Genomic DNA, 72,089 nt, shown 5'->3' with positions numbered 1-72,089 from the left:
CTATATAGTCCTGGAAATCGGGTTAAATATTCTGGAAAGGTTTTGGAAAAGTTTTGGAAATTAATTGGTAAAAATGTGTGGGAACCCTGTTGGTAGTGGTGATTGAGTGTTTGACATGTTTTGGCACCACTCTTGTCCTTCAGGTGAGAATCCGTACAAGGTGGACAGTGAGAAGATCAACCACAGAGCCAAGCTGCTGCAGAAATACCTGAAGGACGAACAGAAGGAGTTGCAAGCTCTCTATGCCTTGCAGGCCCTCATGGTGGAGATGGAGCAGCCTGCCAGTGAGTATAATCCATGTTGTGATCACACCAAACCAGGACTCTAATAAAGCCATTAGTATTAGGCCTACGTGAGCAAAGACTGTCACAACTGTTAAAATGTAAATGTATTGTCTGTTAGTGTATGAAGGTATTTGTGTAAAAAGAAAAAAGAAAGTTAAGCTTCTAGTGATACATTTAATTGTAGCGTGTATGACATTGTGTAGCCTACTATGCTGTGTGTCTCACACGCAATTAGCCTACTGAGACAAGTATTACTGCGTTAAAATTATCGTCCATAGAATAATTAATAGATGGGAAATAGGCATCCTTTTTCCATAGTTTCAGCAGTTACCTGGACCATGACACTTGTTACGGCGGATAATGACACCCTGACACCCCGTTGAACATGTTGATGTGCAGGTGGTGGTGACAGACTAATAAACTGCTACTTTATTTATTTATTTCCAGATAAACAATCCAGACTATAAATAGGAAAAATGCAAAAGGTCCATTGCGATCAATGGAGGAGTGGCGCAAGCTTGAGGATTAGTCGAGCTTCACATGACATTTTGGCTATCCACTCCAGCCTTTAAATAGGCAACCACACTTGCAATTTCCCAGGATTGCATTCTTTCTAGTTTACTTTTAACCCCATGTAAAACATACTAGCGTACTTTAGATCTGCCACGGGCTCTGTTCTCAGCTTCTCTTTTCCTCTCTTCTCCGTTTAGACCTTCTGCGGATGTTCTTTGACACCCTTTATGACGAGGACGTGATCAAAGAGGAGGCCTTCTACAAGTGGGAGTCCAGCAAGGACACTGCCGAGCAGCAGGGCAAGGGCGTGGCCCTCAAGTCCGTCACCGCCTTCTTCACCTGGCTCCGCGAGGCAGAGGACGAGTCTGACAACAACAGCTAGGCCCCCCACCACCCTGCCCCACCCCCTGGACTTCAAGAAAGCCTGGTGGGGTGTCAGACATTGATCCCGTGGGAGTGCGATTGTTGAGTGGAAGATTCAGGAGACACTGAATCAGCAAAATCCTTCTGCATAAACAGAAAAATACAAAGCAAGAAAAAGAAAAAAAAAAGAACTTTCTTCAACTGGGAGAGATTGTATTACGGATCGAACATTCGATCGTACTATTTTATTTTTTTTGTTTTTCTTTCAGTTTCTTCATATTATATTTTTTCCTGTGCTGCCGAATGTGTTTTTGAACTCAATGAAATAAGTGCTTAAACTAAAAGAGAAAAGAATTGGGAGATGAAATACTGAGGTGTTGTGGCGCCGTAGAAAGTAAGATGCTGAGTTCTTTCAGTGTTGCTTTTTTTATCTCCATGTTTTAAAATGGCTTCTTGTTGCCGCGGTGACACTATGGGAGAAGTTTTGCTTAACCACAAACAAAAGAAAATCAAAACAAAAATCTGAAAAACCCCAACAGGAGAACTTTAAAAAGCTGCTCACATCTCTATTTTTTGATGACATACTTGTGCACCACACGGACGAGACGTGGTGACATCTGTTTGCGTATGTTTGGCGTATGATCTATATGACGAGCTTATGTAGATGGTTAGCTGTTTGTCTTCAATTCTTTCTGGGTGTTGGATGATTGGAGTGTGCTTTTTTTTATATAATATAAGAATCATGAATGAAACAGAGAAAGGAGGACACGACAGCTGTCTATGGACATTTCAGACAGTTTTAAGGAACGGTTGTGGACTCCTTAAGGTTTGGACATGGACTTTTGGAGGACCTTTAGGGGCGATGGACAATGACCTTTTGCTGCTGGGGGATGGGGTCACGATGCTCCCCCAAATTGCTACGCAACACCCCTACACCTTCCCTCTGATGTGTGTCTATTTTTACTTTCCCCCTGCGCTTCAGAAAGTAAGAGACCTGTGGGCTGGAAGAGAAAGGGGTCAACCTTCCAAAAAAACTGCTAAGTAAAGCATTTTAAAGATAAAGAAAATAATGAAAAGGGTATTATTGAGACTTGATACGTGATATATATATACACATACATACAGTATGTACATATATATTATATGTATATTTATATGTGTGTGTATATGTGTGTGTATGTATGTATATATACTGTATACACACATACACACCTCTATGAAAATCCCTCAAGTTTAACAGTACGAATCCTTTTCTGCTTCCATGAGTGGAAATGCATTTCAGGAGAGTTCTGTAAATATACTATTATGATTTATTTTTCCTTTTTTAAATAAATAAAACATGCAAATGAAATGCCATGTAACCCGCTCTCCCCTTTGGAAACAAAAAAGTGGCAGGACCCCCCCCCACCCCACCCCACCCCGTATTTATGTTTCTCTCCCCAGCTGGCAGAAGGTGCTTATAATAATTCTCCACCCCAAGTCATGGATTACAATTAAATTGAAAGAAGAAAAAATGAAAAGACAAAAAAAAAATGTGTAAATACTTTTTTGCTTTACTTTATTAAAAAGATATTTAATTAAAGAAAATTAATGCCTCTTTTCACATCTGAAACTGGAAGAGATAATAAAGAACATTGCAAATAAAAGGAAAAAAAACTGCCACACGTGCTTTTTGTGAAGGTGCACCGCAGGGCCGGGTTTCACTGTCATGCAAGGACGTGCTGGCCATTGGGAAAAGCGGGACAACTCCCGAACGGCCAGTACATTCCCGTCCGGTCCAGGCCGGCCATTAGGAAAAAAATAAAAATAAAATGTCGGCCTTTGTTCCATTTGGGGGGCTTGGCCGCCAACAAAGTAAATCGTCATTGTCGGGCAGAAACCTCGTATCTCCAAGTTTCAAATGTATAAATTTTTTCGCAAAGCAAAGCCCTGCTTCATCATACAAGGCCGTTGCACAAAAGTAGTGAAAACAGCTGATCTACAAGCACACAACGCCTCGCGGTGCGAGGCGTTGTGTGCTTGTAGATCGGCTGTTTTCACTAGTTTAAATCATTTTTAAAATGATAAATACAAAACAAACGGTTTTGGACGTATAAGGTTTCCACCCGACGACGAAATATATATTAAAAAAAAGTTTTCCCGGGCTGAATCAGGGGCCCAGCACGTCCCTGCTGTCGTGTGTGCATTCTGGCCCTCTGTGCCCCCACTCTGTTGGACCACACAATGGAGCTGAATGCCTTTACTGTACATAAATTGTGAGCTGGAATGAGGAAGTGGAGCCTCAACCAATCAAAGAAAGCAACGCTGGCACAGGCGCTGTGTGCTATCTATTGCTTATTCCGCTCCATCAAAGGATGTGTTAGCCCTTCCTTTTGTCCGGCCTGTGCCACCGACTGATTTCACTAATCAGCACACGCCTTTCACCCAATAGTGGAGAATTAATTGGGGAAATCGCCTGTGCTATTAATAGTGTAGGAGGGTTACAACGAAGAGAATCTCATTTAGCTGTTTGTCATAGTTTCAATGGTGTTTCGGCTAACCACTGATCATTTTCACCTATAATGATATGGCTAGAATGGGAATGCCATATTCAAAGATTACATATATATATACCGCTACTACAAGCTAGTTTGGAACACAGCTTCTGATGTGACCTGGCATGCACTGTAGTCCTCTCAGCACCCAGGGAAAGAGCTAGTTTCCTTTTTCCTTTACAAAACGCCTAACCCACTTTCTGTTTTTTAGCAACAATACTCACAATGGAGAAGAGCAAAACCTCATCGGCTGAAATTCAACCTCTCTGACTGTAACCTTAACCAGGGCTGTGCAGCCATTTTCAACTGCTCTTATCAGCGTATCTCTCTTGTTACCAGAAGCAGCCTCTCCTTTTGACAAGTGTTGCTTGACAAAAATGATGTATTTTCCTCAGAAAGGTTGGCACCTTTTTATGAAGCAACAAACATTTAATGAAAGGGCCGAATGCAACCAGAACCAAGTAGGCCAATACATTTTGTGTTGAATACATTTAAAAAGGGTGGGAAAAAAATATATATACAATGTTATTTTGCCAGAGCATTTGTCTGCACAGACTTCAGTTGCTATAGAGGGTATGCGCGTGACATCATCATCATACCTGGAAGTTATGCAGGAACGCCTACCAAAAAACAACTTTCTGGCCTTGACGGCCCATACATTCAAACAGAAACGTCCTGGCCAGTGTTACCAGATGGGAAATGTTGAATTATCGTACCGGAGGCTCAGAATTATCGTATTTGACATGAAACTATCGTACACGGCCAAAAAAGAGAAATCACTCGCGTAAAAACGTAATTTCACCAAAAAATGCGTCTTTAGTGTAAGAAACGACCTCGTTTTAGACTCCTGCGTGACAAAAACGCATCAGATTTGCTGTGTGGAGGCAGGCAACTTCTTGGAGCTTACACAAATAAAAGCCTGAAACTGGTCTGGAAAGATGCAACCAGTGTTTTTAATGCCTCCAAGTACAGATCTAGGGTCAGATTGACTGATTTCCTGGCTTATTTTGAGAAGCCAAACCAGATCCCAGATCAGCAGCCAGGGAAAATAGTGAATTCACGCTCTTTTTGATGATATGCCGAAATTATCGTACATTTGGGCATTTTTGGAATTATTGATCGTACATCGTACAGAGGGTCAAATTATCGTACAAATACGATAATTATCGTACGTCTGGCAACACTGGTCCTGGCTATCTGATTGCATTAAACAACGACCACGTTAAATTCACTTTGCCACTCGATATGCCATTCACTTTATGCATGCGCATACCCTCTATACTAGGCTAGTCTTATCTCACCAGCCATTATAAGGCATTGTAATATTATGTTAATTATATTAGTTTATTAATTAGTTAATACTTTATAAGGTAAAAATTCTCCTAAGGGAGACAAAGACAACCTTGAGTATCAAAATCGGATGGATAGTTTTCATGTTCAGTCATGAGCGCAGCTGGGTCCTCCCTATGTTGCCCAGGTGCTATGTTCTCCACAGGTTAACATTCACCAGGTTAGCATTTCACCAGTTAGCATTCACCAGCGTTAGTTTTACTGAGGTTAGGGTTAAGGTTAGGTTTAGGTGGTAAGTGGGGAACATGGAACCTGGGGAACATAGGTATGGTCCCAGCACAGCAGTCAAATTTTAACACAAGAGGGCGACCAAGACCCAATTTAGGCAACACAAAAATATTATGCGCCTGAAAAACTGCCTCTATCATTGGATAAAGGGTTAAACTTACACTATAGGTCTAGGATAACAATTATTAGTTGCTCTTTAGAAGTCTGTCTGTAGCCTATCGTGAACTATAGCTACCATGTTAAAAAACAAAAGCAGGAACAGTTTCCTGTGTTAATTAGAGGTATGCACATGCATAAAGTGAATGGCAAAGAGTGGCAAAGGGAGTTTAACGTTGTTTAATGAAATCAGATGGACTTTTATTTTTTGATGTATATGGGCTGTCTGAAGACTTTATTAGAAGAAGTTTGCATAGGAAAAAGTACAGTTTCATGACGGTACAGTTCACTGGTACAAGGTCTCTTAAAAGAGATCCTAGAAACGACTAAGCTTATTTCCATAGGAAACCATTTAAGTATCTCATATAACATTGAATGACAGACAGTACTATGCAGTAGATATATTCAGGAAATAAGGAGGAAACAATTTAAAAGAAAGTAGTTTTTAGCCACCCAGTAGGAGTAACTTCCAGCCAGGTATGATGACGGCACGTGCATACCCTCCATTTTACTTTTCCAACATGTCAATATTAAAGGGATACTTTCAATACTTACACTTCAAAAAAACATTTAATTTGCTTCATGCACAGATTGTAATCTTATGTAGCTAAGGTACATAAGATGTGAACAAAATAAATTACATTTGATGCCCTCTGCTGGTACAGTGGGTGTCACAATGACCATTCAGTAGGTAAATAAGACATCTCCAGCCAGCAATATTGAAGTTTCTAAAATATAAGCTTTATTAAAACTTACAAATACAATTAAAAACACAAGACAACTTAAAATTCAGAAGTTAAGCCTTCATTAAAATGTAAGCCTTCTAAAATTATAAATACAATATACTCAAACTGAATTTCTTACATTTTGAGTAAATAAATAACTTCACCCATAACTTTGACACAATCTTTGACACAAGCTATCACACATTGATGCGCGTGATAGTCAGAGGCTTGAGGTCAGATTTTGAGCGATCAGATTGAGTGGGACAGGTATGGACGCAGACTCTCATTATTAATGCACTGGCGCGAGAATGTGTAGATGTGAGAGTTGGCATCCACATTATAGAAAGAGACCTGTCCCACGTCATGGTCTACAAAGACCCCCACAGCCTGTGGTTTCTCCTTTGCCAATAGACTGAACCCAGAAGACACTGAGCCATATGCTCGGTATTGGCCGGCATCCAGCACCATGACCCAGCATCCATTCCTAAGACATGCTGGCAGGATTCTTTCTGTTAACAGACTCTCTCGCAACACCTACAGCCCAACTAGTCTTTCCCTTTACCTGAACCTCAAAGTAAAACTTCCCTGACCTGAACACTTCCTTTGACAACAGTGCATGATATTTGAATCTCTTTGTAGTGTCAGGAATGTTCTGTGGCGTTGCTCCAAGCATCACTGCTTTCCCATCCAGGGACACGATGAGGTTACAGTGTGCAGTGCGGCGGGGGTCAAGTGTCACATCCACTGCAAAAGCCTTCAGCCTCTAGGCCGCGCTCACACATGTGCGTCACTCATCATCATCTTATCGTCTGAGAATGGCCACTGGGAGCGCCGTACTAATGCATTGTCAATGGAAGGTTGTTTGGTTTTTTGTCGTTGCCGTGTCTCTAGCTCAACCGTAGCTCTGGTCCATAGCGTTAGTGGAGTTCTCCCTAACGCTATGTTCCTCTACTTCCGTATTCCTTGGCAAAACCGGAACACCCCGCCGTCTGGTCCAAAAATAACAAAAACTGTTTCGCCCCTCATCAAACCAAAGGTATCAGTGGACAGTTGAAAGCTTACTCTACTTAGTGGACGAGGTCTGACCCCCCCACCACACGATTAAAATACATTTCTAGGGCAAAATGAAAAATATTCCACCGGATGGAGACGCTCTTCCAGGTTTTTACGAAACAGCGCTTCCAACGTCGCAGAGTTGAATAACACCCAGTGAGACTAATGCTCATTGTAATTCGGTCCTCTGACCTGCGCGGCAGTAGTGAGTTGGCACCTTGATGGCGACGACAAATAGTGAAAAACGAGAAGAAATGGAGTCTCCATCCGGTAGAATATTTTTCATTTTACCCTAGAAATGTATTTTAATCGTGTGGTGGGGGGCTCAGCCCGCGTCCACTAAGTAGAGTAAGCTTTCAACTGTCCACTGATACATTTGGTTTGATGAGGGGCGAAACAGTTTTTGTTATTTTCGGACCATACGGCGGGGTTTTCCGGTTTTGCCAAGGAATACGGATGTAGAGGAACATAGCGTTAGGGAGAACTCCACTAACGCTATGGACCAGAGCTAGCTCAACCGCAGCCTGTACGCTCTTGAAGAGACACGGCAACGACAAAACACCAAATAACCTTGCATTGAGAATGCATTAGTACGGCGCTCCCAGTGGCCATTCTCAGACGATAAGATGATGATGCGTGACGCAGATGTCTGTACGGCGCCTAGGAGAGCTGCACATGGATGGGGTTGGACTGGAGGAGTGGTGAAGAGGGGAAGCGGGCCAGCAGCACTTAACAGAGCCTTCTTGGGCAGGCAGCTGAATAGTGGAGGCTCTAAGCCCGAAAAATAAGCTGTTAACTTCAAGTCATGATGCAAAGGTCCCCTTTGGTATGGAAGTACCTTAGGGCCATAGGAAAGAATTTATCCAAAGAGACAAGTTAGATCACCCTTCATTTTCTATTTATAGCCATTTTAAAAATGGCCGCCGACAATAATCCCCAATACACCAGACCCCATATCTTTGCTTCTGTTAGAGCTATAATAATAATATTGGTGTCAAAGTGTACATTTTTGGGGTCTAGGAACTCAACTAAACAGGTGTCAATGCAAAAAACCCAATACTTCATTAATTAACATGACAGCGGGGGGTAAAATATGCAAATTTCATGAAAAATAACACGTTTTAACAGGGTAACTTTACCCCCTCACCCCTCCCCCTAAACTTTGATTCACTTTTCCTTTGGTATGGAAGTACCTTAGGGCCATAGGAAACAATTTATCCAAAGAGACAATTTAGATCACCCTTCATTTTCTATCTATAGCCATTTTAAAAATGGCCGCCAACAATAAACCACTATTACACCAGACCCCAACTTTGCTTCTGTTAGAGCTATAATAATAATATTGGTGTCAAAGTGTACATTTTTGGGGTCTAGGAATTCAACTAAACAGGTGTCAATGCAAAAAACCCAATACTTCATTAATTAACATGACAGCGGGGGGTAAAATATGCAAATTTCATGAAAAATAACACGTTTTAACAGGGTAACTTACCCCCTCACCCCTCCCCCTAAACTTTGATTCACTTTTCCTTTGGTATGGAAGTACCTTAGGGCCATAGGAAACAATTTATCCAAAGAGACAATTTAGATCACTCTTCATTTTCTATCTATAGCCATTTTAAAAATGGCCTCCGACAATAAACCACTATTAAACCAGACCCCAACTTTGCTTCTGTTAGAGCTATAATAATAATATTGGTGTCAAAGTGTACATTTTTGGGGTCTAGGAATTCAACTAAACAGGTTTCAATGCAAAAAACCCCAATACTTCACTAATTAACATGACAGCGGGGGGTAAAATATGCAAATTTCATGAAAAATAACACGTTTTAACAGGGTAACTTACCCCCCCACCCCTCCCCCTAAACTTTGATTCAATTTTCCTTTGGTATGGAAGTACCTTGTGGCCCTAGGAAACAATTTATCCAAAGAGACAATTTAGATCACCCTTCATTTTCTATCTATAGCCATTTAAAAAATGGCCGCCAACAATAAACCACTATTACACCAGACCCCAACTTTGCTTCTGTTAGAGCTATAATAATAATATTGGTGTCAAAGTGTACATTTTTGGGGTCTAGGAATTCAACTAAACAGGTTTCAATGCAAAAAACCCAATACTTCACTAATTAACATGACAGCGGGGGGTAAAATATGCAAATGTCATGAAAAATAACACGTTTTAACAGGGTAACTTACCCCCCCACCCCTCCCCCTAAACTTTGATTCAATTTTCCTTTGGTATGGAAGTACCTTGTGGCCCTAGGAAACAATTTATCCAAAGAGACAATTTAGATCACCCTTCATTTTCTATCTATAGCCATTTTAAAAATGGCCACCAACAATAAACCACTATTACACCAGACCCCAACTTTGCTTCTGTTAGAGCTATAGTAATAATATTGGTGTCAAAGTGTACATTTTTGGGGTCTAGGAATTCAACTAAACAGGTTTCAATGAAAAAAACAATATGTTTCAACAGGAGTAAAATATGCAAAGAAAAATGAGTTTTAACAGGGTAATGTTCCTATTTCTCCCCCTTTGGCAATGAAGTAGGCTACCTTAGGGTAATAGGAAAGAAATTATCCAAAGAGATTAGATCACCCTTCATTTCTGAAATATACACGTTTTTTAAAAATGGCAGCCATCATTTACACGTACAGCAATACAACACAGCCTATATCTTTGCTTCTGATAGAGATATCATTTCTGGGGTAAAATAATCAGATTAAATTGGTTTCAAGACAACAAAAAAACAATAGTTTTCTCATTACCTTCAAAATGGAGGTGAAACAATTAATCACATTTCATTAACAGTTAACAAATCATTTACTGATGCAAACTTGGACACATCATCAGTGTTGTTTCCTGGAGTCACTGGGTGTTTTGGGTCCTGCAAGAGTCAGCCTCCTCAGGCGACCCGACTGATCAGACCTCGTTATGTATCCAAGTGGCATGCTTCTGTCCCCACTGCTCTCCCCTCTTAATCTGGAGGCTTTTTCTGCTTCATCCCCAATGTTGCCTATGGCTCTTCTTTGTTGGCAACTGTTATGTGCTTAGGGAGTGACTGGCAAATTCCAGACCGCTAGATGTCAGGTCTCAATCTGGACAGGGAGATGTGTGGTGGAATTTTCAGCTGCCTCTCCAGGTCAACTGTCATCACTCAGTCTCGGGCTGTGGAGAGCAAACCAGCAGAGCTGTTCTTTGGTGTTTTCTCTGACCTTTTCCCTTCCTTGACACAGTGAATGGCCTTAGCTGTGGCTTGGGAGTATTGGATGCCCTTGATGCCCTTGCTGATTGCTTAAACAACCAGGTCACCTCTGGGACAACCAGATCTTATTTTATTGTTGTGTGGGACAGGTCAACACAATCCTGAATTATTTTTTGTGTTCAATCTGTGTTTTTAGATATGTTAGTATTTCAGCATGCTACAACTGGCCATATGATGCATTTTGCATCATATGACCAGTTGTAGCATGCTGAAATCGGCTGAAATACTAAAATATCTAAAAACACAGATTGAACACAAAAAATAACTCAGGATTGTGTTGATCGTGTCCCACACAACAATAAAATAAGATCTGGTTGTCCCAGAGGTGACCTGGTCCTTTAAGCGATGGATTTCAGGACCTGGTCGTTCCTCAATAGAAACCGGCCCTCAGGCCTCACCCAGCGCCTTGGAGCAGCTGCTCAGGATATGTTCAGGATACGTATGGTACCTGGGTGCTCAGGATGTGTACTGCAGATATTCCTGTGCCCGTGCCACAAACTCCTCCCTGACTGAGCTGAAACAGAGCCTGAGTTTATTGGTCTTCCTGTACAGCCTGATTTTGCTTATAGGCTGCGGCCACAGCCATCTTCATTCAGCCATCATAGATGAGTAGAGGCCAGAGGATTTTTGGGTACATTTCATGCTGGTAAACACAGGCCTTGAATCTTCCAGGGAGCCCCCTCCAGGTCAGCACTGGTTGCCTTGATGGAATCTCTGTGATTCAGAGTGCGGTTGAAGACAATTCCAAGGCTCACCACCGGCTTCTCAATGACTGATGGGATCTGGTGTTCTCCCAGACTGAAGCGAATTTGTCTATGATATTCCCCTTCTTTTGGATAATTGTTCCCTTACCAGGTATATTCCAGCACATGCCATTGCTCACAGTCTTGGACCATCCAAGGCAATGGCACTGCCAGCATTCCATGCTTTAATGGGGAGCAACACATTCTTTGGCAAGGGCAAGAAGACAGTCCGTGCGGCAGTCCTTGCCTGAACTCACCTTACCTCTTCAGCTGCTCTCTGGCCCTAGCCCCACCACTGAGATGATCTCCACCCACACACCCATTCTCCAGAAATCTCTCCAGAAGCTGTATGGTGTTTCCGGGGGGGAGAGTGTTTTCTGCTGGTGTTTCAGTCCGAGCGTATCAAAGGGTGCGTTCGGAAATGCGCACCGGGTGTGTGCTCAGTGTAGTGAGTGCCTAAACCCAACCCTAATCCTAACCCTAACCTCAGTAAAACTATGCCTAAACCCAACCCTAACCCTAACCCTAACCTCAGTAAAACTATGCCTAAAACTAACCCTAACCCTAACCCTAACCAGACCCAGTGCACATTTCCGAACGCACCCTTTGATACACTCGGACTGAAACACCAGCAGAAAACACTCTCCCGTTTCCGGGGATGACATTAGGACTTTGTCCTAATGCTCGACTCTCCCTCTTCCTTCACAAAGGAAGCTACTTTGATCACATGCCACTAAGCAGTGATGCGCTCCATTGGAAGTGCAAGACAGACTGTATTATTGTAGCTATGGGTTCTGGTGTAATAGTGGTTTATTGTCGTCGGCCATTTTTAAAATGGCTATAAATAGAATATGAAGGGTGATCTAACTTGTCTATTTGGATTAGTTTTTTCCTATGGCCCTAAGGTACTTCCATACCAAAGGAAAAGTAAATCAAAGTTTAGGGGGAGGGGTGGGGGGGTAAGTTACCCTGTTAAAACATATTATATTTTCATGAAATATGCATATTTTACCCTCCGCTGTCCTGTTAATTAATGAAGTATTGGGTTTTTTGCATTGAAACCTGTTTAGTTGAATTCCTAGACCCCATAAATGTACACTTTGACACCAATATTATTATTATAGCTCTAACAGAAGCAAAGATATGGGGTCTGGTGTATAGTGGTTTATTGTTGGCGGCCATTTTTAAAATGGCTATAAAAAGAAAATGAAGGGTGATCTAACTTGTCTCTTTGGATAAATTCTTTCCTATGGCCCTAAGGTACTTCCATACCAAAGGACAAGTGAATCAAAGTTTAGGCGGAGGGGTGGGGGGGGGGGGGTAGGTTACCCTGTTAAAACGTGTTATTTTTCATGAAATTTGCATATTTTACCCCCCGCTGTCATGTTAATTAGTGAAGTATTGGGTTTTTTGCTTTGAAACCTATTTAATTGAATTCCTAGACCCCAAAAATGTACACTTTGACACCAATATTATTATTATAGCTCTAACAGAAGCAAAGATATGGGGTCTGGTGTAATAGTGGTTTATTGTTGGCGGCCATTTTTAAAATCGCTATAAAAAGAAAATGAAGGGTGATCTAACTTGTCTCTTTGGATAAATTCTTTCCAATGGCCCTAAGGTACTTCCATACCAAAGGGGACCTTTGCATCATGACTTGAAGTAAAATGTGTCTAATAGGGCCTCCACTAGAATAACATGTGCCTTTAAAGGTTCCGTCCGTGCAGCCGACACTCTTCCTAGAGCCAATGAAGATGTGACATTAACAATACTTTACGGTACGTCCCTTAGACCAATGCTTCTATAACATTGATTCATGCCAAAATAGACAATACAAATAAAATAGGCTTTAATTGTTAAAAACTGTTCCTAATTTTGTTGGGGACCCCCTGGAACAACCTTTAGGACTCCATGGGAGTCCCTGTACCTCACTTTGGAACCAATGCCTTATCCATGCCAGTATCTAGTCTGGAGGTTGTCCTAGCCCTGAATACATGACTCTCGTATATGAGAGTCATGTATTCAGGGCTAGAGGTTGTCCCATTCAGAGGAAAATCAGGAAATTCATGTGAGGAGGTAACAAAACTAGGGGTGGAGGGGAGCCACTGTCACTGTTTACAGTAGGCCTATACCCAAACTATCAGCTAAACACAGCAGGTGACATTCCTATTCAATCCCCTCCTTGTTTTAGGTTTTAACATGGGTGGATTGTTGTCTAGCTGAGCTAGGCTAGATAACATCACACAGTTGGACCCTATCAAAATTCACTAGTTTCTGACCAATACGTTGCATAGTGAAGAATTTCACATTTGATTAAACTAATACCTTTTCTTTTTTTTAATTTTTTTTTATCCCACGATTTTTGTAACCCATTTTTTCACCCGGTGCCAATTGCCTAAGCTGTGATCCTGTGCTCTACTCTCCCTCTGCCAACCTGGGGAGGGCCCCGAACTGAGCTCATGCTTCCTTCAATGCATGAGGAGTGAGCAGGCCGCTTCTTATCACCTGACAGGGGGAGCTTCCCCGGTTGGACGTAGCGCGTGGAAGGAACACGTTATTCCAACCAGTTCCATTCCCCTCCATCAGGCGCCCCGGCTGGCCAGGGGGAGGCTTTATAGAGACCAAACTAATACCTTTTCTTACCTCAACTGGCGCAAGTTTCAAAAAAAAATAATTCACTCCTCTATAGCAGGTTCAGGCAGGGTGAATATTGAAGTGAAGTCTAACCAAGGGAGAGCGTTCAAGTAATCACATTAATTGCGGGTGTGTTTAATTTTTAGGTGTTAAAGTGTGTCAGCATGCAAGCGCCTACTGTTATCTTCCCACTGGCACACCGACCGAGAAAGTAAATGAAACATACCCACAATCAACTTTCAGCTGGGGAAAGGGCAAGGGTGAAGTTAGCCAGAATGACCACAAGATGTCAATGTTGTTCAATATTATGAGACGTAATGACTCTGTCTGTGTGTGTGTGTGTGTGTGTGTGTGTGTGTGTGTGTGTGTGTGTGTGTGTGTGTGTGTGTGTGTGTGTGTGTGTGTGTGTGTGTGTGTGTGAGTGTGAGAGAGAGAGAGTTTGTCTAGCTATACTTATGGGGACTAAACGCATGTTCACACAGTCACCTGCAGGGGACCTCTGACAGTGTGGGGACAAAATAGCTAGGTCCCCACAACGGTTAGGGGTTAAGTTTAGGGATAGAGGTTAGGGTAAGGCCACAGGACTTGCATGAAAATGAATGGAAGTCTTTGTAATGTGATATAAATATATTGTGTGTGTGTGTGTGTGTGTGTGTGTGTGTGTGTGTGTGTGTGTGTGTGTGTGTGCGTGCGTGCGTGCGTGCGTGCGTGCGTGCGTGCGTGCATGCGTGCGTGCGCGTGTGCGCGTTTGCATTACGGTCGGACTACACCAAGAAATGTGCACATACGCGCGTACTGTCCGTGAAGAGGCTCGCGTATGCGTAAACGCTCCAAGCTACACCAAGGAGGGAGTATATGTGAGGAAGACCAGATAGTCTGTGTACAAAACGCATAGGCGTGCTTAAAAAATAGAACCGATCCTATTTTTAGGGAATGCGTATCCGTGGTTCGCGCTATCCGTACGCCTGGTGTAGCCGGGTGAATTGATATACATTGGATCTATCCAAAACGCACATACGCGCGCGCGCCCCGCATACGCACGCATACGCACTGACGCGCGTGAAACGGCTTGGTGTAGTCCGGCCGTTATTCACTACCCACTCGTCGGGCCCACTTCTGATTGTATGAAACCCATTTTTTCCATGTTGAGCTAAGGTCGTATCCGTGGTGATGTGTTACATACATTAATGTTCAACACGTATTTGTTCATGTACTGGTTGACTGCTAATAAGGCTCTTACTTTGTAAGTAAAGCAGAATGAGTTTTGACAGCAGAGCTGGGGATTGTTTCATGAATCTCACGTGAACCCTGACCTTAGATTAATAAACGACGGCCAATGTATTCACTCTTAAGGCCCAATCTTGCGTGCTGCCTTACCCCTTATGTCTAAAACAGCAAAAATAGCAAATCTGCATCGACACGTGAGCTTGTAGCCTAGATCGGCTATTTGAACAATTTTAACATGTTTTTCAAAAAAAAAAAAAAAAAAATGCCTAAAAGGTTCAAACATAAAGGCTACATGCAAAATACAGGGCCCTCAATAATATGTAGAATTGTACTGTGTACTACACTACTACTATCCTATCTAAACAAAGTACTACATTATTATTAGTGTGACTATTGTACACAGTTTGTTCGACTTTATTCTATCTTCCAAGTTAACCTTTTTTTGCAGGGGAAATTTTACAAAGTTGATTCTACCAGATGCTAGAGTAAGGATGAAATGAGAGGTGGTATATAGCATAAATAAGCTTACAAGTCAATTCCATAACGCCAGAAGACCCCAGACATGCGAATTGCGAAGAACCAAACACATTCAGCAGTGAACTTTATTCATACTGCCAGGCACCCTGTGCCCATAGCTGTTTATATTATGAAACATTGTACTCCATTTATACAGAATGGCCAGCATTTACTCCGTAGATTTTCCTTCTTTCACATCTGTTGATCGAAAAACGTATGAAAAATAAGATTTACATAATATAAAAAACAAAACAAAAAAATGCCTACTATTGAGACTGACGTACAGTACAATACAATACAAAAACAATGTATTAACTGAATATGGTTGAGATTTGCACCGCTGAAATAACATTCTGTTTGCTTTTTGGCTCATGGGTGTCTAGTGTACTGATGGACACGTTGCATACAGTATTTAATTTGATCAGCGTGTCAGTTTATATTTTGAGTTTAGAAAATATATTAAATACGATATTTATATTCATGCCTCCATCCTCATCCTTGACGTTGACCTATATACTACCTTCTTCTCTTGTGACTCATTATCATTCCCTCTAAGTTCTCCTCTCCCCAGTTCCCTTAAAGGGCAAGTTCACTTCTGGGACAACCAGATCTTATTTTATTGTTGTTTGGGACAAGATCAACACGATCCTGAGTTATTTCTTGTGTTCAATCTGTGTTTTGAGATATTTTAGTATTTCAGCATGAATGATGATGCGTTTTGCATCATATGAGTCATCATGCTGCATCATATGATGCAAAATGCATCATCATTCATGCTGAAATACTAAAATATCTCAAAACACAGATTGAACACAAAAAATAACTCAGGATCGTGTTGAAACAACAATAAAATAAGATCTGGTTGCCCTTTAAGGCCATAAGATCTGGTTGCCCTTTAAGGCCAGGATTTATGGTCAATTATACATGTGAAAGGGAATTGTGGCCTATAGCAGCATTGGGATTTATGCACATAATGGAAAAAATACTGTACAACATTGATAACACAGAGTGCTGCAAACAAAAGCAAACGAAACCAAATTAAACAGAAATATCAAAGAAAAATACTACCGGTAGTTTCAACAAAATGGTCAAATTACATTCTTTTAAATTGTTTCCATTGTGTAATGGCTATCGTCCTGTGTATGATGACTACACAGAACTACAGTACAGCGACAGTGACAGGTGATATAGGTGGCATTTTATGTCACCTATACGTCACCTGTCTGTATCGCTTCTTCTCTGTGATAGCCATCATGACATCTAACCTTATCACTGTGATAACCCATTCCTATGGTCTTCCTCTCCTCAGTCCTCACCACTCATTGCCACCACTTCCTTGTGTGACCACCACAGATCACCTCTGAGTCCTATGGCCTCTTCTCTTGTTCTTACTCCTCTCGGCGTCTGTCCTCCCGTCTCCCCCTCATACCCTCCCTGTGCCGTAACCGCCGCAGATGACCCCGACGTCCTCCTCGTGCGAGCAGTTATGCTTTCCGATCTTTGACCTCTTGCACTCCAGCAGCGACCTCTCGCCGCCCTCGCACTCCACGTCGTCCAGTAGGATCCTGACGTGGCCGCCTGCCTCTCCCAGCGCGGCCCTCTTCATCACGGCCAGCGCCATGGTGAAGCCGAGCTGACGGCATACCACCGTCCCTGCCTTGCTGGAGAAGAGGTCGTCGCACACCGTCCCCCACTCTCCGCGGATGAAGATCTCCACGCGGCCTCGGTCCAGCATGCCGTCAGCACTCACCAGCCGCACCGCGCCGGCCCGCAGCTTCCTTCTCCTCTTGAAACCGTGAACCCTGGCTCTTCCTCTGGGTGTCTTCTGCACCTGGTTCCCCTCTCCGACGTTGTCCAGCTTCTCCCCCAGCCGGAGCTTCTCGTCCTGTGCTATGAGTACGGTGGCGTTGGGCTTGGTTGACGCGGGTGGTTTTGGGGTCCAATATAGTGGCCGGGGGGTGGTCATCAACTGCGAGTGACGCGTGGGGGTCGGAGTCACCTGGGGTCGTCTCAGGTAAGTGGTTACCGCCGTGGTGGCCACAGGTTGTGAAGTGGTCCTAGGGGGTTGCTGGGGGGGCCTGCGGTCTTGGGAGGTGGGGCGTCTTCGCGTGTAAGGCGAGGTCATATGAGCTGTCCTAGATGGAGCGGTAGCCATGATGGTGGAGTGATAACCTGAGGGAAAAACACAACCCCCTTGTTTAAATATGTGTAAAATAACCAGCCATTTGTCAGAATTTGTTAGAACTAGGAATGCTAAATAGGTTTATTGACCCTAGATACTGTGAAAGCTACTGGACTGGAAAGAGGGTTGACATCTGACAGCAGGGACAGAAAAGACAGACACACACACAAATGATTGTCCAAACTGAGGCATTTATTCATATGCAAAAAGATTTATTTAAAATAAATAAGGCCATCATACCTGACATCATACCTGATTTAGACGCAATAGTGCAATTTATTTTCTCTGTACACAATTAAGTACCTTTGTTCCTGCCATAGGTTTTTCTACTCACTAATAAATAAACATTGAAGAAGCTACTTTATAAGCTAATGCCACTGTACCTGAGTTACAGTTACTAGTAACACACTAGTGCAAATCACTGATACTGTCTAGAAAAAATACTGGCACCTACAGAATGACCCACTGCTCAATGCTCTGAACTTATCCAGAAGTTAAGACATAAAATAAGTGCAACTAGTTCATTTAATTATTTCTAGCTCTGCATCACCATGACTTCACTAGAAGACTATTTTAATTTATCAGCCCCTCCAGGATTTGTCAGAATCATCCTTTGATAATTAGCATACACAATTATGTGACATCTTCATTTATACAGTAATTGACACTGTTTCCAGAAGTAAATGATTGAAAATTGGAAAATAGGAAGGTACGGAGATGATTTTCCAACAACAACAAAAATAAGAAAATTATCCAGCGTTTGCATCGTATACTATACACATTTCTGGAGGGTCTGAAAATTAGTTACTAGAGAATGAAAGCATAGATTAAAAATAAAGCGCAGAAGAAGAGAGGACCTGGTCTGATGCTTGTGGCTAGTCCCAGGGCTGAAGTGGGGGCAGTGGGTCTAGCGGTCGGTTTAACAGTAGGCCTAACAGTAGGCCTAAAGGTACGACTGGGTCTTGTGGTAGCTGTTGTTGTCGCCATTGTAGTACGCAACATTGTGGTTGTTTTAGTTGTTGTGGTTGTTGTTGTTGTTTTTGCTGTTGTTGCCTTCATTGTCGTTGTGGCTTTCGTAGCTGGTTTCCTCATTGTCGGTCGTGGTCTAGTCGTTCTTCTTGTTGGTGGTGGTGTTGGTTTCTTTGTGGTCGTCGTTGTGGAAACGGTTGTAGTTGTTGTGGTTGGTTTCTTGTTGATCACATATTCTGCGGGGGGGAAATGGGTGTAATAAACGAATCAACTAGATGCAACAGAAATCAAAATTAAATCTTGGATTCTGCAATTTCTGAGTTCATTCTGATGCAATGTTGAGCCTTACCTTCCTTGGGGTGGAAGTGAATCAGCTTGCCCTTTACCTTGACTGGGTTGGGCTTGATGCTGCATTTACCTGGTGCGGCTCTCCTGTGTTGCAACAGTGGAGAAATTACTCAAGGCATCAGTTTAAAGTGCTAAGCTTTAATGGCAAATTATTGGAAAGATCGCAACTTGCTTATTATACGAAACAAACAATGTTTTGATCTATCATGGCGTTAAAAAGGGTTGATTCATCGTAGAACTTTATAAACAAGTCTAAGCCATAGCTCGATGTGCAGGTTCTATCCTTATTCATTTCTCACCTGGAAGGGTCCACGATCTTATAGATGACTCCTGCTCTTGCTGTTGCGCTGGGAGCTCCTGTGGCGAGGAAATACAGCTCACCTTGAAGAGGAGATGAACAGAGTAGGGTAAGATTGTGAAAGAGGAAAGAATGCAGGGAGGGAGGAGCAAAGAAACGGATGAACGGAGGAAGAGAGGAAAGATGAGTGGGGCAGTGGACAACGAGGCAGCAAGAAAAGACAAAGGAGGGGAGATGACAAGAGAAAAACAAAAATGAGTTATTGTAAAAATCAGTAATGGAGACTTGGCATAAACCTTTAGGATAATCTCTTCCTCTTCAGTCTCCCAGAGAGAGAGACGACTCAATACCAGCAGCCAGACTCTAGCCAGTAAATGCAGACAGTCTATGTTCTTTGAAGCCATTAAATGAAGTCTGGAATTCTCTAGTGGGAAAACTGCTCTTAAAACTGTCACCCAAGACCTAGTGAGGAACATCTGCACCACTCGCACAGCGCTTTGGGCTTATTTGAGGCCTTATTGTCCTGTGAAACTGTCCCTGCAGTTCCCTCCAACACACACACACACACACACACACACACACACACACGATCTGCACACAATACCTGCTTCATCCTCAGCAAAGGAGATGATGTATTTGTAGTAACTGTTGATGAGTCTAGGGAATCGACAGGTCTGGTCTCTTCCCATACAAATCTCAGTGTACTTCCATTCCCCCGAAGTGGTATTCTCCTTCAAGGACATCAGACGTCTACGCACACAAACACACACACACACACACACACACACACACACACACACACACACACACACACACACACACACACACACACACACACACACACACACACACACACACACACACACAAACAGAGTTAAACATTGCTGTAACAGTGCTAGTGCCGGATACTATGTGTACAACAGTGTTTGTGCAAAGTTTTGTGCAGATTGGAGCAATGTTGCTCCTGTGGCCCCTGCATGTCTATTCCGATGTCCGGATGTTCAACTGTCCACCGCTTATACTGCTTATATCACTTTTCCAAGAACAAGAGCAAACAAACTAAAAACTACTTTATTAAGAGAATAACTAGTTAAAAGGGAAAAAATAAGCAAAGAAAACATTTAGGTGGGATTGCAATTAGGTGGGAATGAGAGTCTGAAAAGGTGGGTTTTATGGTTTCAAACAGAGCAAGGGTGTGAGCCGGGAGTGAGTTCCAACAGGAGGGGGCGGCAACTGAGAAAACCCTGTCACCCCAGGTTTGTTTCTTTGTCTTGGGGATGTCCAGAAGTTTGGCATCACCAGACCTGAGGGAACTGAAGGAGGTCAGAGGCCTCTCTGACCTCCTTCAGTTCCCTCTGGTCAGGTCTCAGGGGGAGCTTGATTGTTGAGGGCCTTGTAGGTGGTGAGTAGTATGTATTCTGTGTTTGACTGGGCACCAGTAAAGGTCGCGGAGGACTAGTGTGATTGGTCTCTGGATCGGGTTCTGGTGAGCGGGCGGGCAGCAGAGTTTTGCACATATTGTAGTTTCTTGAGAACTTTGGAGGTGCCACCGTATAGGAGGCTATTGCAGTAGTGGAGACTGGATGTCATGAAGGCGTGCATGAGTGTCTCAATCTCTGAAGCAGTTTTGGATATTGTGGGACAGAGTAGGGCAATGTTGCAGACTCAGAGGTGGAAAAGGGCTGTTTTGGTGATCTGGTTCACGTGGGACTTGGAGGAGGGTGGGATCTATGATGACACCAAGGTTGTGGACTTGGGTGGAGGGGGTGACAATGGAACCGTCTATGTTCAGGGACACAAGTAAGTAAGCAAGATCTAAGCACTTGAAGATACAGTACACAAATACAATACCATATAATGTCATAGTACAGTACATACCCGCTCATGAAATCCCCAAAGATATAGATCCCATTTAGATTGGGCATCTGACAGCCTCTATAAATGTACCCTCCAGTAACTGACTTGCCCAGTTTGTGGGGGTAGGCAAAAATGGGCAAGATGTCATCTGCACAGAGATAAACACAAGTCACCCGTTATTGTTCACCAGTTGAGCCATCAACATACGTATATATAACCTTTTTAGAGCTTTCCAAAGTGTATAATTTTGTTTAATCAATCTCTGTTTCACAACTAGCCACTTGGCAATGAGGCCATGCACACTTAATAATGTATGTTCATAAACTGATTTCAATTGATTGTAAGGATTGAGTAAAGGTAGACTCACCTAAAGAGGAGTTTTGACAGAGTTTGCGATCATAACAGCTGAATCCTTCTTTGGCCCTCCATCCATAGTTCCCTCCTTTAAGAATTCATCAATACATTTAAGGCAACTTAGCCACACAGTCTATACACACAGTTTTTCAAGTTCAGTACACATTTTTCATTTAACTCAGTTTATAAATGTAGAATATAACCTACCTTTTACAATGAGGTCCACTTCCTCGTATTTGTTCTGTCCTACGTCTCCACAGAACATCCTGCCTCGTCCCTGGCCTGTCGTAGGATCTCCACGGTCAATGGAGCAGCGCCACATGTTACGCACACCATAAGCATAGATCTCTGCAATGGAAGGAAGAGAAGTAAGGCAGATTTGGGCATATGTAGGCTGTTGTACAGCTATAAAACGATTAAAACTTAACATCAACCAAAGACCTCATGGCTTCACAACATCGGCATCCCCAAGAAAATGTATTTGTTTGTAAATGGTATTTCTCAAGAAGATTCCAAACCTTAAGTAAATTGACACACCGTTCCACAACTATCACAAACAACATAAATACTATCGTTAATGAAGCATCGTGGTAATTCAGGCAGACAGAAGTCAAGCCGTTCCCATGCTCACACAGCCTCCAATTACATACGGCCATGATCCTAATGATCAATGTATGCAGTCTATTTAAGCAGACCGACAATGACTCTTTCATTCTCAATGTCTCACTGCTACCACAAGTATCATTCAGCTCATCAGTCAACAAACTCTCTCCATCTCCCCAGCCGCCTCCTATTGTAGCATTTAAGTTTTCCCTATGTCAGCATGTCTTTAAATGCAGGTTCTTTGTGTTCTTTTAATTTCTATGTATTTAGGTTCTGCCTATGAGTGGATCATATGTCTATTTATCATGTACAAATAAGTACTGTGTATTATAGTCTTTCTGCTCTGGGGTGTGGGGGGTTTGATCTCAGAGTCTGTATCACATTTGGGCCACACCGCCAAATGCAATACAATACAATGCAATCACTGCAATACATTGTTGACATCTTGACTGAGCATAAACTAATGCAAGCACATACATGGAATGATGGAATCGGTATTAATGTCTGTGCTTCTAGTAAATCCATATCCAACTGCTATGAAGGTGTTATGAATGGTTTGAGTGGAGTTCCAGTATAAAGTCTTACCATATATAATGACATTAGATTTGTTCTGTGTCTTGGTAGATGTAGTGGGCCACTGTGTTTATTTGGCACAAGCCTTACCTGGGAGTGCTTCCTTCTCCTCCAGGAAGGGGTTGTCTGAAGGGATACTGTAGGGGGTGCCATCATCGTTGTTGTCAACATCAATGCGAAGAGCCTTGCCTAATAGAGTGGACCTTTACAGCAGCCAGTGAGGGGACAAAAATACAGATGAAAAATGAGATTCCACCAAAAATTACGAACATAATATTACCCAATAATACCAGTATTACCAGTATTCTTATATGTGCCATGATGAATTGCACATCTGGAATCATGCGGCCTGCACAAATACATTTGAGTAGGCCCTATTTGCGACCGTAGGGAGAAGTTAGTATCAAAACCTCTAATGTCATGTCAGTGAGTCAGTCAGTCACGCCTCATGTCACACTCCATTATATGGCCGTCCTTTGCCCTTTTATGCCCATATATGGAGATCCCTGATATCATCAATATTAAGCCCATATCTGGGAATGCCCATATATCTGTCTCATGTGGTCTCATCAAACCTCGCCTCTCGCCCTTAGGGCGTCTTAGTATTAATACTTTTGTAATTTGAATTTTTGCATGTTTTGCCTCTTGGTCATTTCTTGCAAATGTCAAATGTCTCAAATCGTCAATCGAGGATTTAGATTAGAATATTGTGGTGTGGTGTGGTATGGTATGAGGAGTTGTATGTATTGTGTGGCATTACATATACCATAATGCCTTGCAGCTGGAAATACTGTCTGTACCTGAATCTGGTTTTAGCCCTATTAACCATTTATTATTCAGCCCTAACCCATTTCTGATTAAAAAGTACCTACAAACTCCTTTAATTACTTTAAAAACATTGATACATACATGTTCAGAAGACATTAAAGAATGACATGGATGTGCTTAGATGATTATCTTTCATTTTGTGTTGCATCTTCCTTTGTAATACTAAACCGGATTCCACTACATAGACTCCTTTTGCTACAGTAGGCCTTATGCACTATTCAGTGGACATTATTTCTTCTCTTTATTACAATCTAGTCTTCTCCACGATTCACAATAAAAAAAATCTATGATCACGCAACCTGATAGATGATAATATAGATAGAATTGTCCTGCTTTAAGATTATATTTGATGATTGCTTGATGTATTTTCTTTTCTACAGGAAGGAACCAACTGTATAGCTGCACAGTGCGCAGACCCCCTGCAACACCTGCATCTTCATCATGGGTTCGTAATCTGTCTGTCTGTAGAATATTTTCATATCCCATTATTGCAGTCTAGCAGTGATGTACAGTAGTCTCTGTAGTCTCGGCCTAAAGATATAATGCACTCTTACACCCAACTTCTTCAGTCTCTCTTCCACCACCGTCATCTTTTCCCTTCTCCCTCTTCCCATCCTCCTCACTATTTTATTCCTTCATTCTCCTTGCTCTTGCCTCCCCATTCTGCCCCTTCTCCCTTACCCTCCTTACTCCTTTCTTCTCTTTCCATCCCCCAGCCCTCCTCTCTCCCCCACATACCAGCAGTGTGTGGTGGCTCGCAGAGTGTAGAGTCAATATTAGATTTGGCAGGGTGTAGTCTCCCCCTCATGCCCAGCACAACTAATACAAGCATGTCAACAAAAGCTCTCATCACTTACCCTTAGCAACAGCAGTGTGGAACCCAGCTTTTCTACGTACATGTAGAATAGGCCTTCTGTTGCTAAGAGTTGTGCACCTGCACGGACGACAATCGATTGGGTCCCAATTCTTAAATTTGGGTTCTGAACTGAAATAGTTTGAGCAGCTGCATCCCTGTTTCTTTTTTTTTCCTTTTTCAACTTCTCTACTCTAGTTATAGCGTAGAATCCAGAGAGAGAATAACAGTAAAGAGACATAACAAAGGCAACACAACACCATCACCATCAATGCGATAACGAATATTAAACACACCCATTTAGTCGAAGAAATTTTACTATGACTTGGATAAAAAAGCATAGCTATGCTTTGGCTATCCCTGTTTGGGGAAGTACAGTGTTTTAAAGCTTGCAACACTCATTCATTCAACACCTACTGTAGTTCTCCATACTGTAGTAGTATGGTGGGAAAGTAGCATCCATGGCCAGACAAGTTTGCGGTTCAGACAGTTGGCCTGGTGAATGTCACACGCTGGTTTTACACTGCCCTGACTTACCACTGCACTACGAGACTGAAGAGGTCAGATTGTGTTTTATTTTTGCTGGAAATTGGCCTCGAAACGGCCCTGGATTTACCCTACTGTATATGTATTCTGACCGAACTAACAGTTATGGCTGCTTTTAGCCTTAGTGTGGAAAAATACATGAACACATTTTTCAACTCAGTGAACCTTGTGGTACCGCGACATCACTGTTGGAAAAATACAGAATAAAAACGACTGAATAATCTATCCTCAATAACCGTTATCCTGAATTCCAGCAATTCCCAATTTCCCACCCTACTTAGCCAATACTACCATCAGCCACAGTAGCAGATCTGTCCCCTCATCTTTGTGTACTAAGGTTGCAAAAAGCAGTGATGTGATTTCCAGATCAGGATTTCAGGCATATTAGACCAAAGATTCTGACCAGATCAGAAGAAATTCATGCAGATCCGCTAAATGGACCCCCCATGGACTGAAACCACCAAACAATGGTGATGTATGTATTTAGCAATGATTGCTAAGCTCATTTTATGTGATTGAAAATCATGATTCATCTACTGAACTTCGTATGTTGCTTGGTATGTACTTGATAATTGAAAAAACACAAATACTTTCTTATATTGGTATTTATTTAGACGGAGACCTCAGTTTTTTTCAAAAGTAGGTGCTTTTGTGCCATAGACGGAGATCTCCGTCTATTATTGGTCTTGATGAATTAATCTGATTAATATCGCCGTTCTGTACTGTCCGAGCGATCCTCGGTTGCTATGAGACGAATGCATGCCGACATAACCCGGAAGTGAAAATCACTGCTCTATAGGGTTCAATTCTTCTTCTGCAGAAAAAAATGAGCTTTCCTCTGGTTCTGGCTTTCCACAGCACCACGTGGTCCCATCCACCCACTTTGTAGTGGTGCCTGGGCGGCGCTACAACAACAGGATGGAAAAACGTTGTCCTTACTCATACAGACCACAGCCACAGTGTGCTCGGCAAAGAAGCACAGAGCACACGCGGCCATGCGCGCAAGTGCGATCGCCGTCGGAAAACACGGTAAAAACACTAAAAACGCTGGTAGTAAACCGCTGGATTAATTCAAAATAGTTGGCACGGATTGTCAATGTTATTATATTTAAACAATTAGAATTTAAAATATATTACAACATTATTATTATTAATTATTATTACCACTACTACATACCATTATTATATACTAATAACATTATTATTATATACAGATATGATTAACACTTTTGCCTGCAGTGGTAATTTAACATCAAAGCCATCAACCATTGTGGTTCAATCAGGTGTGACAGCCAGTCAGCATGAGGAATGGCAGTTGTGCGCTATAGGTGCTAAAAACTAACTCACCCGTAAAAGACATTTACAGACATGCCTTCATGACTGCACAACAAATCAATACATCCAAGCATGCATACATGGAGTAGAAGACAGCTCATTCATACGTACACAAACACAGTGGATCCATCCACGTAATGCACATTCACTTCAAGAGGATTCATCCCTGGATTCATCCTTGTACACACACACACACACACACACACACACACACACACACACACACACACACACACACACACACACACACACACACACACACACACACACACACACACACACACACACACACACACACACGCACAAATGTACCTAGTGTGCCAGTGTTGTTAAGGTACTGCAATCCATTAAGTGTACTGTATGTACTGTATGGTCTTGTATAAATGTTCATACATGTATGCATGTGTTTAAAATGTAGTCGTAGCGTTGCCGTTTACTAACCCTGTAAAAGACTAACGATGGCCTGAAGTCTCTGAAACAGGACGTCCATACATTGCGTGCATACGATGCTTATGGCATCACATTATCTTTCATTCTACCACTTTTTGTGGTCACATGTTCAGATACTGGATTCTGATTGGCTTAAAACGGTGGTAAATCAGTCAACAACCTTGAGTTGGCTCATGGACCCCGCCCACTGTTGTGTTGCAGTTGTATAACTAAATGACCTTGCAAGTTACAACTGTGTTTTCTTTCATTTATATGGTAGAAGTGGTAGAAAAGCAATTTACCATCCGAGGGTCACGGGATTTATCACTGTTTCAGGGTTGTTTGGCACTCTGCTTCGCCTCGTGCCACAACCAGTGAAACAGTGGTAAATCAGCCAACAACCCACTTCCTCTCATGGTAAATGGCCTACGTATCTCATAGTCATAGCTTCTATATTTCTGGTCATTTCAAAGGAACCAGTTTCCTTCCTTCCTAATACTAATAAATGTTAGTTTATTTGTTAGTTTTCTTTATGGGAAAAGTCAACAAATACCCTTTGAATTGATGTGTAACTGTTTGATTAAACTCTTAAAACAAATGATATACTTAGATGACTGTGGTCCCTAAGGCTATATATCAGATTTGCTCCTTTTTTCCCCGAGCACCAAATCTCCGAAAATAGCTCACAACAGTCACTATTTCTGCCGACTGTTCACCCCAGAATAGGGATGCTAGGGTTCATGTGGTTAAGTGAATGTGACACCCAACCAACCATAAACCGCTTACAGTACAAGCCGAACTGAACATCAACATATGATGTCATTCTCTACCCCATCATTGCTGATGTGAATGGGTCTGACATCCACCCACCACTTTCCATATGAAAGCGTTTACAGCATTCACAGTAGTCTGTAAATGTAATTAATTCCCTCCAATGAACAAGACGCACACACACGACACAAACTACAATAATAATAATACTTAAAAAAATGCAATGGAAATTGTTCAGTGAATTGGATTTGACACCCACCCATTTAAAACATTGGGGTCCTTCCTAATGGTAGGACAGTGATACCAAAGCATAAGATATCATGTCCATATGAAACATGGCATGTTCAAACTTGGCAGAAATGCTATTAATTTGTGCAATATAAATATATATATATTATATATATATATATATATATATATATATATATATATATATATATATATTAAAAAAATCTTCTTGGATGGATTATCGTTGCAGTGGAGTTATACCTTTTTCAGTTCAAAATGAATAATCTTTCATGGGAACAGTAAATTGTGAAATTATTTAACAGTACGCACTTGTTCTGAGAGTTCCCAAACTTCCCAAAGGGATCACCGGCACGTCCGCCATCACCGATGAAGATGTACAAATAGCCATCATGTCCAAAGATAAGCTGTCCCCCGTTGTGATTGGATGCTGGCTCCACCACTTCCAAGAGAGTTCTAAACAGAAAGATGGGCTCATAAGGAGGTAAACGTATACTTTGTGCTCATGTATAGTATATGCACACACAACAACACACAAATAGACACAGTGATAACACATATATACAGTATATACAGAAATGAACTGCCAGCGCACCCAGACATACTGTACAAAGTCACATGGAAACATGTATGCAGTGCTAAACACACACACACGTGCAGTTGTGTCATACTTTAATTGTGAGGATGTCAAAACGTACATAGCTTTCTGGCCCAATATATGAGTTGCTACAACCTCAAACCAAACCACATCCTAACCCTAAGCTAATTACCATTTTCTCTTCTGAGGACCAAGAAAACTTTACCTCTCAGAGGAGTGGTCCAGTTGGTTGTCATCATGGGCTGACAGCATGAACTCACTGATGCGAATCCTCTCCTCCTTCTTGACTTTTACAGAGTAGTACACGTAGGCCTTTCTGACCGTGGAAAGCCTAGGTATGGGCAAAGAAGCAGTTTCAGTAGTAGTCAAAAGTAAAAGCCATATTTGACTTTGGTTTGGTGTTGGGCTGCAACTACTGATGATCTTCTTAGCCATTATTCTATCGATTATGTTTTCAATTCATTGGGGAAAAAAAGTGTTTTTTTCAGAAATTATTTTAAGATTTGTATTTATCACCAAATCAATGTGAAATCATGGACTAAATGTATTAGTCTGATTCACCACTTATGCCCTGCTTTATATTTCATAGTATCACTCCAAAATTGCCAAAATAACTGATTTACAAGTTAACCGTGTCGCGTCATGGCACTACATTAGTTTGATTAAAGGACAACTTGAGTTTTTTACAACAAGGGTTCATATTTTAGATTGTAATTAAATAATATAAAAGATGAGTGTTAAAATTATTGGTTTTAGTATTACTATGGTTTTAGAGATTCTTATTTCAGTGGTTGGGGGCATGCGTACAAGTGGCTAAATATGTCATTTTACACAGAATAAGCCCATTCCCAAGATACAATGCAACCTTTCATGGTTGGATGTGACTTAAAGGGGCTAGAAGTGTTACTGTAAATAGCAATAGAGAAACTGCTGGGTTATTGTGTCTAAAAAGACATATTTAGCCACTTGTACGCATGCCCCCATGCGTACGCATGCCCCACATTTTTGCACGGTAAACGCAATAAAACAATAGAACGAAGCAAACGAAAACATTTTAACACTCACTTTTTCTTTTCTCTAATTACAATCTAAAATATGAACCCTTGTTGTAAAAAAACAAAGTTGTCCTTTAACTATTGCAACCCTAGTTTGCAGACATACAGTATAGACCTACATGTCCTAGTCATAGTGAACATGGGTAGAACATCCACAGTCAGAAAGCACAGAACATGAACCTGGGGTGTAGGGCTATGCAGAGAAATCCCCTCTCGTCCCCAGCCCAGGGCGAGGTGAGGACCGCCTGGGTAAGGTTGAGAAATGGCCGGTCGATCCTGGAGCCATTGGCGAGATACACCCACACGTAGCCCAGCTGTTCCGCCACAAAGAAGCGGTGGGTCCCGTCATCGGCGTGAATCATGGCCACAGGGTTGCGGAGCCCGTTGGCAACCTCCTCCAGGCACAGTTCCAGACAACCGTCAGAGTCTTCCACCACTGAGCCCAGGTTAGCGTTTAATTCTGCAAAGAAATGGGGTGGAGTACAGAGATGAGAGCTGTGTCACTTGTGTATGTATGTGCAAGAGAGGGTGAAGATAAACAGACACATCAGACATGAAAACAGAGATAGTTGAGGGATTAAGTTGTACTGTATGTGCGTGTATTTACCAATTAAGCCCTATTTTATAGTTTCAGAAATGTTCTGAGATAACCGGTCTATAAGCTCACAGCTTGTAGATCAGCTATTTTTTCACTCTTTGAGAATTTGGGGTAAATGTTTGAAAATACATTGTTTTGAAAAACTATTTGCCTGTAATCACATGCCCAAAATCAGGATGCCAGGTTAAAAGTGGTAAGGCAGACAGACAGACAGACAGACAGACAGACAGACTGAGAAAAAAACATGTATTCCCAGAGACTATTTATTAGCACTGTTTGTGTTTTCATACATACATCCCCTACCTGCATTCGTCAGTACATTAGGGTAGCAGTATTGATTGTCCTTCAGCTCCAGGAAGTCGCAGAACCTTCCCCGATCCTCTTCTATGCCCACGGTCACGTTGGAAATCCGGGCCAAGGTTCCAGGCCCCATGCCCCCGATGCCTTCCAGCAGCACACTGAGGGTATTGCGGCACTGTTGCCAGTAGTCTGAACAGTAGTCGCCACACAGCCCTGGGAGCACCCGCATGGGTGTGTTGGCATCCTCTGCATCGTAGAGATGGGCCGAGTACGGTGAACACTCCTGAAAGGGGAACGTAATATTCAATGTCATACTTTGAATACCGTAAAGATGGGCTGCATATGGTGAACACTCCTCAAAGGGGAAACTAACACTTCATACTTAGAATACTAGGGGAAAACATATAACTATATATGTACAATGACTGCACAGTAATGAAACACATTTACAGTAGATAAAATAAAAGTTAACAAAACAAAAAACAACCCCATATTTATTCACACATTGACAGTCTCTTTCCTCAGCTTCCGTACATTATAGACAGTAAGACACAGACCGATGCTGAGCATCTATTAAATGTGTCTCCAACTGTTGGTCAGCTGACCAGGGCCAGTCTATAAGCAGCCAGAGTCTTAAAATGTAGGCAGATTTCAAAGGACCTCAAGAAGGTCCAGTCAGTTATTAAGTCAGAGCCACACGGTGCACACCCAGCATGGCCTGCCCAGGCAGGCACGGCACTCAAACCACTGCACCATGAGGTCAGCGGGTGCCTTCTCATTCACTCTGTTGTATACTGTAGGTATATTAGGTGGTATTCATCATGACCAAGGAATGGAATCATAGCAAGAGACACTGTTACATCATCGTCTTTCATTCATTCCAGCTGGCAACATTGCAAGAAATGAAATTCTTGTATGTATGAATGAATGAATGAATGATTTTATCCTCGTGTCTGGCTGCCTTTCTCAGCCCATCCCTTACGGGATTATTCAGACACAATTTAAAGAACAGTTTTTCCAGTGCCAACATGCTGACACAAAAAATAATGAACAAAATAAAGTAATACCGCATACTGTATACTTCTGATCAAAAGTACAAAGATAGTTTAGTAGTCCAATATTCTGAACGTATACTTGTATTTAGAACACCCTGAACAGTACAGACATAATAAGCAAAAAGCAGTAAGGTAGCCAGGTACAGTACAACTGATTTTGAAGATATATTTTTTGTATGTATTATTATTATTATACAATACAGTATATAGAGCAGTCTCATGTAATGGTGTATTAATGACATCATCATGAGTCATTGAAAACCCAGTTAAGCAATAATGATGAGAAATATCTGACTTGGGGCTATTGAAGAGAGAAGGTCATCCCACAGCTAGTATTTCTGGTGGGTATTGTCAGACCTTGTTTATGCATGGCCTCAAAATGCCTTGATGTCAACGCATATTTAGCTACTGTATAGTAACTTAAATGGATGGTTTCCGTTTGCGTATGAAGACAGACAACCACAATGACGTATGGCAGACATCCGGCTGTTATGTTGTATCCCAATTTAGCCATTAGCTTGCTGCATATTTACCATAGATCACGTTGGTACACACAGCTTTTGCTCAGCAGCACTTTGGCAATATTTGTCAGTAATGGGGTTAACATCAAATCAATAATGATTTGAATGTATTCTATAACTTTATCTATTTTTTTTAATACTTTTTATTGCAATAATTTCAATTTTACATTTCATATTTGACATTTTATATCCATATATGCAATTATTTTCTTTTCTCTTTTTTTTTTATATAACCACGTGCAAAAAATAAACCACCACCTACTTAACAACACAATAGGAAAATACATAAAATAAAATAAAAATAAAATAAAGAGGCTTTTTCGTTTGACGTCCGTGCCTAAAACACCCTTGGTCTGAACAAAAACACAAAACAAAATGGATCGAAACAAAAAGAAGAGGGGTTTAACTTTATCTAAATAACCTAACTGTAGCTATTTTGACAATCTGCATCCAATTCATTATTAGTAAGTCAAAAGTGGACATGAAGTATTATTGCAGTAGAAGCAAAACATAAACCAGCATGTTTATCATGATAATCTAACTTTATGGTGAGACCGATGAAAATGTGAAGGACAATTTGGACCACTGGGCTTTTTGTGTGACAATCTTTGCAAATCTTTGGTCAGCAATTCTGAAATAGTAACAATTGAGAAAATGTATTTTTTTATTTAACCACTTGAACCCCAGTGTCCATATGCTGGGGAGTGTCATTAACCAAAAATTGCAGATCTACAAGCCTACAACTTGCCCACACAATTTGTACATTGGGTATTTTTTAGAGATTTGGGGCCCATTTTTTTCCATGCATGCCTTAAGGTGGTTGCACACTGCACTGCATGTTTTCGTTGTGTTTTGGAAATCCGAAAGCCGTAGGCCAGGGAGAGAGAGAGGAAAGAGAGAGAGACCAAGGTACTCTGCGAAAATCGGGAAAAATCAACCCTGGTCCGAAAATAAATACGAAACGGGCGGCAGTGTGCAAACGTGATTGACATAACGTGAGGTTGATTTTTTTATTCTTGCACTCCGAAATTCACTCCGATATTCGGCCCGAAAAACGCAGCAGTGTGCAAAGACCTTTACCCCTCCCCTCAACCCTAAACTTTTTTTGCCATTTTTACTATTTTGAAAAACATTTTTTGAAATTTTGAAATGGCTGATCAACAAGCTCACAACGTGTTAATGTAGATTGGCTATTGAAGTATTTTTAAATGTTTTTCAAAATAGTAAAAAAATCACACCCGTGTGAAGTGGAGCTGTGTGTGTGTGTGTGTGTGTGTGTGTGTGTGTGTGTGTGTGTGTGTGTGTGTGTGTGTGTGTGTGTGTGTGTGTGTGTGTGTGTAAATCATGTGTACCGATTTTTGTGACATTTGAAGAAAATATGTAGGAAAAGGAGCAAAAAGTGTGTTTTGGAGAAAATGCAAGATGGCGGAAAATCTATCCTGGCGCAAATGGGCGTGGCCTATATGGGGAGATGCGTCTTGACCCAAGGAATCCAGGGAAAAAGGATTTTTTTTTTTTTTTTCCGATCTACGGTTCAAGAGTTACGGGGCAAAACGTAAAGTGGGCCGTTATAGCGCCACCATGAGGCCGAGTGATGTAATTATTTTTTGATTCATTCTTAAAATCATTATGAATCTCCTCTCCGAGGTTTGAAACTGTAGCTCCTATGGTTTACGAGAGAAAAATACTTGAAAGTGATTTCTTGCATTGTCCCATTATAAGTCAATGGGGACAATTAAGCGTTGTTTTTTGCCGATTACGTCGGCATGGTAAGGCGGATCGGAACGAAAGGTAATAGAACACCATTCCCGGCCGAGCCGCACATTTTGATGTATATATTGCGCGAGTGGCGTAAATGGTGCGGCACTAGTTACGCGCCGAAGTCAGGCTACATACACACACACAGACAGACACACAGACAGACACACAGACAGACCCACACAGCCACGTATAGGGAGCTGCACACAGCTCCAAAAAGGAAGTGGGCGACTTCAACACCACATAATAGAAGACTTCACATACTGTACAAGACCACACATACAGTATAACTCTAAATCACACCCGTGTGAAGTGGAGCTGTGTGTGTGTGTGTGTGTGTGTGTGTGTGTGTGTGTGTGTGTGTGTGTGTGTGTGTGTGTGTGTGTGTGTGTGTGTGTGTGTGTGTGTGTGTGGATCATGTGTACCGATTTTTGTGACATTTGAAGAAAATATGTAGGAGAAGGAGCAAAAAGTGTGTTTTGGAGAAAATTCAAGATGGCGGAAAATCTATCATGGCGCAAATGGGCGTGGCCTATATGGGGAGATGCGTCATGACCCAAGGAATCCAGGGAAAAAATATTTTTAATTTTCCGACCTACGGTTCAAGAGTTACAGGCCAAAACGTAAAGTGGGGTGTTATGGCGCCACCATGCGGCCAAATGACACAATTATTTTTTATTTAATCCTTGAAATCATTATGAACCTCCTCTCCAAGTCTTGAAACTCTAGCCCCTATGGTTTGCGAGAGACAAATAATTGAATGTGAGTTTTTGCAATTCCCATTATAAGTCAATGGGGAAAATTAATTCACTAATAAATTAATATCAATTAAACTATAGAACCTTTCTCTTAGAAAAGTAATAGCCCACGATTCCCGAGTAAGCCGGTCGATTTGACATATGGCGCGAGTGTGTGGTGGCAAAACTGTGGGACTAGTGGCGTGCCGAAGTTTAGGAAGTTCAGGCTACATACACACAGACACACACACAGACACACAGACAGACAGACAGACACACAGACCCACACAGCCACGTATAGGGAGCCTGTGCTTCACACAGCTCCAAAAAAGGCAAAGAAGTTTAGGGATAAGGGGTAAGGCATGAATGAAAATATAGCTGTTGGTGTGGAACAGTGTAGATGGAAAAAAGTGGTCCAAGTATAGATGTAACAATTCACTAAAACTAGGGGGTAACCAGCTAGCCTTGTAAACCACCCACTTACAGAAAACTGATTGGATCCGGAAGTTAGTGGTTTACGCGGCTAGGGGTAACCACATCTCTAACCAAATAATTATATCGTCGTTGTCGTGTGGAAACCTTGTATGTCCAACCCCTTTCGTTTCGTAGCCGTTCTACAAGCACACAACGCCTCACACCGCCATTTGTATGTTTATACTTAACGAAAAAACGTACACATTTAAAACTTGGAGAATCTAGGTTTCTGCCCGACGGTGACGATATTAGGCTTCTGGAGGTTTTCTTCAGGGCCTGTCAAATATCTTGCTACGGTAGTCATCTGTAGATAGATGTGGATAGCCAGGCCAGTGCCATTTCTAGGCTGCACCACTGATGAGGTGTGTGTGGCGTAGCATGCTTTGATGTAGCCATATGTCAGTGTTAAACAGTGCCTTTGACTCTTTCAGCAGAGGCCTGTGATTTTCAGTACTGTTGAAGCGAGACAGTAAGCAATAGAGGGCAGCTAAGATTAGTGTTTGCATGTGCGTGTGCGTGTGTGTGTGTGTGTGTGTGTGTGTGTGTGTGTGTGTGTGTGTGTGTGTGTGTGTGTGTGTGTGTGTGTGTGTGTGTGTGTGAGAGAAAGAGAGAGAGAGAGAGAGAGAGAGAGCTGTACGTGTGCTGGAAATGACCCACAAGGCTTTGCAAGAGTGGAAACAACTGTAGTATACTAAAACACCACATTAGTCAAGCTCATGAAGTAGAAGTGAGGGGAAGAGGACTTGTATCCACAACTTTCCAACATCCCATCGTGCATTGCGCAGAAGTTGCACGGAGCTTCCGGTGCTGCAGCCGAGTGTGATCTACAAGCTCACAACGGCTGCATCTGCGACGCGACGTGAGCTTGTATGTCTGCTGTTAACCGGAAGTGTGGTGCAAAAAAGTCTCCAGTAAATTTCCGCGGAAAGAGGTGGATAGAGTTTGTAACAAATCTGCCAGTGTGTCAACAACAGCTTTGCCTCCTCCTCCCCAGGTATCTTCTCACATACTGCGTCTGATGCCAGTGCATTTTCATTGTAAAGTATGTAGTAATACTGTTAACAGTGTGGACTGCAGAGTCTCTAGACCCATGTGTTTGTATAAGACAATATCAAACTCTGTTATATTTCCGTTATCACCGCCAGATGTGGGCCTTCAGTGTATACAGCTAGCTCAAATAATGTTTGCATCACTTTAAACAGAAATTGGTATCTGTAATGAATTTGTCAAAGAAAAATAGCCATTGTGAGTCTAACAAGACATTTGTTGTTACCCAAGAGGACATGGAAGCACAGCATGGGGCATTGGGGCAGGGAAGATGGCATGGCCTGTATGGGAAACAGCCTTGGATCAGACCAAAGACAAAAGCTGCTCTTCAGTCTCTGCCAGTTTAAACTTTTGATTATTGTGTTTTTTGGAATGCATGGTGACCACCAGCGGACGGAAGCCTCAGCTTGTGTACGAGATAATGTGTGCTGTACTATGTGCCATTGTGGGATTCTAAGATCGGGCAATGTCTGTTCCTGCAGTGATTATGAAGTTGGAATGCCATTGCCGACAGTAAAATAGAGATAAACTCTAACAGTGAAGAACAAATGAGCATTTATTTGAGTTGTGGTGTTAGCGTGGGCTACATGGATGTATTACACCCAAGATGATTCGGTCGTCGACAGAGATGGTTTCCGTACACAGCACATGTTGACAGGCACGTAGCGCAGCTCTGTGCCAAGCTCAGAGTACAAAGCAGGTTGTTGTTATTGTTAGTTCCACACCAGAGCGGGCGTATCTGTCCCATCAGCTGGGCAGATTATTTATATCACCATTCACTCAGTGTCTTTGATTTAGCAGCGTGAAGGATACATTAGGCCTAGTTTCCTTTCCCACATGCAACAGATCAGGGCCACACCACACTGTAGCGTACTGTAGGCTAGTCTTAATTCTGTCCCCATATGACCCTTGCATGTAGGCATGTGGGAACCAGTACAGCACATCTTTTGTTCTGGCTGAAAGGACTTCATTTTGTCTTCTGTGATCATAAGGAAGAGTAAATACACCTAACAACTGACAGCTGTTTTATAACAATGGATTCACCACAACCAAATGTCCTGTCAGTTGTACTTATAGCACGCGGTTCAGCGGAGATGCACAATGAACACTAACTAGGAGAATACCGTCGCTGCCGGGCAAACACCTTGTATGTCCAAAAACATTTTGGGGAATGTAAAAAGAACATGTGTTCCAGTGGATCCAATTAGGAATTATTCACCCTTGTTAATCATTGGTTAAATCAAATATTTATATAAAATCAAAGACAGAATAATCCACTTTCAACATCATTCAGAAATATCAAAAAGAGCAGATCTACGAGCTCAGCATTGTGAGCTTGCAGATCAGCTGTTTTTGTTTCTTTTCTTTTACATGACACTCTTGTACAACACAAAAGGTTATGGAATACGGATATTCTTCCTGACAGCAATGATTATATTAACTGTCTGATGTCTCTGTCTCTCTCTGTCTTCATACCACATTATACCGTACCACTGTGTTTGTGATATTTGATGAGACCAAGGGCCAGGGTAATTTGGTTATATTTGTGACTCAAAGGAGTTGTAGAATCCATATTATGGAAATCACATGAAACCAATGTGTCCATGTTGTCGTACTTTGTTTTAAGCCAACGTGGGAGAGAGGGATGGCAACCAGATGAAGCTGTGCAAAATGTGTGGACCAGCATCCCTGAAGCACACACATGGTGAGAATTAAACACACGCACGCACACACACACACACACACACACACACACACACACACACACACACACACACACACACACACACACACACACACATGCACGCACACACATTATTGTATTTATTGGCTAATTTGCTGGTACGGCTATGTGTGTATGTGTATACACGTCTGTGTACACCTTATAATGGCTTTCAAATCTGGCAGTGCGGCTAAAAGCAGTAAACCTGTCAGGTCTAACAGAGTGGTTCATGACGTGGCATTTGGAGACCTGTGTGAGACTGCGTGAGATGATCTGGGAAGGTAACTTGAGGACTTTTAGGGCTTTAAAAGGGAAAATATATGCACAAATAACAAAGCTTGTGGTTGGTTGGTAGACATTTCATGAGTCATGATGACTTAAACGGATTGAAAACCACTATCATTATTTGAAATGGGTGAAGGGCAATGACATTGTCTTTTTTCTTCAAACCTGTAGAGTATGTTTTTTTTTTTCAAGTATCATTGAATACTAAATTCTGATTGGTCAATGAAGGCATTCTGCGGCCTATTATCTCCGGATAGCAGTGTACAGTATATACTACTAGCCCTTACCCGTTCAAAGATATGAGCTCTGAAATGATGTGCAGTGTGTGGGTTATGGGGTGCACTGTGCACAAAGTATATGAGGGATGGAAAGTAACTTTAACTGGTGCTTGCATGATAATATGTAGGAGCATCAATGTAAGAAATACCTGTTTTGTTTAATGGCTACAGAGATACTGTGTACCGATCTGCATGATTTTTGGACAACATCTGCAACAGGGCCAGACATCCCCCCCCCCCCCCCCACACACACACACAGCTGGTTAAACATGTTGCCTCATGCTAGATGCAGAATAGATAAGCCTCATGCTAGATGCAGAATAGATAGTATATACAGTACACCATAAAAATGCTAATATACAGCATACGATTTGTGAAAGTGACAAACGGGCTTCACAGTTATGTCAGGTGTGTTCATATGCTAATGGTGAAGCGATTTCAGATCAATTGCTCCAGCCACTGAGGAGAAACGCTGTGACAGACAGACACTCAGACAGACAGACAGACAGACAGACAGACAGACAGACAGACAGATAGACAGACATTTGGAAAATTATATGTTTGATATATCTCTGCTGTCAGGCCAAAATGTACATTTTCCAGAAAATGAGGAAAAAGTGGAGTTAGGAGGTTTTGGCCGAAGCGTTCAATATTTTTTTAACCAACACATACATAAAGGGTGTTCAATAGCACTGATTTATGGGGGGAAAAAAGAAAACAAAATCCAAAACCTAAAAAATGTAGTTAGCTGGTTTTGGCCTGACAGCAACAATATACAGTCATTTACATTATACATTACGTTTTTCAGAAGATTGACAAACGGGGAGTGGGGCGCACAAACTTTGCACTCCTTGAGCAAGACGCTGCTCCTGATGTGCAGGTTGGTGCCTTGCATGTTTTCCTCTGCCATCGGTGTATGAATGTGTGAGTTAATGGGTGAATGTAGTGCACAATCTAAGCGCTTTGATTAAAAGCGCTGTATAAATGTACCATTTATTATGTCATGCCCAGAATAGGGAGGAACTCTAGGGTTTATGAGGTTAACAATAGCACCTCTGCCCTGTTTCCCATGTTAACATCTTTTTCAGATGGGATAAAAAGAGTTAACTGTGAGCTTCTTGGTTTAACTCTACTAGACCTTACCCGTTCGAATATATGTGCTGCAAAATATGTGCAGAGTGTGGGTTATGGGGAAAGTAACTGTAACTGCATGGTGCGTGTGTGAGAATATGTGGGAGCATCATAATGTAAGGAGCAGCCCATGGATGAGTGTATATTTATGATGGATACAAATAATTTAACAGCAAAATTAGGTGAATAGAAGTATGAGGATGTATTTGCTCCACATAATTGCCAGACCCATGAAATGGGTAGGCCTACATAAGCAAATGTCGGTCTGTCCCTTTTCTATATAAAGGGTATATATGATGATGACATGATGATGACATGCCTACAAAAGGCATGATGTCATAAATGATGATGACAGACAGGGGGTCTGGCACAACCAGGTTGACCTGGTCTAGTTTTTCTATACCCGTTGGAAGATGAGACACACATCACCCGTTGCATGCGTGACCCATGCAGAGAGAGAGAGAGAGAGAGAGAGAGAGAGAGAGAGAGACTGCAACATTCCTAACTGTGAGAGCCCGGGGCTACAGATCCCATGGCCTGGAGGAACGGACCGTAACCCTGACAACAGGCTGTAGAGCTGTAGAGTGAAGAAACGCTAATAAATAGCTAGAATTTGGGAAAAATGAAATTCGGGCTCCGTCACCGTGTGTATAATGCTAATGGCCAATGCCATGTTAAATTTGAGATCAGTCGCTGAAGCGAGTGAATAGATAATGCATTTTGTGACCTACTGACTGACTGACTGACCTCTCTCTCTAATTATAGTATGGATGACTCAACAAAGAGTCAACAGAAAATACCTCAGAGGGGAGAGAGAAAGCGGATTCTACCCTTGCAGACCTCCAGTACGATCTAGTGTGTAAGAGACTTTTTTAAAAGAGACAAAGAAAAAGAGCAAAGAAGAAAATTCCCCCTGGCCAAAGTTTGGTACAGACCACATCATTAAAACAAATGGGCAGTAAAGTGAGACAGAGTACAGTAAGTACACAAAGAGAAACATCATGGGAGAAAGAGAGAAGGAGAATGCCACATGTTCACACAGCCTCCCTCTTAGTCCAGAGTCACTCACTACTCACTTTAGTCCATGCACTATGTAGTGAGTTTGCCATTTTGTAGTGAAGTCCAAATTTCTAGTAGACTCATCATACCCCACAATAGATCATGAAAAGTATTGTACAACTGATGGTATAGTAGGCTATACGCAATATGGATGATGGTATAATGTTTGTTTAAAGGTGATACACCATGAAATTTCACTTTTCCTATTTTAAAACCTTTTTTTGGGGTCCCACTAGCACCTTCTATCCTCACAAAGTCCCATTTCTGACCGTTGTGTCTTTCTCTGGTTTTGGGAAGGCGGAGGTTAAAAGCATCCCACGGGTTCTCAAAACAGGCTGTCCAGATTTGCTGCCGTCGCTGACGTCATCGACGTCATTTTTGAAATACATTTCAAAAAGATTTTGGGGGGGTGGCGCAGTTCAGGCCAAAGGTGGTACTGCAGCTGAAAATGCTCTGAGAGCCATTCAAAATGAGAGAGGCTCTCTATTCAGGAGTGGTAATTTAGCCTCAAACCTTTTGAAAAACGTTTTTGGGACATAAACAATATGACATAAATACTTTTTAAATGCATGGTGTATCACCTTTAAGGCTTTAAGCACTATACCATCATGTATTGTGCTGAAGGAAAGATGGCATTTGTGAAAATGCACAGTTTATTACACCAAAATCAATACCGGTATTTAGTATGGATTTGTCCACCAGCCGACAATAATATCGCACCTTTTAATTGAAAGTGTTCTTTTCATTTTGCTGATTAACTCACTATAATCCTCTATTGACCAGTGAACACCCAACGTAATGAGTAGGACCAGTGGATGGGTAAATGTCAATGAGTTTGTACACGGCACAAGAGTTTCTGACTATAAGAAAGATTGTGTGTGATTAGTCAGAAATCAGAGTCTTAACTAATGGAACATTTCAGCACTGAAGTGAAAGTGAATTGAATATCATCAAAGTTTACATTCCTTACTTCTCCTGAATGTATGCTATGCTGCCCGCTATACAGTAGTTTACTGCTGTTGGATGAAAACATCATACATGTACAGTACCTATCTAGCGTCAATGTCTGTCTGTCTGTCTGTCTGTCTGTCTGTCTGTCTGTCTGTCTGTCTGTCTGTCTGTCTGTCTGTCTGTCTGTCTGTCTGTCTGCCTGTCTGCCTCTCTCTCTCTCTCCCTATCTATCAGTATCATCTCTTGTGACAAGAAGAGGAAGTGGATGTTTTGGTTGGTCAGTCGACTTGGGGTTGATGACAAGCCCTCTTCTGTCTTACTAACACACACACACACACACACACACACACACACACACACACACACACACACACACACACACACACACACACACACACACACACACACACACACACACTTACTTCCCCCTCCCATGTCTCCTTGATATCAGCGCCAGGGAGATCCAGCAGTGCAGCTCAAACAGAGGCCTCAGTGTGGTGGGTTTACCCAGGATAAGTAGCTTGGCAGTGGTATAAGTTGACCTCCCTGGGGGCCTCCTCTCTCTCTCAGACCGCTGGACAACAATTTACAAACTGCAGTGGTACTTTGGGTTTTGGTGCTGGTTTCAAAAAAGGCTAAAAGTTGACTTAAAGTTTGAAACAAAGTACTTACTACTTTCTATTTTAAAGTAAAATGGGGAGATGCAAACATGTTATATTGTGGTGACTGGTGATATGAATAATCATCACTGTCAAGTTCTTCCCCCCCCCACACTATTTTCTAATGCCTAGGTTCTTACCCATGTTAACCCTGGCTTCCTTATTTCTGGCATGACATTATAGATGAAAATTTTCAAAATAAAACATGTAGACGGCAAAAATAGCATCTACAAGCTTGCTTGTCATTCTGGTATTCTCGGTTAAGCCAAACCAGATGCAGGCTTTCACATGATAACAGCAGTGTTTGTGAGTCACAAATGTGTTATTTGGGCCCCCGGCTGAAAACACAGCGGTATACCAATTAACTAAATACACTTCTAGACATTCTTACTTCAGTACAGTATATCGTTGCTGTTGGGTAGACATTTGTCATGGAAAGATCAGATTGAATTAGTTGGTAAGAAAACAAAGCAAAAAGGCGATTTCTTTCACCGTCTAAGATCTTTTGGTGCTAATAAAAGTCCTTGACTCATTTGAAAACAATTACCACAAACAAGAACATTTTTACAACGTGTTTAATAAATAAGACTAGTATACTGAATAGAGGGTATGCACGTGACATCATCATACCTGGGAGTCATGAGGAGTCAGTAGGAGTCATGAGGAGGAGTCAGGAGGAGTTTCCCAATGAATGAGCGCTTCCAAACTCCAATGCTTCTTGCTACTTTATGTTTGCCACTCAGTCTAGATGAGTGGCATATGGTGCAATGATGCATACCCTCTATACCAGAGGTTCCCAAACCTTTTAGCTCGAGACCCAAAAGAGAAGTTAGACGTTTGCCCGGGAACCAAACCAGGGAAAACAGCAGATCTACAAGCGTTGTGTGAGCGTTGTGCGCGGCTATTTTCACTACTTCTTAGACATTTATTTTCTAATTCTAAATTTGGAATTTCTACGATTTTTTATTTTATTTAATAATAAAATTATTTTGAAAAATCGTTGGATCTTTTTCTATTCTTGAAAATCTTAGCTTTTTTGGGAATGTTTTTTGAAAATATTTTGAAATAATAATAATAAAAACAAAATGTTGGAAGCCAAAGATTAAGGGACCCATAAAAACCGTTCCACGAAATTTGGGAACCAGGGCTCTATACTGTCACCAAATCACGAACTACTCAGCTTTTCAGTCATTTTTTGCAGTGTTCTGATCTCTAGCCATTTTTCACTGTGTGAATGACATTTTTAAGTCTTCTCTTAGTGGCAGCACTGTTATTTGACCCAACGCACAGCCAGCGCTCCTTGGAAAGAACTACCGTAGGTTATAATCACATATGATACAAACCTATATTTAAGCCAAGGCATATGTCACTCAAAATTGCACACTCATAGTGCATGATGATTTCAATCTATAGACAAGACAAGGCACGTTTATTTGTATAACATATTTCAACAACAGCAAAGCAATTCAACATGCTTTACATCAAACATGAAGCATTGAGACAATGTAAGTCTTAACAATCACATTACTCCAGACATTGTCCAGGCAAATGCATCATTTGCCCAGAATGTGAATTGAACTTTATACAAATGAAATAATCTTGTTACACAAAAATGTCATGTACTGTATATTACTGGTTGGTACGACACCAATAGTGGATCTTTGAGTGTTATTACACAGTATTGAACATCTGCATGATGCTTATTTCAGAATACAGATTTTAACAACACTAATTCTGCTTCTGTAACTACTTGTGAGTAGTTAACTTTTGTTGTTTAGTCTAGTAAGTATGAATCATGCCTGTCTGTCTACTAAACAAATATGCTCAGGGTCAGGGAGGCTGAGGGATGGCTTAGGAAATCTGCAACCTCACAATACTTCACAGTGCGGCACGTCGTCAGTTGTTGGCCGACTACTTTCAGTATAGTAATATATCAGGTATTACTCCTTGTGAATTACATCTGGAACATTACCAGTATCATATGTAAGACTTTGTATTAAGTAAATCATTCTTTGGATTTCCGTTGGATCACGAACAAGTGCCTAATTAGTTCACAGTTCTGGCCCATGCTGTAGGATTGTCAGCTGGTTTGGAATTTGGTTTTAAGTACAGATAGAAGCACATTGTTTCAATGGGAGGTCAGCGTACTCCCACATGGGAGTCTAAACAACCACCAGACAGCCAAGGTTTAATTCCCCTCTGACTAGGCTGTGTTTTTGTCCCAGGATTGTTGACTCTACCACACATGGTGGAGAGGATATGACGGTTTAAATAAACATGTCATAGGAGAATTAGGCCTAGGTGTTTTGTTTAGGGAGAGTGTTTTCTGCTGGTGTTTCAGTCCGAGTGTATCAAAGGGTGCGTTCGGAAATGCGCACCGGGTGTGTGCTCAGTGTAGTGAGTGCCTAAACCCAACCCTAATCCTAACCCTAACCTCAGTAAAACTATGCCTAAACCCAACCCTAACCCTAACCCTAACCTCAGTAAAACTATGCCTAAACCTAACCCTAACCCCTAAACCTAACCACACCCGGTGTGCATTTCCAAACACACCCTTTGATACACTCGGACTGAAACACCAGCAGAAAACACTCTCCCGTTTTGTTTAATGCAATGCCTAAGCCATTGACAGGCTATTGTTGCCCTGTATGACAATTCTTTTTTTTTTTTACTTTCTTCAGTACAATTAATAAATGTTATAATTGAGTCTCAAACATATATGGAGCATCACATTAGTTCAGGCAGGCATGTCAAGCTGGTACCACCCTATGTCACATATGAACACATTATGTCCTTTATCCTAGTTAAATCTAGAATGTATTTTTAAGCGAAACGCAACTCTTTCATGCTACATGCTCAGCACAGGTCACCACCACCTCTACCGCAGCTTTTGGTGATCACACTCCCTCCACCTCCCCAGCCTCCTTCTGTAGTGGCATTTAGGTCAGGTTAGGTCAATTGTGTGGGATTGCATCATGTTTAATATCTGTGGATGTTTAAGGTTTGCCTAGTCTCGCGTAGCCAGACAACTATTCCACAATCTCTGAATGCTATATAGAGTCTGGAACAGCAGCTCCTTAACGGCGAGTAGTGGAAACGGGCATTACCGTTCAAGAAAATATATTTTAAAATGTCATTTCTGCTAAACATGCTTATATGATTTTTATTTATATAATGATAAACGTGTGCGATGTGAGACCGAAACGGAAGTGACGAGGAGGCTTCACTTCCGCTTTATCTCGCACTCATCATTTCTATTCTGGTTTGCCAGACTGTATGCCGGGAGCATTTGGCCAAATCGCGGAGGCAACAGTCTGGCCACGCGAGACTAAGGTTTGCCCCATGAAGGGTTCAAATGTTCAATGTATGTCAGAGAAATGGAGGAGAAACCTTTTTAAAGAGAGAAAGAAAAAAAGGAAAGGATCAAGGAGAGAGAAGAACATTCCCTGGCCAAAGTACAGACCACATCATTAAAACAAATGGGCAGTAAAGTGAGACAGTGTACTGTACATTAAGTAGACAAAGAGAAATATGAGCGAAAGAGAAGTAGAATGCCACATGTTCACTCAGCCTTCCTCTTAACCGTTGTACAAAATCACTCGCTATACTCACTATATACTGTAGTCCCACTACATAGTGAGTTCACCATTTAGTACTGTTGTCCAAATGCATAGTGAGAATTATGCATGCTATATTTATTATGGGTTATCTATCAGCTGACATTGATGTAACTTTTCATTTTGCTGATCAACTCACTATCTAATCCTCTAAATAGAACACCAGTACTTCCTCTGAAGTATGCTGCCCGCTATAGTTTCATATCCTGTTTGTTGCTGTTGTTGGATGACAACATCATCTGCCCACCTAGCTTCTCTGTCTGTCTGTCTGTCTCTGTCTCTGTCTCTCTCTCTCTCTCAGTATCAGTATCATCTCTTGTGGCCATGGAAGAGGAAGAGGATGTTTTGGTTTGTCAGTCGACTCTCGGGCGATGATGACAAAGCCCTCTTCTGTCCTGTCCATGGTAGCTCTGTGTCTTTAGGCTCTGCTTCAGGGGTTTGAGAACTATGTGTCGTGCTTGTGCAGATCTGGAGCATCACAGGAGCAGAGCCTCACCGCCAAATACAATGTGATATAATTGCAATTGCATCTTGACGAAAGCGTCTGCAATAGCATGATTATTCAATTACACAAGGACGATTTTGGCTGTAATTGACAGTTGTCAATTAGATTGTTGTCAAGGAACAGGTGCCCTTCTTTACCTTTTCAATCAGTCAATCAATATGAGGAACTCGGTCTATTGTTTTCATACTCTCACACAGACACTCACTCACTCACTCACACACTCACTCTCTCACTCACTCAAACTCAGAGGTGTGTCGAATGTCTTACCTGACATAGAATGCTGCGAATGTACTTGCCACAGCTGGTGAAGCCAGAGTAGTCGAAGTTGTCCATGATGGCGTAGAACTTGTTGGATATCACCTCATCCTGTTCCAGACTGCAGCATCCGAACTTGGTGTACTCTTTACAGAAGACCAGCGGCTGTGGCGGCTGGAACGGAGGCTTGTAGTCCAGACACTGGGGGTGACAGCTCCCACACCAGGCCTGGAGGAGCAGCAGCAGGAGGTGAAGGAGGAGGTGAGGGGAAGAGGTGCTCCTCTGAATGAGCCAGGGTGCCGTGCTGCTCCTCAGGGTCATGGTGTAGAGCGAGTTCCTCACTCAGGTCAGGACGGCTCGCCTCCACAGCACAGTCAACAGTTTGATGCGGCGGATGCTATAATCTGAGAGAGGTGCTCTTGTAGTAAACTCAGCGAGAAGGTGTTGAGACACCACTATGCCAGGGCTTTTTCAAGTATAGGCTCAAAACGCACACACCCAGGACGTGGGAAGTTAGAAATAGGTGCCTGAGATATTGCAGGATTTCATATTCACCAATATTGTCTATGTTGCCATAGCATTCCCACCTCTGCTAAATGTGAGGATTGGCTTAGTACAATGTGTGGGCGTGTGCTTATGTGCATGTGTCAGACACACTTAACTTTACATCTGCCTGAAGAGTGGGCAGATACTACATATTGTATACCATGATATTATTTAGGTTATCTACATACCTACAGTCCTTTTGGTACTAGATCAAGGATGGTGAACCTGTTAAGAGCGAGGTATAAAGGCAGGAAGCAAACACAAGGTGTGTTCAAACTGAAGTCTGGAAGCATCGAAGTCCATGTCCAAACTTTTGCAAGGTCAGGCGGTTAAACTTTGTAATATCCATCTCATGGCTACTTCTCAAACAGTGGCAGAATTCAGGCAATACTTCCTTCCCCCAAAAAAATTAAATAAAAAAAGCAACCACTTTGTTGAATGGAAGTCCACTTTGTCAGAGAGGAAGAACCACAAACAGAACCAGATTTCTTTGTAAGTCCGAAGTAGTTTGAAGATTCAGTTTCAGCCACAGCTTCTGTTGAATGTTTACTTCCAACTTTTGTGCCTCAGTGTGTCTCAGTGTGTTTACTCTGGACATGTGCTTGCTGGCTCCTAGGGACAAGACCCATGCGCGCAGAGGGAGAGAGTGAAAAAGTGAGAAAGACTGAGAGAGAGAAGCTCTTTCATTCAGCCACGCTGCAACTTAAACTCTCAGATCCCTCCCCCTTTGCTTCTTTCCTCTCCTCTTCTCTCTCTCTCTCTCTCCTTTTCCCACTTGCTTCCTTGCACTCCCACAAAGACACGTGCATTCCTTCACATAGCGCGCGTCCTCATGCCCTAAAGTTACAGCTTTCTCTCCCCCTCTCCTCTCTCTTTCTTGCGCCCCTGCAGCATTCCCAGACAGGAGTGTCGCACCAAATTCTGGGCACTGGGTACAAGGATTCACAGCGGGCCCCCGCACAATTATTTTGTGCTTTAACTATTGAAAAATAGCAGATATACAAGCTCGCTGCGAGGTTTTTTGAAAAACCTATGTTTCTATGCCAGTGGTTCTCAAACGTTTTCATGTGAAGGACCCCCAAAATGATATGTATTTGGCCACGGACCCCATCTCAAAATATTTAGTTCCAGGGACCCTCCCAGAAGCAAAATTTTAGTTACAAATACATATATTCAAGGATTTTCACAACTTTTCAAAAATAGCAGATCTACAAGCTCGCTTTTTCAATAGCTAAAGTATAAAATAATCAAGGCCCCCCCACCTTGGGCCCTAGTAACTCAGTCCCCCCCCCCCCCCCCCCCCCCCGTGTGACACCCCTGTACCCAGACCTCTCTCCCCCTCTTTCTATGATTTCCAGACAGACTTTTTCACTGTGTGTGTGTGTGTGTGTGTGTGTGTGTGTGTGTGTGTGTGTGTGTGTGTGTGTGTGTGTGTGTGTGTGTGTGTGTGTGTGTGTGTGTGTGTGTGTGTGTGGTCAGATGAATTGAAGACGTGTTCTAGAAATGAGGTTCAATGGATTCTCCCTGAAGAGCAACAGACTTTCCCCCCATGCATATACAGTATGAATATAGCTACAGTATTGCACGGTCAAATTTATCCACCCCACCATTCAGGATAATTTTTACACTCTCCGGTTCGCTGTACACATTGTTATTCAAGAAACATCACAGTTTCTCACAGTAGCAGTAGTAAGTCCAGTAACGTTGGTGACTTCTGTGACGTTGTGAGCAATCATTGTGTCTACACGTCAGCTAAATCATGGGTGTTATGTAATTGAACTCTGTGTTACTGTAAGTGTAGAATTGGAAACTTTTCCACTTAAATGATGACTCTGCATTTCTGTGTGTGTGTGTGTGTATGTGTGTGTGCGCGCGCATGCGCGTGTGTATAGACATACATCCACCATCTGTGTCTCATTATGGTCCAGTCACAGTTTTAGAAGAGAGAGACTCTCATCTGTCTGGCTGGGGATCAGACACTCCATCACTACACACTATAATATACTGACACACACACACTTTCACTGGATTCAAAAGATGGATTAACACTATATCAATTCTTCATCATCACAATGTAAACTAGTCAAACAGATAAGTAGTATGTAGTATGGTGTCACCAAAGACAACCAACTCTAAACCGCAAGCGACCATAAAGGGACACAGACAGACAGACAGACAGACAGACAGACAGACAGACAGACAGACAGACAGACAGACAGACAGACAGACAGACAGACAGACAGACAGACAGACAGACAGACACAGAGATCTCCATACAGTATACAGGCATAAAAGGGACACAGACAGACAGATGCAGAGATCTCCATATATGGGCATAAAATAGACACAGACAGACAGATATCTCCATATATGGGCATAAATGGACAAAGGCAAACAGATGGTCAAAGCGGTTCCTATGACAACAGAGATCTCCAAATTCGGGCATAAAAGGGACACAGACAGACAGATACAGAGAACTCTATATATGGGCATAAAATGGACGCAGACAGACAGATATCTCCATATATGGGCATAAAGGGACACAGGCAAACAGATGGTCAAAACGGGTCCTATGACAACAGGTATAATGGGGTTTGCATTAAAGGGTGGGGCATTCATTCACTATTTACATCACGAGTAGGCCAGACCTCAACTTTGAGGACCGGCTACAAAGTCAGACTTGTAGTGTAAAGAGGCTCAGTCTTCAATAATAAATGTCTATGAATGTTTTATCAAAAATAACTACAGTAAATAAGGATTTGGGGTGTTACTCTGTTATAAAGTGCATTATGGTAGAACTGATTATGGCCTGATTGCTTACTCTATAGTAAACACATCAAACATATAATTTTCCAAATGTCTGTCTGAGTGAGTGTCTGTCTGTCTGTCTGTCTGTCTGTCTGTCTGTCTGTCTGTCTGTCTGTCTGTCTGTCTGAGTGTCTGTCACAGCGTTTCTCCTCAGTGGTTGGAGCAATTGATCTGAAATCGCATCTCCATTAGCATATGAACACACCTGACATAACTGTGAAGCCTGTTTGTCACTTTCACAAATCATATGCTGTATATTAGCATTTTTATGGTGTATCTATATCTATTCTGCATCTAGCTTGAGGCTTATCTATCTATTCTGCATCTAGCATGAGGCAACATGTTTAACCAGCTGTGTGTGTGTGTGTGTGTGTGTGTGTGTGTGTGTGTGTGTGTGTGTGTGTGTGTTGTGTGTGTGTGTGTGTGTGTGTGTGTGTGTGTGTGTGTGTGTGTGTGTGTGTGTGTGTGTGTGTGTGTGTGTGTGTGTGTGCAGGCAGGTGGGCGGGGGGTCGTTTGTCTTGCCCTGTTACAGATTTTGTCCAAAAATCATGCAGATCGGTACATATCTACTCATATCTTTGAACGGGTAAGGGCTAGTACAGTATATAGTGCAGAACTACTGCATAAGATAGACCACATCCTGTTGAAGATGACATTTAGATTACTGTGCTTATTTTTTAACTAGAGGTTCGGGTTTTAATATAGGATTGGACGTACCTCTTGCCTGCAGACACATTTGTACTTCCTCTTCTTAGAAACAGAGAAACAACTCTGGTATTCTTTGAATGCTAGGCCTATTCCAGGAAATAAACTGTTTTTTGACATTACACATGTGGCGGAGAGAGTCGCAGCCCCAGCCTGAAGCATCAAAAGTCTAGTATCTGCTCTCGTTCCATAGGGATGTCCCTTTGGAGTGATGGTTAAGATATTGGACTTTCACGCGGGAGACCTGGGTTCGAAGCCGTGTGGGGAGGTTCGGATCACCTCCGTTACATTGGTGCCGTGACCCGGATCCGGCCTTCCCCGTAGGAGGAGGTCAAAGGGGGGTGAGTGTGGCGGAGAGAGTCGCAGCCCCAGCCTGAAGCCTCAAAAGTCTAGTATCTGCTCTCATTCCATAGGGATGTCCCTTTGGAGTGATGGTTAAGATATTGGACTGTCACGCGGGAGACCTGGGTTCAAAGCTGGGTGGGGAGGTTCGGATCACCTCCGTTACACACATATCTCAAAAGCTTGAAAAATAACTCAGTTGTTACTATCTGAGCTAAACTAACACCAGATTCACAGTGCATTTTAACACATTACAACCACAGATGTTGTTATTCCCATGTACCTAGCGTTAATCTCTGCAGAGGCCCGGACAGCTGCAGTAGCCGGCTGAGCACCTAGGCTGTCAATCCAGACTGACAGCGTGTTGCGGGTTCGAGTCGCGATCCCGACGTCCTTTGCTGCGTGTCACCCTCCATCTCTCTCTCCATTTCCTATCAGTCTACTGTACATCTATCAATAAAGGCAGAAAAAGGCCCAAAAATCGGACAGCCTCAGCTGAGACTGTGGTTGGTTGAGGCGCAACAGGCTTGCTTTTCATACAATGAGCAAAACAGTAATTAAGTTGTAAGATTCAGTTTGCAAGTGTTTTCATCGGGTCATCTAACAGCAGGACAGTGAATCAAGGAATATACCTGCATTACTAAATGTTTGTACTATGTTATCTTTGTGGCTGCACAAAAGTGAATTGGTTTGATTGTAGTTTGACATCAGGAGGAGAAATAAACTGGTTTACATATTAGTTAAAAGAAGTTTATGCTTGTAGTATAACAGCTTGTAAACTCTTCTAACCTGTAGAAGAACTGAGTGGATGAGTCAACCTTTACTGGAAAGCATGCGCGCGCACGCACACACACACACACACACACACACACACACACACACACACACACACACACACACACACACACACACACACACACTGCCACAACACTGCCACAACACTTACTCAGTCAGACTACATCTCTGTCTCTCTCACGCAAACATGCCATACATGATAAGTCATCACTGCAAACCCTGTGGTCTGTCTCAGACCTTGGGTTGATAGTGAGATCAGAGCGCACTGTAGGATCTAACTGATACCTGTACAGTATGAATACTGAATGCATTTTATTTGTTTAGTGAAGTAGTAAATACTGTTGTGTGTGGTATGCATTACACATGCATAGATTTTATAATTCAACCACATCAGCAAAGATTATGACGTTCATAGTAAAACATTATAATACTGAACCAGTGTCACTATTATACTTCGACATGAAGTGCTGCAGTACAGTGACTGTGTAAGGGCATGTTGAGTGTTGACACTATCTTTCTTTTTTTAAGTAGGCATAGCCAAAACATAAAAATGACCAAATGGCAGCCGCATAGCACAAAAGGCGTGTCAGTGCCTTTTTTTGGCAGAGTGAGGCGCTTTCAAAAGTCAAGCATCGTTTGACTTTTTGTGAACTGCGCTTATGATGTGGGCTGCTTTTTATCAGCTGACCTATCATGATACATCGTGCCTGCATGGGTCTTTAAATCGCCCCTTGCTGAGCCAGAAGTAAGCATCATACAGCTCCTGGACAATATGTGATGTGGCGATATGCCTCGCACCAAGCTGGTGATTCCTCTTATTTATCATCTTCAGCAGAAGAAGCGCTCTAGGCAGCTAGCACATTTCTTCCTAACAGACGGACAGTGTAAACACAGCCTAAGGTGGGACTAGGAGGTTTAAATGTGCCAAAGGAAACAGAGAGTGAGGCCAGGCCAACAGTCTACAGTCCACCTCACAGCTCTGCTCTGTCCTGACTCTCCTGAGAGAGCTCTCATGCCTTATATAGACTGCTTTTTGTCTTCATTGTCTCCACCAGCCGAAGGCTGAGGGAGAGTATGTTTTCCCCTCCGTCCGTCCGTCCGTCCGTCCGTCCATCCGTCCGTCCGTCCGTCCGTCCTCGCAGTTTGTGAGCGCCTAATCTCAGTCGCCGTTGGCCCGATCGCTGCCAAAGTGAGCACACACATTCCCTGGATGCCAATCTAGAACCTCTGCCCTACATTTTTTAAATGGGCCTTTTCTAGCGCCACCTAGTGGCCGATGTTCGCAAAACACATTTCTGTGCACTACTCTTACAGATTTTGTCCAAAAATCATACAAATCGGTAGGCAGTATCTCGACAGTCATGTGATCGACACGGATCTGTCCGATTTTGCATATTCCATCCTGATTGGCTAAGATTGGCTTCCAAAGTTTGTAGGATCGAGCCGTTTGGAACAAAATGCCTCAAATCACAAACGCAAAGTGCGATTATCATGAAATCGCGCACACACGTTCCCACTAGGCCGAGGAAGAAATGCCACTTATTTTTTTTTAAATCAGCCTCATGGTGGCGCTATAACAGGCCGATTTGTGGTTTTACCTATAACTCCACCGTTCAGTTTCAAACTTTGCAAGCACACTCCCTAGAAGCTAAGGATAAACCTTTGCCCTGCATTTTTCACATAAGCCTTTTAGAGCGCCACCTTTGGGCCGACTTATGTAAAACACATTTTTGGATATTACTCCTTGAGATTTTATCCAAAAATCACGCAAATCGGTACACAGTATCTCTATAGTCATGTGATCAAGTCTGATCCGTCTGATATTTCATATGCCATCCTGATTGGCTAATATTAGCTTCCAAAGTTTGCCTGGTGGAGACCTGTGCTCGGAAGAGCACTGCTTCTAGTTATTACTGCTGTCGAGTCAAAATAACTGTGTGTGTGTGTGTGTGTGTGAGATGTTATGTACAGTAGGCTATGTGATGTGAATATGTGTTGTATCTTGCAATATGTGTTAATGTAACGAAGGTGATCCGAACTTCCCAACCCGGGTCTCCCGCGTGAAAGTCCAACATCTTAACCATTACTCCAAAGGGATATCCCTATGGAATTAGGGCACATACTAGACTTTTGAGGCTTCAGGCTGGGGCTGCGACTCTCTCCGCCACACTCACCCCCCTTTGACCTCCTCCAACGAGGAAGCCCGGATCCGGGTCACGGCACCAATGTAACGGAAGTGATCCGAACCTCCCAACCCAGCTTCGAACCCAGGTCTCCCATGTGAAAGTCCAACATCTTAACCATTACTCCAAAGAGATATCTTTATGGAATAAGGGCAGATACTAGACCTTTGATGCTTCAGGCTGGGGCTGCGACTCTCTCCGCCACATTAAGTAGTTTAGTAGTTGTGTCAGGTAACATGATATTGGTTTGACCTCTTGTTGGTCCGACCACCTAACCTTAACCCTAACCCTAACCTCAGTAAAACTAACACTGGTGAATGCTATCCTGGTGAAATGCTAACCTGCCGACGCTGGTGAATGTTAATCTGGTGAATGTTAACCGGGTTGGACCAACGGGAGGTCGAACCAATGCTCAATCCCTGTTATGTCTTACAGTACATACCGGTATTGTATGTTGACATTAGTTCATATACTGTGCTCTTTTGGTGCATACTGCTTTAATTGTCTCCACCAGCCGAAGGCTGAGGGAGAGTATGTTTTCCCCTCCGTCCGTGCGTGCGTCCGTCCGTCCGTCCGTGCGTCGCAGTTTGTGAGCGCCTAATCTCAGTCGCCGTTGGCCCGGACGCTGCCAAAGTGAGCACACACACTCCCTGGATGTCAATCTAGAACCTCTGCCCTAAATTTTTCAAATGGGCCTTTTCTAGCGCCACCTAGTGGCCGATGTTTGCAAAACACATTTCGGTGCACTACTCTTACAGATTTTGTCCAAAAATCCTACAAATCGGTAGGCAGTTTCTCGACAGTCATGTGATCGACACGGATCTGTCCGATTTTTCATATTCCATCCTGATTGGCTAAGATTGGCTTCCAAAGTTTGTAGGATTGAGCCGTTTGGAACAAAATGCCTCAAATCCCAAACGCAAAATGCAATTATCATGAAATCGCGCACACACGTTCCCACTAGGTCGAAGAAGAAATGCCACTTCAAATTTTTGAAATCAGCCTCATGGTGGCGCTATAACAGGGCGATTTGTGGTTTTACCTATAACTCCATCGATCAGTTTCAAACTTTGTAAGCGCATTCCCTAGAGGCCAAGGAAAAACCCTTTCCCTGCATTTTTCACATCAGCCTTTTATAGCGCCACCAGGAGGCCGACTTATGTAAAACACATTTTTTCCTATTATTCCTTGAGATTTTATCCAAAAATCATGCAAATTGGTACACAGTATCTCTATAGTCATGTGATCAAGTCCGATCCGTCTGATATTTCATATTCCATCCTAATTGGCTAATATTGGCTTCCAAAGTTTGCAGGATTGCTCCGTTTTTGAACAAAATGCCTCAAATCATCAACGCAGCTTGCGATTAGTGTGAAATTTGCCACACATATTCCCACTAGGTCAAGGAACAAATGCTACCTTTTTCACATTGGGCTGTTATAGCGCCACCAGCAGGTAGACTTTAGCAAAACACATTTTTGGAACACAATGCTTCAAATCGTGCATGCAGCGTCCGATTGCCATGAAAGGTCTATGGTGAAGAACATATGCCACCCTTTTTACATTGGCCTATTATACAGTGGCACCACCAGGACGCCTGGCCTGGTGGAGACCTGTGCTCGGAAGAGCACTGCTTCTAGTTAATTGATTGATTGATTAAAGACTTTATTCAGAGTTCGAGTTACGTGGGTGCCAGTGGGGTCTTAGCTCCCATTAAAGTCTGGGACCCCATAGTCAACAACCCCCTTTGGGGTCTCTTTTTTTCTAAGTGTGTTTTTTTTTTTTTTTTTTCTCGTTTTTTTTTATTTTTTATGTTCCATTGGAAGAATTTATATTATTTATGTTAACTAGATATACTAAATAAACATGTTAGACAGTAAGACTGAACAATGACATCACACCGTTTAATCCTACTATTCATTTTATTATTATAAATCAGGCGCATTTAATGTGGGGTGTGAGTCTTCCTTTACCGTCCGGGTTATAACACACTCGCTGCAATGGTTCCTACCTTTCCCCCAGGGCCGAGGAGGCCCTGGATGCAGACCTACCCAGCTGCGTGGTCTCGCCATGGCCTGGGCATGGGGTAAGCTAGGAACCACTGCATCGAGTGTTTGTTCTAGCCACGGCCCGGACGGCAAAGGAAGGCGGACACGCCGGACAGCAACAAACAACCAAACAAAACAACGCTGTCTTCTGAGCAAGACTGTAGCCTTAGTGTGCCTGTGCCCATGACAATGTTTTTTTTAGTAAATAAATATGAACCCGACCCGCCTTGTTTTGAGAAGAAAAATACCCATTTTAGCCGACTTTATGCTACCAGAACGGGAACTTTTGGCTGGATGGCTCAGAGCTCAGATGGAGGAATTGGGAACTGGAGGCTGAGCAATAATGGTGAGTTAATATGAACAGAAAAGACTGCCTGGAGTTGTCAACATAGCCAATGTGAAGCCCCAAAGACACCCGAATTAATATTGTGAAAGGAAAAATATGATTTAATATAGGAAATACCCGTTTTAGCCGACTTTATATCCGCGAAATACCCGATTTAATATGATTTAATATAGGAAAGTACCCGTTTTAGGCGACTTTATATCCGCAATTACCCGATTTTTTTTCGCCGCCGCCTTCAAGGCCCCCAGAGCTATGGGAGCCCATAGCTCTGTGGGTATAACTCGTACACTGACTTTATTAGAAGTTTGCATAGGAAAAGGTACAGTTTCGTGACAGTACAGTTCACTGGTACACGGTCAACTAAAAGGGGATCCAAGAAAGCCATACGGCTTATTACATAGGAAACCTTTTTTATAAGTCATATAACATTGAATGACAGACATATAGAACACAGTACTATGCAGAGATATCATCAATAGGAGAAACTGTTGTAAAACAAAACGTAAGAAAATAAACAGAAATACAAGATTAAAGGTTTTTACAGTACAGTAGAAAGGGGGAGGTAGGCATGGGCTTTGTCTTTTACCACTGTATATCTATCTTATTACTTTTTGTTATTTGTCTATTTTGTTATGCTTCAAATCCATATAAATAGATAAATAAGCCTTTATGTTTAGCCTTATTTGAGTGTGTTATGTCCCACGTATCAGACTGCCAATCTTAATTACCCTGAAATGTTGCAGTCCAAACCTACAGTAAACAGCTTTCTTTGTTAAGCTCTCAGAGGAAAAGGGAAAATAGACTGCAGATTAAAGCTATTATTATTGAAGCTAACCATATCAGACAGTAGCAGATGTCAACAGGAAAACCTTCAAGAGGAATATCATAGCATGCTTTTATTTCAAACACACACCAATCTCTCTTTTGATTATTGCGCATTGAGTTTCAGAATTGTTTATCACCGTCTGAGATTATTTTGTCACTTGTAACACACTAACACTAACATTAACATTATTTAGCTTGAAAAAAACAATCCTGACATTTTGGTCGGGCTGACCTTCATCAGATGAAGTCGGGTCAGCCTCATCTCAGGTTACAGGATGTAATATATCCCAAAAAATGGGATCACACTATAGTAACCTGCCTACTCTGATGTCTTCTCTCCACATTTCTCTTATTCCTTCAAGTCTCTCCCATTGAACAAGGAAAATATTTTCCTGGCATCACCCAACTTGAGCAAAAAAACAAAAAACAAATAGACGTTAAATAGCTTCCTGTTTGTATTACACGTACACATGTATTTTTTCCTGACACAAACGTAAGGTGCTTTCTCATTTTGTACATTGTTTTAATGTCCATGCACTAATAAAGAACCTCTGGGTCATCTTTTATTGTAGATTCCTGATAACATGCATGGATCTTGTAGATGTTAAAGACCCGCTCCTCTTAGGAAATCCATGGTATTGGTATGATAAAACGGTTTGATAGTTTAGGTTTAGGTTTGATATAAGATTATGACATGCTCTATCTATCTTCCATACCTATCTCCAGAGCTATCATATAAGATACAGAGGAGGAAAGTTATACGGTATGTTTGAAAGAGAGATGGTCAGATTGCTCTGAGAAGTTGTAATTTGCACCTTGTGGCATGCATCGCAAAGGAAATTCCAACAATTACTTTCACATTAGTGCATTTTCTTTCCCAGTGGAGCCAGCAGTTTGTATTTTGAGTTTGTAATAATGAGTTGAAGCAAGTTGCAAACTATATTTATAGTGAAAATGAACTGCAAAATGCCTGTACAAAACCTACTTGTATTCCAGTGAATGTTCAAAGTAAGTAGCTTTCACATTGATGGGTCTCAATGGACCATCATACTGTAGTTAATGCTGTGCCATAATAACTTTAATGTTGGCTCGCTTCAGCATTGATGTACAGTACTGTATATGTTTACCTTGCTTATTGTAAGTTGCTCTGGATAAGAGCGTCTGCTAAATGCCTAAATTGCTAATTGTAAAATAGTATGTTTAGATACTAAAACCACCTTTCTAGGTTGAATAAGCCATCTTGGGTGCCATTTTCAAAATGATGCCTTTCTGGAAGATACATTTTCCTAGTGCTGTTTTAGCATGCCCAGGAGTACCATTGTTTGATTTTCCTTTTCTTTATCTTTTCTGGGGGTCCTTAAGTTGACTGGTCTTGTCCTTCTCCCTGCTCTGTATCCTAAGCGTAGCCAATTTTTTTCTTTTTGAATCACCTGTGCAAAAATATACAGTAACATGAAACAAAGCTTGTCTATAGTTATATCTACAGTGTTTCCATATGGGAAAATGCATACTGTAAAATGCAGACTCTGATACTGACAGTCTGTCTCTGGCCTCTCTCCTGTATGATATTGTGACATATCTTGCACACACACTTATGCGAGCGCACACACACACACACACACACATACACACGCACGCACGCACGGACGCATACGCGCACACACACACACACACACACACACACACACACACACACACACACACACACACACACACACACACACACACACACACACACTCACTCACTCACTCACTCACTCACTCACTCACTCAAGCCTTTGAGTCGCATGGCATGGGCAATTTGGGCGGCAACTCCTGGGAGCTGATGATAGGTGTCGCTGTAAGTACTGGGAGTTGATGGAAGGTGTTGTAAGTACTGGGAATAGATGATGACAGTATGACAGTATTAAGCATTGCAGAGCCATGAGGCCTCCCTGCTAGAAAAACCAGCACAAGACCAGCAGTAAGACCAGCACCAGCACCAGCACAAACCAGCGCATGTTGTGTTTTCTAGCTGGTCTGTGCTGGTGCTGGTGCTGGTTTGTGCTGGTCCCACCATCTAAACCAGCATGAACCAGCACAGACCAGCACCAGCACAGACCAGCGCTGCTGGTCTGTGCTGGTGCTGGTCTGTGCTGGTGTGGTCAGGGACCCCCGGAGGACCCCCCTGAGAAGTGGACCAGGTCTTTGCTGGTTTAATTTGCTCTTTGCTCTGGTGCTTGAATCCTGTTCTGTATTCCATATTAGATTGTGACATTATTTTTGACATTGTGGGTGTGAGTGGGATTTGAACTTACTACCTCCGGCACTTCAGTCCTGCACTTATCCTCGGCGCCACTGGAACCTGTTAGTTAAAATGGGTGTTTGACCAGCACAGACCAGCACAGACCAGCACCAGCACAGACCAGCACCAGCACAGACCAGCAGTAAAACACAACATGTGCTGGTTTGTGCTGGTGCTGGTCTGTGCTGGTTTATGCTGGTTCATGCTGGTCTGTGCTGGACCAGCACCAGCACCAGCACAGACCAGCAGTAAAACACAACATGCGCTGGTTTGTGCTGGTGCTGGTCTGTGCTGGTCTATGCTGGTTCATGCTGGTCTGTGCTGGACCAGCACCAGCACCAGCACAGACCAGCAGTAAAACACAACATGTGCTGGTTTGTGCTGGTGCTGGTCTGTACTGGTCTGTGCTGGTCTATGCTGGTTAATGCTGGTTCATGCTGGTCTGTGCTGGTGCTGGTGCTGGTCTGTGCTGGTGGACCAGCATGGGACCAGCACAGACCAGCATAGACCAGCACCAGCACCAGCACAGACCAGCATGAACCAGCATAAACCAGCATAGACCAGCACAGACCAGCATGAAAATTGTGCTGGTCTGTGCTGGTTTTTCTAGCAGGGCTATAGGGCAGGAGGAGCCTATATCTCCTGTTTCGCTAGCATGAGGCAGCTTGATGTACAAGTCCACCCCCTGGACATGACTTACCCCCAATCCAACCCTCTCAGATATGGTTAGGGAGCCATATACTACAGAATGAAAATGTTGCAAGCACATATGCATCATCATTTAAAAGATGTGTTGGATTAAATAATAATGAAATCATTAAATAATGATGCACAAAATAATGAATGCAGAATATTGAATACTGAAGCAGAGTACACTTACCTCAACTTGTACTTTTAATGTGATCTTTGTTACATGTACCATATAATGTGTTACTTATTAAAGCTTGTGTATATTGACTTGCCTTTAATTGACTGTTGACTCTTCAGTCAGTATCCCATCATGAATTGTTAATCCTCTCAACCAATTGTTCATCATGGAGGTCTATTTACCACAGTTCCTCCCCACTGTAATTCTCCATAATGAGTCTATATGTACAGTGGGCAAGACACACACACACACACACACACACACACACACACACACACACACACACACACACACACACACACACACACACACACACACACACACACACACACACACACACACACACACACACACACACACACACACACTGTGTAACACATGAGTGTTATTGGGTTTAATTAAAACTGGTGAAAATTCACATCTTCCTCCTGTAGCTAATCTCATCATGTCCAAGAGACAGCTGTGTTATCTTTACATAGCAACATAATAATATATGGTCTCAATTAGGTTGTTTTTAAACATGATAGATGGCTGCATGCTCTGTGCGTCAGTAGCCTTGACTTTGTGACTGAGGGTTGCGGCGTCTAAATAGTAAGGAAATGATAAGATCAACTAAAAGCCGGTAGCCTTTTGGCTACAGTACCTTGTTAAGTGGTCAGATGGGTGGGCCCGAGATACAGTTTCATGATTTTCAATGGAACCTAATGCAGAAACAGTTGAGAACCACTGCTGTGTACAGTATAGTACACTGCATCAATGTGTACTGTATTTGTGCCAATAGATTCAAACATACATTGAAAACATGATTGCAAACAGAACAGCCAACATGATATAATTGTCAAATTATACTAATGCGTCAAGTGCTTTGTTTTGAACTATTTGGATACCCGTTTTACTCTGCCAGCTAAGTTTTAATTTTGGGTGCCAGCTCATTTCTACCCAGGTTGAGCATTAGCTGCAGCAGTTGAAAGTGCTTGCATGCATGCATGCATTTGTGTGCATAAACATGTCACATCTTCCCAGAGACATTCGCCTGGTAGGACTAGATGGAGCATGAAGGATTGCCTGAAGTCCTAACATCCAACGCACGGGCAAACTGGAAAATAAATAAATAATAATAATAATATGGACAGCACACACCGTCTCCATTCAAAGAGAGAGTGAGGCAGAGAGCGAGTTTGTGTGACAGAGGTAGACGATGAGAGGAGACAATGACAGTAATAAAGAGATGAGGAGAACAGTGTGACAGTGTCGGATCTTTATATTACTTAAAGGGACTACACCATGAATTTCACATTTTCATTTTTTTGTCTTGTTTTTTGGTCTTCCCAGTGTCTCTCCCAGGCCAAAAAACCCAATTCATTAACCCTAAGCCTTGCCTTTCATTTCAGTGATTTTCGGAATGGGCTTGTCTGAACGGTAATCTTCCCACATAGCCTAGGTAGGCAGTGGGCTCATTTCCTATTGGGCCCCCTCGAGAAGGGGGTGATACTTTTTGGGAGGTTATATTCTATTGAGACTATACGTATATATTAGGGGTGTGTATCCATCCCCTACAAGGCGATTCGATACGTATCCGATACATGGGCTAACGATTCGATTCGGAAACGATACGGCTTACATACAGAACGATTCGATACGATTCGATACGGTGCAATTACGATACGATTTCGATACGATTTCGATTTTGTGGATTTTATGCGATTCGATTGGATTCGATACGATTCGATGCGATACGGTGTGATCTGATACATACGTTTAATGAAACATTAATTTTCCATTCAATTAAGAAGCTATAATCTATAAAGTTGCATTGCTGACCTTCAAATAATGGATATCTCATAAAAGACCATGGAATAACAGAAAATTGTAAAGAAAGATGGATGACAAATCATAAAATAGACACAGACATGTAGATACAAAAAATAATTAATGTAAACTACAAAGCCTACTGACATGGTTTGAAAATCTGTCTCATACACCCATTTCTAAGAACTTCACTTTAGCAGTTACAGTTGGTCAGGTGGAGAAATATAAAACAAACACACAAAAGGCCTGGCCCTTCAGGCTTCAGTACAGTGCAATAATTGTACTTTGCAAAGCTGCTATAATAACACTGAAAAACTAAAATACATCCTCACCAATGCCACAGATCAGATCAATCCTCAGCAATGCCACAGATCAGATCACCAAATAAAACTAGTAAAAGAGCCTGCTGTTATTCAGTCAATAAGATCATTTCAAAGAGATCCACTTTACAACAGTAACAACAGCAGTATAAAGTAGGCTATAAGTGCAACATTTGAAGTCTGGCACACATCATGTCTACTTGTTATCTTATGGCTCTACTGCAGTAGTTCTAAAAAAAAATCAATGTCAAGGACCTCCAGTTTGACATGGATCAGGCTGTCTTAAGTTTACCCAAGGGTTCATTAGGGTCCATTTGGTTCCATTTGTACACTCCCCTGAGTTACACATACCCAAGGGTTCATTAGGGTCCATTTGGTTCCATTTGTACACTCCCCTGAGTTACACATACCCAAAGGTCCATTTGGTTCCTATCATTTCGCCGAGGACCCCCTAGAACTCCCTCAAGGACCCTTGGGGGTCCCCGGACCCCACTTTGAAAACCAATACTCTATAGTAGCCCTTTGCCATAAAAGCTGATGCTGTGATTATTACCTTTGCTGTCGACAAGCGCGGGGACTTCTGATGGTTCTAGTAGAACCGGGTTCTACTGGGAAAAGTGTTATAATCCAATCCATTACTGTCGCATTCTTATAAAATCCAAACTTGCGTTTCTCCACTGGAATAATGAATCCATAGTGATGGAACTCAACTAACACGTTGTTGGTTTGTTTACAAGTCGCTGTGTGTCGCACATGCGAGCGTCATACACGCTGCATCGGAAGTAGCAGATCTATAAGTTTACAACCCATCCACATGCAACACCCTGTGGGCTTGTAGATCTGCGGCTTTCCGCAGGACAGTGACTGCAGTACGTAGAAACACAGCTCTATTTGGAGGACAGAGCAGCAGGCAGCTTTTTCTTTTTTTTTCTTTCCGTTGCACTCACTGCAGCACTGACTGTGCTAGCAGAGCGCTCACTTTTGAAGTAATGATTTGTAACAGTAAACGATGAGTAAGTAAGTTCAGAATTTCACAGCAGGTTAATTATTTAATGCTAAAATCCGATTAATCCGATTAATTACTTTAGGACCGATACATCGACCGATACGGCCGCGATTTGGACCGATCCGGGTAAACGCGCATCGATGCGGCCGTATCGCTAGTGTTGAAACCGATAATCGATTCATATCGATTTTTTCCGACACCCTTAGTATATATACTATGAGGTGGAACTATGAAAACTAAAACTGGAACGATACAGAGAAGATTGCGATTGACTCTACATGGTTCGCATCGTGGTTCTCTAATATTCTCTGTATCGTTCCAATTTTAGCCCAAAGACAGCACCCCGTTGCCAACAAAGGGCATTTTGGTATTGCATCTGAAACGTCTTGGAATTAGAGACAGACAGAACATGAAATTTCAATATCAGAGTGGTTGTTTAGGCTAAAACCTGTATAAATCCGTATTATGGACCAATATTTATATAAAATATATATTTTGAAAAGCATGGTGTGGCCCCTTTAACTCTTATTCTGCTTTGGACGTTCCTGTTCGCCCCAATTCTCGAGAGTGAGCCGCGCCAATACGGCCGTTCGTTCGTTTACCTTGTTGATGTCCTTAAGCTGATGAGGGGTCGCGCCGCCGTGTACTGTAATCACATGGCGAGCAGTGATGGTCTTAAAAATCCATTATGCGTTAACATCAACGGAGACCAATTCTCTTCCGTGTTGATTTTCTTTGGCCCTGGGGCTTTGTGGGCAATGTGTGTTCCCAATCTATGGCAAGACGGACCGGCCAAATTCACATTAATGGCATTACGCCACCCTCTGCTGGCTGGTCTGCGAAAGTGCAGACCAGGCAGGCAAAAAAGGCAAAAAAAAAAAAAAGTAAATCTACTATAACGTTGCAAAGGTAAGCCGCTTTTTGATGGCACCAGACCCAATAAATAAATAAATAATCTGGCAGTATATAGCTGTTCTGATCCCGGATACTGTACATTCATCATGCATTTGTCCCCCTGCAACAGGTCCTATATAACTCACATCTAATTGCATTGTTTAAGACAATAGAGACAATAGCACAATGAAAATTTCCAGCTCGTGCCAAAGTGAAAAGATTTATCTATACTGGCATGTCGTGCTGGCAGAGCTTTCACTATTCTGCTAAATGTGACTTAGAGAATAGGCTACTAAAGTTTGAAAGCCAGTTTGGACTTTTTCATGTCACATCCAGAGTTGAAAGATGAGAGGTTCTGTAGCTTTTTATTTGCCTTTTTACTTGTATTTCGCTCCTATTTATTAACTGAGCAATATTTGTTCACAAAAGAATAGTGAGCACTGTACTATGGCATGTAATTCATAGCACACCAGTAATCCCAGAGCAAAATAGTGAGTGTTAATTGAACTGTGACGGTGTAATAATTGTTCCTTTCGAGTTAAAATAACATTTAGCTCTGATTTTTACCTTCTTTTTTTTTAGACCTTCCCAACAATATTTTAACTTATATGGATATGGAAAAACAAAATGTTTGGCTGATAATGATATAGTGGTCAGATATCTTAGTCAGAACAAAGAGTACAGGTAACCTTAAGTACGTATTCTCACTTTTGTTGAGTCAATGTTGTGTACATTTGACATCTTGTTTACATCCCTTTACTTTGAGTAAAAAGTTCAAGCTTGCATCCCTATATTTTGGGTGTGTCAAAAAATCTATAATTGTCAAAACATATACTATTTGTATATAAATATTGTATACACGTTTTGTCGTACGACAAAGTATGTATTTAAATGGTTGAAATGGCATTTTTCAGTCTTATCAAGTTACGTGTCAACCACAGTTTCCTGTGTGTGTAACTAACTGATGTATCCACAGTGACGTACAATGGTTTCAGTCCTGCGTATCCACAGTGACGTACAATGGTTTCAGTCCTGCGGTGCTTGGCTTTCTTTTTGACAAGTGTGTTTCACTGGGAGGAGGAAGGCTGGATGTGAATGCCTAAGTGAATTAATTCACCAATGTATTATTGCAGAAGAGACAAGCTTCTCTGAGGGCAGGGGGTCACAGGGTGTATTGCTCCATTCAAAGAACGTAAAAGGATAGAAAGTACACATCCTCGCATATTATGGCAATATCCTTTAGTAAGTAGGTTTAAGTTAACATTAATGCCATAGGAATTTTAACAGGGTTCAGCAGAGAGATGTGAGTTACACTGGCATCTGTTTTTATATAAAGCCATAATTGGAGATTATTCAAATGCTCTTACATCTCTTTGTTATTGGAATGGTCCTCTGGACCCTATCATACACAATTAAATCATTGGCTCACAATGAGTTTGTACTGGACTTGGTAACTGCCATATGACTTCTGTGCCCCTTGCAGAATACACTGGAATGGGTTGGTTTAGAACCTTGCTTGCATGAATAAAACAGGTCACATTTGTTTTTACATTTTTGTTCTTTTTTAGTTTTAGTTTTGTTTTACATATAGCTTGTATGGATGTTAAAAAGTAATGTATGTGATTGGAATTCTCGTTATCTTATATAACATTAACAGTATATTTATTTTAAGTCCCTGGAATGTAAGGAAGCCTAGAGGATTGGAACAGAATCAACACATTTTCCACCAAATTATCATTTCACAAGGCTTTGTTAGGCTGTGTAAACTACTGTATTTTGACACAGATGGAAAACCTCTGACAAAGTTTTAAGTTTGGTGCTGGGCTGGCGAGGTATTTTAGTCTGTTAACTCTGATTAAGTTGATATAAATATGTGAGGAATATGTCATTGTAATTCTACAGCGAGTCCTTGAATTTTATGTGAAGAAAAAGCTTGGCTGAAGTTATTTGGATATTGTGTAGCTGGAAATAGGGTTTTTGGAAGATGTGATGGCTAAGATCAGTGGTGGTGCAGATTAGGAAGAGACACAGAGGCGGAGGTTTCAGGTGTTCAAGGCTGCATGTTCAGTTTACACACAATTTGATTGGCTGTTGAGCAAAAACTCTGGCGGTGTAATATATTCTTTACACAGTAAAGTTCTCAAAATATTTTAATTTCAAGGACCCCAGTTTGAGAAACACTAGTGCTTTACACACACACACGCAAATCAGGTATTCAGGGAAAGAGACCAATCGTGGCTTGCCCCTTTTATCTATCTATCTATCTATCTATCTATCTATCTATCTATCTATCTATGTAATCCTGGGCTCTGCTCTCCCTCTGCCTCGCCTGGGTAGAAAACGGACTGACCTCATGGCTTGACCCTTGACTGCAGTTTTACAGGCCCAGTGATTCTCAGTCAAAGCTAATTGAGTGCATAAAAGTGTCATCTCTGTGCTTGGGACTGGGTGTGGCCATGACTGGTTTGACTGCAGAGACAGAGACAGGGACTTGTACATTATGAAACCATATCACCATCCATTCACTTTCTGTTCTGTCAAGACAAGGTGACTGCCGGCCTCTTTTCATTCATAATGAAGACCAATTATATTCATTCATCATGTAGTAGAGGACACTCAATGAACGTTCACCCTCGATTAGAACTGTGATGTCTGTAGTGATAATTGGCAGTTTAAGTTCAAGTTATTAATAGCATACAGTTGACTGTACGCTGTGTTTATTTTATTTTATATGATGTGAGTGTCTGTATAACTGTGACTGTCTATACTAAGTACTAAGGCCTAGTTCATGCAGGGGTGTTACATAAAACTACAATGAAAACCTTTACTGTACTTGAGCATTGATAAATGTAAATGTATAAATGTATATACTATATATATATATATATATATATATATATATATATATATATATATATATATATATAAGCAGATGATTGTCACACTAAGATCTCACATTCCAATCAGTTTATTTGAATTATAAACAGATTATGTAAAATGATAATGAAAATTATTATATTGATAATTATGGTACAGGAAACAGAAGAATGTTGGTACATAAAACAGAAAAGTGTTGCTGGATGAACATTTTACAATTCAGACATATGTAAGTTCCAACTTTACAAAAACCAACAACATTTCTGTCATGAAGAAACATGTGAATGTGCTCAAAATTATTGCTAAACTATGGAAATGATGCTTCAACAAAATCCCTTGAGATTTAGAAATTACATTTCATTTAGGCATACCGTACATGTTAACTAATAAATCTATCACTTAAAGCTCATTTATGTCTTTTATTGCTATAGTAGGCTACAGGTGACTGAAAAAGCAATGTCATGTGAAGAGGTTGGGAGAGTTGAACAACTGAGACATTTCTTACCATGCACAGAAAGACATTTCAACAAGCATAATGTTAGAGAGTAGAGACTGACCGATGCTTTTGGAGAGTCCTAGTCCACCGATTACCGATGTTATGACTGATATTTATCATAAAGTGCAAGGAAAAATGTAGCCTATATTTTATTAACCCCTTTCAAGCTGACAGTCCTCTTTTGGGCATGTCATTTAGTTGAAGATTTAAAAGAAAACTAATACTAAAACGTTCACAGTCGCCACACACACACACACACACACACACACACACACACACACACACACACACACACACACACACACACACACACACACACACACACACACACACACACACACACACACACACACTATGTTCATCTTGTGTATACTTTGGTGTCTGTACAAGTCCAACATTGTCATCTCCAGGAAGCCAAAGTAGCCATTTCCTTTGCTGTCTTAAAACCACTCAAAACACTCAAAACAGCCTTCAGTTGTCAGTCACTGTTTTAGAGGACCTCTTGCTGGGAATGAGAACCTCAGCGTTCACACTGCCCCCTTTAGGCAAGCACAATGAACTGCAACCCTGGCTATTCAGGGAGGAAAGGGAAACATTACACATTTTGTTCAATGCTACAAACAAGTAGGGGTGGCGAAGCAACCAGAGGGAAGCAAAGAGGATCATCTATGCATTCATCTGTAATACTTTTTCCCATGTCATAGTGTTTTATTGCAGGCTGTGGGAGTGAGCAATAGAGTACAAATAAGGAGTGAGCTGCTAGCTGATTATCAATGTCTGCTCATTCGTTGGTCCACGGATCATTTATGCTCAAACACATTCACTCACACAGACAATCTTCCTGTTTGTTGGTGTCACTGCATGTCTACTTTATATCTAAGCACCTACTGTCCATCCAGCTCTCATTTATTTTTTATCAACACCTTTCCTTCACCAGCCTCCGCCTGGTTAGTGATTTGCCCCCGTCCTGCATCCTGTGTTTGGGTTGTGTTTGATCCTTCTTTTCCTCCATTCCTTGGCGTATTTGTCCTTCCTTCTTTCAAACCTTGTGTTATTATGATTAGGACTGACATTTATCTGCTTGACCAGTACCGGTAAATACATTTGTTGGTTCACTCTCATCTGCGTAAGCACATACTGATGCACTTGACGCCATGGCCATCAACTACTTCATCAGATAAACTGACGCCTGTGCACAATGATACAGGATGCATCTCTTGTTTTCATACTCATTCTGTTCTTTTCCATTTCTCATATCTTCTGGTCATGTATATTTTAACCCAGCCTTTGTAATACACTTTAGAACTTGTCATTTGATAATGCCTGGTGTCATCTTGTTCTCCTACAGTAGGTCACCACTCAACTGAACCACCACACACCACCCTAATTAGAGGGAGACTCTTAGGACCACATGGAGGGCAACTAAATCCACAACACGTTGTGTCCTCTGTTGTCCGGTCTCAGACTGTAATTGTCCGTCAGCCTTGATGCTGCGTCTCTCAGTGGGGTGCTGTAGAGCATGGCTGCTCCTCATCCTCCTCAACCCAACGGTGCACTGCAAAATCCTTACGGCCCGTTGTTACACCCTCAGAGTTGAATTAACACTCCTACAGTCTCTACTGTAGGTGGATGGAGGGATGACTACAAGCGACTGCCACCTCTCTGTTGTCTGATAGCCCGAGCTGTGGACAAATCTGTTGTTCACAGCCTCTGCCACAGGGCAAGGTAGGGAACTCAGGTGTCTGTAGAGAAGGACAAAAAGGAGAGAAAAAAAAGAAAGGAATAATAACTACTCTTGTATTTGTACTGATTTAACATAATTCATTCATGATGTGACATTTTGCTGTAGGGAAAGCTTTAGAACAGTATGTAGAATAGGGCATTATCATGAATATTTAAAACTGTCAGTCTGCACTGTAACAACAATATGGGAAACAAAACCCCATAGCTTCACGGTGTGTGTCCCAGTTAGAGGCAATCTGCCTCTTTCACACAGCCAGTCTGTAGCCTATAGCTCACACTCAACTCCACTCAGTCACAGACAGATACAGTATGGGCTGGGGATATAACGATATCATTGAAGAAATTAAAGTTTATGTATCATTGTGGTTGAAGTTTTTGATCCCAAATGTCTACAAAGGCTGGGTTAATGAAAAATGCAATACATTATGAAGCATAGCAAATGATTGTGTAATTAAGAAGTGTCTCCAGGGAATGTGATCATAGTAAAATAATGCAGCTCTCAGTAGTTTACATGAAATGAAAGAGTGCATTAGGGCCTGTGTACTGTACTGTAGCTGTGGGTTGACATGCATCAAAGGTTACATGTCTAGCATGTTCTTAAAAAAGTATATTTTATACTTTGTCATATGACAAAGTATACACCCTTGAGGGAGTGAGTGAGAGTGAGTGAGTGAGTGTTAAGGGTGGTGCACTGAATGGATGGATGAATACCTTAATAATTTGTGTGAGTGCTGCTGGTGAACATTCTGCATATGTACTGTAGGCGTACACTTTATACAAAAATAAACCTTGGTGTGATTTATCTCCTTACCTCAGGGAATAAATAGTGATGTTCACTTCCCACAGCTGTGTTAGTCAGGATGGAAACAGTCATTTGTGACACTGGGGAGATGGATGTGTCTGTTTACATTTGATGTACAGGTCCCATCTGCAGCCATGTGCCTTCCTCAAGTAAGCTCTTGAGCGTTAATTTAACTCTGAAGAGTGTACTGTACCAATGGAACCAAATGCACCCGTAAGGGTGCATTTGGTTCCATTGGTACGCTCTTTGGAGTTGGATTACACCGTGCTCCTAGTAGGAATTGTGATTGATTGATGTTTGGGGTTCAAAATAAAAACAGGGTTCATAACCACGAGTGCATGATTCTGCAGGTTAACCAGTCCAAGCTGACAGATGATAATGTTTTACATTCCTCTTCCTTTGTAAAGTCCTTTGTGCCAGTTCCAGAGGCTTTTGACCAATAGCACATAAAGAATTGCTGGGAGGGAAGGATCCAATTGGCCGACAAGTCGCCGTCATGCTTCCAGAATAATGGCTGGCTGTCCATTGGACGGAGGTGACGAGGATCTGGATTGTGGATAATGTTCACCTTTTTCACCTCAACCGACCAATCAGAAACCACAACTCAGAGCTAACTCAGAGCTTTGTGTGTGTGTGTGTGTGTGTGTGTGTGTGTGTGTGTGTGTGTGTGTGTGTGTGTGTGTGTGTGTGTGTGTGTGTGTGTGTGTGTGTGTGTGTGTGCGTGCGTGCGTGCGTGCGTGCGTGCGTGCGTGCGTGCGTGCGTGCGTGTTTGAAAGTTATGTTGCAGCAAGTATTGAGCTGGCTGCTTTTGTGATTAGGGCTGTACCAAGAACCACAATGGAAATAAGTCACTGACGTTTCCTTGAGAAGCACGCAGGAAATGTTTTTTTTTAAATTATTATATATTTTTTTTATCATAACTAAATCTAATAAAACAAATCACTATAGACTATTTTCTTAGTAATTATTGTCGTGATTACTTGGAAAACCGAGAAACTTTTTTAAATTAGATATTTATCAACAAACCAAGGCGGACACATTCAAATAGATTATTTTTTTGATTAGTCTGATTAACCATAACCACTATTTTATACTTCGTTGTGCAACTGTGTCGCCCAAAGATCACAATGCTAGATAGCCTAGGCTATTTTCAATTATCAATACTTTTTTTATACTTGAGTAAAGCGATTCCTTCAATTAACTGTTGCACCCCGATGTAACTGACTTATTATTAACTCATTTTCAAAATTTCAACTCAAATAAATGTCATGCCCCTTTTCCGTTCTCACAACTTTCATCAGCTCTCCTCTCCTCTCCTCTCCTCTCCTCTCTTCTGGCCAACATTCATCCAGTGAAGGACTCTCTCCAGTGAGACCCAACTCTCACCTGTCTTTTCTTCCATCTCACTCTTTAATAACCAATTCTCTGCTCCATTCTATCTCCTCTCACTTCCCTCTCAGTTAAAAAATGTGACCCTCATTATTGGTGTTGTGTAACTCATGGTTAAAGTTACACTATGTCTTTAGCCCATCTCTTCCCTTCCTACTTATGTCTGTAATTTTTTTATCTCTCACTCAGTCCCTGTCATTTTAGTGGCTCTCCTCCAGTTTGTCTCTGATGGTTAAAGTAACTCCTATCCGCCTGTGAAATCTTTGCCTAAAGGACTCGAGTTCCGATCTGCTCTGACCGCGCTAACAGCCCCCGTGGGCAGCGCTTCCCAGTGGGACGGCGAGCAAGGGAGTCAGAAGGAGGGGAGGGGAGTGAGGCATGGAGAAAGAGAGAGGGAGAGAGGCACATTGCGGCTCATTATCCCTCACAGGACTGACAGGAGGTTGGCACAGCTCACACAGGCTGGGATCACAAGGAGCGGGTGAGACGCACACGTGGGTGCGTATTATTCACTTGGATGCTTATACAGTACAGGCATGCATGTGTCCGCAGGCACGCACACACAGACACAGTGGGAAAGCATTGGCTGCAAGGTAGCCAATTGCTGG

The 72,089-nt window shown here is 42.0% G+C and overlaps 2 protein-coding genes across 5 annotated transcripts in view; one reads left to right on the top strand and one right to left on the bottom strand.

Annotated features, from left to right (window-relative positions):
• Window positions 1-2,658, top strand: part of LOC308289903 (eukaryotic translation initiation factor 4 gamma 1-like) — a 66,813-nt gene extending 64,155 nt beyond the window's left edge. For all 4 annotated transcript variants that reach the window (XM_080731675.1, XM_080731674.1, XM_080731673.1 and 1 more), the window contains 2 exons: window positions 144-284; window positions 995-2,658. In XM_080731675.1, coding sequence (XP_080587801.1) covers window positions 144-284; window positions 995-1,179 — 326 coding nt within the window. In that variant the 3' untranslated portion in view covers window positions 1,180-2,658. The remainder of the gene's footprint in view (window positions 1-143; window positions 285-994) is intronic.
• Window positions 2,659-17,020: 14,362 nt separating this feature from the next.
• On the bottom strand, window positions 17,021-46,716 carry LOC308290010 (HHIP-like protein 1; the record flags this gene model as incomplete). Its single annotated transcript, XM_080731788.1, has 14 exons — window positions 17,021-17,769; window positions 18,775-18,984; window positions 19,098-19,180; window positions 19,396-19,477; window positions 19,999-20,144; window positions 21,273-21,399; window positions 21,619-21,693; window positions 21,813-21,953; window positions 22,872-22,984; window positions 28,102-28,245; window positions 28,593-28,718; window positions 29,617-29,902; window positions 30,344-30,623; window positions 46,408-46,716. 14 exons carry the CDS (start codon window positions 46,714-46,716, stop codon window positions 17,021-17,023), a joined length of 2,871 nt encoding a protein of 956 aa, XP_080587914.1.
• Window positions 46,717-72,089: the final 25,373 nt, after the last annotated feature.

The sequence above is a fragment of the Nannobrachium achirus genome, assembly GCF_963921795.1.
Source record: "Nannobrachium achirus genome assembly, chromosome: 8".
Lineage (NCBI taxonomy): Eukaryota > Metazoa > Chordata > Actinopteri > Myctophiformes > Myctophidae > Nannobrachium > Nannobrachium achirus.
Note: the sequence above shows the minus strand (reverse complement) of the source record. Positions and strands in the feature narration are given on the sequence as shown.